At 38.7% G+C, this 59,532-nt stretch overlaps 6 protein-coding genes across 7 annotated transcripts; 4 read left to right on the top strand and 2 right to left on the bottom strand.

The window, feature by feature from the left end:
- Positions 1-6,603: 6,603 nt before the first annotated feature.
- Positions 6,604-7,374, top strand: LOC116015031 (putative germin-like protein subfamily 1 member 9). Its single transcript, XM_031255015.1, has 2 exons — positions 6,604-6,724; positions 6,824-7,374. Exons 1-2 carry the CDS (start codon positions 6,604-6,606, stop codon positions 7,372-7,374), a joined length of 672 nt encoding a protein of 223 aa, XP_031110875.1.
- Positions 7,375-12,605: 5,231 nt separating this feature from the next.
- On the top strand, positions 12,606-13,562 carry LOC116014696 (germin-like protein subfamily 1 member 17). Its single transcript, XM_031254639.1, has 2 exons — positions 12,606-12,813; positions 12,909-13,562. Exons 1-2 carry the CDS (start codon positions 12,693-12,695, stop codon positions 13,457-13,459), a joined length of 672 nt encoding a protein of 223 aa, XP_031110499.1. The 5' UTR covers positions 12,606-12,692; the 3' UTR covers positions 13,460-13,562.
- Positions 13,563-19,087: 5,525 nt separating this feature from the next.
- On the top strand, positions 19,088-20,120 carry LOC116017091 (germin-like protein subfamily 1 member 17). The gene is made up of 2 exons (XM_031257617.1): positions 19,088-19,238; positions 19,344-20,120. Exons 1-2 carry the CDS (start codon positions 19,118-19,120, stop codon positions 19,904-19,906), a joined length of 684 nt encoding a protein of 227 aa, XP_031113477.1. The 5' UTR covers positions 19,088-19,117; the 3' UTR covers positions 19,907-20,120.
- Positions 20,121-22,449: 2,329 nt separating this feature from the next.
- LOC116014858 (germin-like protein subfamily 1 member 17) lies at positions 22,450-24,176 on the top strand. Its single transcript, XM_031254814.1, has 3 exons — positions 22,450-22,589; positions 22,703-23,260; positions 23,999-24,176. Exons 1-3 carry the CDS (start codon positions 22,469-22,471, stop codon positions 24,010-24,012), a joined length of 693 nt encoding a protein of 230 aa, XP_031110674.1. The 5' UTR covers positions 22,450-22,468; the 3' UTR covers positions 24,013-24,176.
- Positions 24,145-26,985, bottom strand: LOC116014855 (flagellar attachment zone protein 1-like). The gene is made up of 2 exons (XM_031254811.1): positions 26,766-26,985; positions 24,145-26,681 (listed from the first exon to the last, which is right to left on the bottom strand). Exons 1-2 carry the CDS (start codon positions 26,916-26,918, stop codon positions 24,300-24,302), a joined length of 2,535 nt encoding a protein of 844 aa, XP_031110671.1. The 5' UTR covers positions 26,919-26,985; the 3' UTR covers positions 24,145-24,299.
- A 17,079-nt stretch (positions 26,986-44,064) lies between these two features.
- LOC116014857 lies at positions 44,065-46,512 on the bottom strand. Of its 2 annotated transcripts, XM_031254813.1 has the most exons (2): positions 45,721-46,512; positions 44,065-45,687 (listed from the first exon to the last, which is right to left on the bottom strand). In XM_031254813.1, exons 1-2 carry the CDS (start codon positions 46,498-46,500, stop codon positions 44,221-44,223), a joined length of 2,247 nt encoding a protein of 748 aa, XP_031110673.1. In that variant the 5' UTR covers positions 46,501-46,512; the 3' UTR covers positions 44,065-44,220. The 2 variants fall into 2 exon arrangements, with proteins under 2 accessions (XP_031110673.1, XP_031110672.1); XM_031254812.1 differs by having other exon boundaries at positions 44,065-46,512.
- Between the last annotated feature and the right edge of the window lie 13,020 nt (positions 46,513-59,532).

Here is a 59,532-nt window from a genome sequence, read left to right as displayed (position 1 = left end):
CGAGAAATGCCGCAACGTGGTGCGGACTTGGCCGAGACATGCCGCAACGAGTTGCGGAAGTGGGCGAGAAATGCCGCAACGATGTGCGGACACGGCCGAGAAATGCCGCAACGATGTGCGGACTTGGGCGGCAAATGCCGCAACGATGTGCGGACTTGGTGCGGACATGGCCGAGAAATGCCGCAACGAGGTGCGGACTTGGGCGAATGCCGCAACGAGTGTGCGGAATGGGCGAGAAATGCCGCAACGATGTGCGGACTGTGGCGGCCGAGATGCCGCAACGATGTGCGGACTTGGTGCGGGATGCCGAGAAATGCCGCAGGGGTGACTTGGCCGATACATGCCGCAACGTGGTGCGGAACGGGCGAGAAATGCCGCAACGATGTGCGGACTGTGTGCGGACATGGCGAGAAATGCCGCAACGAGGTGCGGACTGTGCGCGGACATCGCCGAGAAATGCCGCAACGATGTGCGACTTGGTGCGGACAAGGCGAGAAATGCCGCAACGAGGTGCGGACTGTGCGCGGACATGGGCCGAGAAATGCCGCAACGTGCGGACTGCGCGCGGACATGGGCGAGAAATGCCGCAACGATGTGCGGACTTGGCCGAGAAATGCCGCAACGTGGGTGTGCCGAGACATGCCGCAACGAGTTGCGGAAGTGGGCGAGAAATGCCGCAACGATGTGCGGACATGGGCGAGAAATGCCGCAACGATGTGCGGACTGTGCGCGGACACGGCGAGAAATGCCGCAACGATGTGCGGACTTTGTGCGGAGATGGCCGAGAATGCCGCAACGAGGTGCGGACTTGGGCGGAAATGCCGCAACGATGTGCGGACATGGCCGAAATGCCGCAACGTGGTGCGGACACGGGCGAGAATGCCGCAACGTGGTGCGGACTTGGCCGAGACATGCCGCAACGAGTTGCGGAAGGCGAGAAATGCCGCAACGATGGTGCGGACACGCGAGAAATGCCGCAACGATGTGCGGACCGGAAATGCCGCAACGATGTGCGGACTTGGCGGACATGGGCGAGAAATGCCGCAACGAGGTGCGGACTTGCGAGCATGCCGCAACGAGTTGCGGAAGTGGCGAGAAATGCCGCACGGAGGACACGGCCGAGAAATGCCGCAACGATGTGCGGACTTGGTGCGGAGATGGCCGAGAAATGCCGCAACGAGGTGCGGACTTGGCCGATACATGCCGCGGACTTGGGCGAGAAATGCCGCAACGATGTGCGGACTTGGCCGAGAAATGCCGCAACGTGGTGCGGACTTGGCCGAGACATGCCGCAACGAGTTCGGAAGCGAGAAATGCCGCAACGATGTGCGGACATGGGCGAGAAATGCCGCAACGATGTGCGGACTGTGCGCGGACACGGCCGAGAAATGCCGCAACGATGTGCGGACTTTGTGCGGAGATGGCCGAGAAATGCCGCAACGAGGTGCGGACTTGGGCGCAAATGCCGCAACGATGTGCGGACATGGCCGGAAAATGCCGCAACGTGGTGCGGACACGGGCGAGAAATGCCGCAACGTGGTGCGGACTTGGCCGAGACATGCCGCAACGAGTTGCGGAATGGGCGAGAAATGCGCAACGATGTGCGAACATGGCCGCAACGATGTGCGGAGGCGGAAATGCCGCAACGATGTGCGGACTTGGTGCGCACCGAGAAATGCCGCAACGAGGTGCGGACTTGGGCGCATGCCGCACGAGTTGCGGAAGTGGCGAGAAATGCCGCAACGATGTGCGGACTGGCGGACAAGCCGAAGACACTGACTGACCGAGAAACAACGATGTGCGGACTTGGTGCGGAATGGCAGAAATGCCGCAACGAGGTGCGGACTTGGCCGATACATGCCGCAACGTGGTGCGGACACGGCGAGAAATGCCGCAACGATGTGCGGATGTGCGGACATGGGCGAGAAATGCCGCAACGAGGTGCGGACTGTGCGCGGACATCGCCGAGAAATGCCGCAACGATGTGCGGACTTGGTGCGGACAAGGGCGAGAAATGCCGCAACGAGGTGCGGACTGTGCGCGGACATGGCCGAGAAATGCCGCAACGTCGTGCGGACTGCGCGCGGACATGGGCGAGAAATGCCGCAACGATGTGCGGACTTGGCCGAGAAATGCCGCAACGTGGTGCGGACGCCGAGACATGCCGCAACGAGTTGCGGAAGTTGCCGCAACGAATGGGCGAGAAATGCCGCAACGATGTGCGGACGTGCGCGGACACGGCCGAGAAATGCCGCAACGATGTGCGGACTTTGTGCGGAGATGGCCGAGAAATGCCGCAACGAGGTGCGGACTTGGGCGGCAAATGCCGCAACGATGTGCGGACATGGCCGAGAAATGCCGCAACGTGGTGCGGACACGGCGAGAAATGCCGCAACGTGGTGCGGACTTGGCCGAGACATGCCGCAACGAGTTGCGGAAGTGGGCGAGAAATGCCGCAACGATGTGCGGACACGGCCGAGAAATGCCGCAACGATGTGCGGACTTGGGCGGCAAATGCCGCAACGCGGATGCGGACATGGCCGAGAAATGCCGCAACGAGGTGCGGACTTGGGCGAGACATGCCGCAACGAGTTTTGCGCAACGATGTGCGGTGGGCGAGAAATGCCGCAACGATGTGCGGACTGTGCGCGGACACGGCCGAGAAATGCCGCAACGATGTGCGGACTTGGTGCGGAGATGGCCGAGAAATGCCGCAACGAGGTGCGGACTTGGCCGATACATGCCGCAACGTGGTGGACACGGGCGAGAAATGCCGCAACGGTGACGTGTGCGGACATGGGCGAGAAATGCCGCAACGAGGTGCGGACTGTGCGCGGACATCGCCGAGAAATGCCGCAACGATGTGCGGACTTGGTGCGGACAAGGGCGAGAAATGCCGCAACGAGGTGCGGACTGTGCGCGGACATGGCAATGTCGGACTGCGGACATGGGCTGCCGCAACGATGTGCGGACTTGGCGAGAAATGCCGCAACGTGGTGCGGACTTGGCCGAGACATGCCGCAACGAGTTGCGGAGTGGGCGAGAAATGCCGCAACATGTGCGGACTGTGCGCGACACGCCGAGAAATGCCGCAACGATGTGCGGACGTGCGGAGGATGGCCGAGAAATGCCGCAACGAGGTGCGGACTTGGGCGGCAAATGCCGCAACGCAACGATGTGCGGACATGGCCGAGAAATGCCGCAGTGGCGCGGACACGGGCGAGAAATGCCGCACGTGGTGCGGACTTGGCGAGACATGCCGCAACGAGTTGCGGAAGTGGGGCGAGAAATGCCGCAACGATGTGCGGACACGCCGAGAAATGCCGCAACGATGTGCGGACTTGGGCCGAAGGGAAGAGATGAGCATTCCCGTATCGCCCCACCGCGGTACTTAACACCGCTTACTCACCCGGTTAGCGTGATTCTAAGTCACGCTGAGGAAATGGGAATGGTGCATTTTCCCTCAGCACCAGCATTCGTTGAGTGTCCAGGACAGTACCAGCATCAACAAAGCCTACCCGACAATGTGTGGCGAAAGGAAGAAGATCCTGAGCCTTCAACTTCCAACACCAAGAAGAGGAGGTGCGACCTGGGCGAGGAAGCAAGAAACAGTGAGCTAGAGGAAAAGTCCGTGCAACGCAAAAAACATGTAATTCGCTGATGGTCGGTCAAAAACTCTCCAATTTGGCCGAAGTCAGTCCTCGGCCAAGTTTGGTCGAGGTCAATCCTCGTCCAAAATTTTTTTTTTAAAAAAAACAATAATAATAATATAATTGGCCGAGGTCAGTCCTCGGCCAAAACTTGGTCGAGGCCTGACCTCGGCCAACACTTGGTTTGAAGTCGGCCACCTCATCAAGTGGCTCCTCAAGTAGCGTCACCTCATCAAGTTGGTGTTACCTCATCAAGTGGCGCTGCTCCTCATCAAATAAAAAACTCTATTCCCTTATGGCCGGCACGAGATCCGATCTCGCTAGCTACCTGACGGGGGAGTGTTTTCCTGGGTCAAGCCAGATGCTTGATTTCAAAAACACCACACTCTAGTCCCTTAGGGCTGGCACGAGATCCGATCTCACTAGCTACCTGACGGAGAGCTGACCATTGACCGAGCCTACGACTGATCGAAGTGAACTCACACACAGAGCGACAAAAAAAAAAAAAAGGCACGGTCACGTACCGTGATTTCGGCGCTGGCCGAAGTCACGCTACGGCGTGACTTCGGCAAGTGCAGTCACGCCACGGCGTGACCTCGGCCAGCGCCGAGGTCACGCTACTTCGGCCCAGCGCCGAGGTCACGCGACCTCGGCACGGTGCCGAGGTAGGAAAACGTAAAAAACAAAAAACAAAAAAAAAAACAAAAAAACAAAAAAAAAAATTCCAATAAAATTTCCTTCTAGAATCCAACATACAAAATTTTCAGCACAAGTGCCAAGCTGTTACTCCCTAGCTACCTCAGCCGTTCTCGCCAGCTAGGGAGTAGGGGGCTAGTGACAGGGTAATTGGGTACCCGACCCGGAACCATTGTCGTAACCAAGACAGTTGCCGTTCAAACTACCAAGACACCTCACTCCTCAGCATCAATGTGCAACGGTCCAACTCCTCAGCATTGATGGCCAACGTTCAGCTCCTCAGCATTGATGGCCGACGTTCAGCTCCTCAGCATTCAACACCTCAGGTATTGATGTCCAACGTTCAACTCCTCATCAATGCTCCGTTACTGAGCTGAAAGGAATAAAAGGACTCACAACCACATAGTGAGGGGGACACTTCTTACTGGACAAAACAACACTGAATTCATCTGTACACTGAGCACTACGCTCTGAGCACTACGCTCAATATTGTATTCAAATACTTGATAACACTTAATAATACTCAAATACATACCGGTAACACATTATTACCGTCAGGATCAAATCCACCCATCTCAGATGATGTATTGTCTAAAAGTTTTCGAGTAGATAAGAAAGTAATTGGACAAATTAGATCTCAATTTTCTTAGAAAAAATTTGTTTTGAATGTGAGTTGGTCTATGCAGTAAGTAATAAAAGATTCTTTCCCTTTTATAATGTGATACTCCGTTTTATTGTGTGATATTTAAATATCTGATTTTATAGCCGCATTTAAATATTAACTAGTATACATTTTTGTTTAAATATGATGTCCACACCACTGTAATACGATGCGCAGTATATACAGGATTGTATAGTATGCCAAAAGAACCAAATGTTAACCCAATGGGGTAGCTCAAGTGGCAAGTGAGCTCTCCTTGTAGAGAGAAATTTCGGGAGAACCCGGGTTTCATCCCTGCAAGTGAGGATTCCCCTTGGGCCAGCTCCTGTGCCTCTCAGAGCGAATGTGGGTGGACCTCGGACCGTTAAACGGACGGATAAAAAGACCCTGTAAATTTACCAAAAAAAAAAAAGAACCAAATGTTAGAAAATATAATTTTATAGCTTTTAAAGTATAGTTGATTAGAGAATATATTTCTCAATTATCGAAAGTGAATATACATCTTGTTTATAAGTTTTTAATCACAATGTAGTTTCTAATTTTCAATCCTCTCATGTGTTATAATTTTGATATCTAAATTATGACTAAATATCAATTTTAATTCCTAATTATTCAACATAAAATTAAGGACTAAAACCACTAAAAGTAACCTTAGCTAATTGCATGCAAACATATTTACGTATGCATATATAATACTAGTATTTTCTATGCGCGATGCACAAAAATAGATGTTCAATATTGAATATTAAAATCTTAAATTAATTTAAATTTTAGATATTTATATTATTTTATAATAATAATAATAATAATAATAATAATAATGTAAACTATTTTTATAAAATTGATATATATTAATATACAATGTCTATATATTATGAACATAGAAAAAAAAAACAAGCATGATAACGATAGTTGGAAAAGATTATTAAAGTTATAATGGTAGGAGTATTTTTTTACCAAAATATTGTATAATACAACCCATATAGCTTAATGTATTGGAAGGTAGCCTGGGCAGCACGAGAACAGAACAACACTGCGGACATATTGGCAAATTTGGCCAGCACATATGACAGTGGGATACACATTCTGCAGGACCCACCAGATGGCATTAGGAACATACTAGAAGATGAAGCGATAGGTATACCTTGCTGGCGGAATTTGTTTGTAAATAGTTAGAAGAATGTAATGAACATTCTGGGTAACCCCTTCCAATTGATATAAAAAATATATATAGCTTAATGTATAAAAAAGAAAGTAATCGAAAAAAAAATATAAATGAAGAAAAAACGGACCTCCTCACCACCTATAATTATTCTAATACTGGAGATGCTATTTTTTCTAATAACAATAAGAAGAATCCAACAAATTTACATTACCAGCATCAAGAGAGAGAGAGAGAGAGAGATTTTAATAAGGAAAAAAAATCCTGTTTTACTAAAAATAATTGACTCAATTTGAAATGGCGATTATTACCAAATTGATATATATCTTTCCATAATATACAAAAAGAGAAATGAAGAAAATATGATTGGTATTCTTCAAGTAACTATATATACTCTATACTCGAGCAAATGCATTCACACAAATTAAACAACAATGGCCTTTCACTTGACATTAACCTTAGCCATTATTGCTTTAGTTTCTTCATTTGCTCATGCCTATGATCCAAGCCCTCTTCAAGACTTCTGTGTTGCGGCAAATGACCCCAAAGCCACTAGTACCTCTCATACATTATTTTCTGTTTTCTTGTTCATAAATACTCACTATATATGTATATGCAACTAACATTTGGGATTAATTTGTAATTTTTGTGCAGTTTTTATTAATGGAAGAGTTTGCAAAGACCCAAAGCTTGTAACTCCAGAAGATTTCTTCACAACAGGTCTTAATACTTCCACATTACCCGCGGCGTTCCCGGGCTCAACATTTAGTTCGGCTAGTATTAACAATATACCTGCATTAAATACACTCGGTCTCACTTTGGTTCGCAATGACTATGTGGTTGGTTCCGTTGTTCCACCCCACATTCACCCTCGAGCATCTGAGCTTGCCATCGTTTTGGAAGGTACTTTCTACTTCGGATTTGTAACCGCTGATCCAAGCGATCCGACAAAAAATCGAGTCCATGCAAAAACGTACAACGTTGGAGATGTTTTTGTTACCCCTCAAGGACTTATTCACTTTGGGGCTAACATTGGATCTGGAAATGGAAGTACTTATGCGGTTTTCAATAGCCAAAGTCCTGGGTTTAATTTTGTATCGGATCAGCTTTTTAGATCTGACCCACTCATCTTAGATGATGTGTTGGCTAAATCTTTTCGTGTGGATGAGAAAGTGATAAAGCAAATTAGAGCACAATTCTCTTAGGAAAAGTAGCATTTTAATGTAAACGGAATGTGCAATAATTAAAGATTGTTTCTCTTTTATAATGTAATAAATATATGGTGTGGCATTCCTATCTCATGTGATAATCACATTTTTTAAAAGTTATTAATCCATATAATACGAATGAATATTGGTTCAAATTCAAAGATTTAATGCACAAACATCATTGACACTCTAATTCTTTCAGATGATCATACTATGATTGGAAACTAATTACATGAGTGTTGAGCATAAATAGAGAATATAAATACGTTGAGGGAGGGGCTTCAATTTTGATTGTTGAGGTCAAGGAATTTAATAATGTAAAGGTAAAGATGAATTTATAGCGTAAGAAAATTGTGTGAAGAATATTTTATTTGAGCTTATTTGTAAACATTGTATCGTCCGAATCTCGTAACTATTGAGAGGATGATAAGTGTGCAAATTGATGGATCAATTTGGACTAATTGAGCAGGTGGGCATGGTTTATTTTGGATCAACCATCAAATAGTATTGAGAACCTATTACTTTTAGATGCCTTTAATTTAAAGAGTGGTAAGATGTTGTTTAACTATGGTAGTCTAGTTTGCTCCAAAAAAAAATTACGGTAGTCTAGTTTTACCTGTCTTTTACTTTTGGATATAACAAAAAATAGTGATTATGGATTGTCGGCAGAGAATGTAGGCAGCAGCCACATTAGGTAGCACACAAAGTTTGGCAAGCTACAATATTTAAATGGAGTTAGGAATGTTAGGCACCTACAAAGTTTGAACAAAACTATTTATTGTTTGGTCCCTACATTTTAGGCTAACTACAAAATGACCCCAAATCTACAACTATAAATAGGGAGGTCATTTGTCATTCTAGTCATCCCAAATCATTCTATTCTTCCCTCATATACTAGAGATATTAGAGAGTTTGTTGAGTGTATTTCTCCTTCCTAGCAAGAGAGAATTATCCTTGTTTTCTCCTTGTTAGTTAGAGAGTGGTTGTAACTCCTATTTTCTCATAGTGAAATTCTTCTACCCTTGCCCGTGGTTTTTACCCTAATTTGTTTAGGGGTTTTCCACGTAAAATCTGTGCCTCATTTATTTTTCTTTCTCAAATTATTGTTGCAATCTGATCTATCCCACTTCCGCGGGCGCAACAATTGGTATCAGAGCCTTCAGATATATTGTTCAGAATTTGTTTCAAGAACAATATGGCAGCGAAATTTGAGATTGAAAAATTCAATGGGAAAAAATTTCTCATTGTGGAAATTGAAGGTGAAGGCTATCCTGAGGAAAGACAACTGTCTAGCAGCTATCAGTGAAAGGCCGGTGGATTTTACTGATGACAAAAAATGAAGCGAGATGAACGAGGATGCTATGGCGGATCTATACTTATCAATAGCAGATGGAGTATTGTCAAGCATTGAGGAGAAGAAGACGGCCAAGGAGATTTGGGATCACCTCAACCGGTTGTACGAGGCCAAGTCACTGCACAACAAAATTTTCCTTAAGAGGAAATTATATACTCTTCGTATGTCAGAATCTACTTCAGTGACGGAACACTTAAATACGCTGAATACTCTATTTTCCCAGCTTACATCTCTAAGCTGTAAAATAGAGCCACAGGAGCGTGCGGAATTTCTACTTCAGAGTCTACCTGATTCGTATGATCAGCTCATCATCAACTTAACAAACAACATCCTTACAGACTATCTAGTCTTCGATGATGTTGCAGCTGCGGTTCTTGAAGAAGAAAGTCGGCGCAAGACNTGGAATTTACCTCAGAATTCCAATCCTCAAGGAAATGTTGCAAGTACCTCGGATGATGGAAGTGCTCTCTGTTGCGAAGCATCAATAGCCAGGGAAGGCAGAAAAAGGTTCGCGGATATATGGCTCATAGACTCGGGAGCCACATATCACATGACCTCAAGGAAAGAATGGTTCCATCATTATGAACCAATCTTAAGAGGATCTGTGTACAACTGCGACGATCATGCCTTGGAGATTATCGGCATTGGAACCATCAAGCTGAAGATGTACGATGGAACAGTCCAAACTGTTCAGGATGTGCGGCACGTGAAGGGCCTGAAGAAAAATCTATTATCCTATGGAATATTGGATAATAGTGCAACCAAGATTGAAACACAGAAAGGAGTCATGAAGATTTTCCAAGGAGCGCTTGTGGTGATGAAAGGGGAGAAGATAGCTGCAAATCTATACATGCTGAAGGGAGAGACTTTGCAAGAAGCAGAGGCATCGGTTGCCGCATGTAGTCCAGACTCTACGCTGCTATGGCATCAGAAACTTGGGCACATGTCAGAACAAGGAATGAAGATTCTTGTGGAGCAAAAGCTACTTCCGGGGTTAACAAAGGTATCACTTCCTTTGTGTGAGCATTGTATAACAAGTAAGCAGCATCGTCTTAAATTCAGCACATCAAATTCTAGAGGCAAGGTTGTTCTAGAATTGGTTCACTCTGATATGTGGCAAGCACCGGTTCCATCCCTAGGAGGGGCAAAGTATTTTGTCTCATTCATCGACGATTACTCTAGGAGATGCTGGGTGTACCCTATCAAGAGAAAGTCAGATGTGTTTGCGACTTTCAAAGTCTTCAAAGCACGGGTGGAACTTGATTCCGGGAAGAAGATCAAGTGTTTCAGGACAGATAATGGCGGGGAATATACAAGTGAGGAATTTGATGACTTCTGCAAGAAGGAAGGCATCAAAAGGCAGTTCACGGTGGCATACACTCCTCAACAAAATGGAGTGGCAGAGCGGATAAACAGAACCTTGCTGGAAAGGACAAGAGCAATGTTGAGGGCTGCGGGCTTAGAAAAATCATTCTGGGCAGAAGCAGTCAATACCGCCTGTTATTTGGTGAATCGAGCTCCATCAACTGCAATCGAGCTGAAGACACCAATGGAGATGTGGACTGGTAAGCCTGTTGATTATTCAAACCTCCATATATTTGGAAGCATTGTGTATGCAATGTACAATGCCCAGGAAATTACAAAGTTGGATCCGAAGTCCAGGAAATGTAGATTCTTGGGGTATGCTGATGGAGTAAAGGGGTATCGCTTGTGGGATCCCACTGCCCACAAAGTTGTCATCAGCAGGGATGTTATCTTTGTAGAGGACATGCTACAAAGAGGAGAAGTTGATGATAGCACGGAAAAAGAAAAGCCAAAAACTACTCAGATACAGGTAGAGGAGGAATTTGAACAAGATTCTTCTGAAGCAGAACCGGCGCACGAGGAACCAGAACCAGAACGCTCTGGAACTCCAACAACTCGTCAATCAGACCGTGAAAGAAGACGTTCCACTTGGCACTCAGATTATGTTATGGAGGGGAATGTTGCATACTGCCTTCTAACAGAGGATGGTGAGCCATCAACCTTTCAGGAAGCGATAAACAGCTCAGATGTTTCTCAATGGACGGCAGCAATGCAGGAAGAAATAGAAGCTCTCCATAAAAATAATACATGGGAACTTGTGCCACTACCACAAGGAAGGAAGCCAATTGGTAACAAATGGGTCTTCAAAATCAAAAGGAATGGTGACGATCAAGTGGAGCGGTATCGTGCAAGACTNGACGATCAAGTGGAGCGGTATCGTGCAAGACTAGTGGTGAAGGGATATGCTCAGAAAGAAGGTATTGATTTCAATGAAATATTTTCACCTGTGGTTCGACTAACAACAGTTCGTGTAGTTTTGGCGATGTGTGCTACATTCAACTTACATCTAGAGCAGCTAGATGTGAAAACGACTTTTCTTCATGGAGATCTTGAAGAAGAGATATATATGCTCCAGCCTGAAGGATTTGAAGACAAAGAGAATCAGAACTTGGTTTGCAGGTTGAACAAATCTCTATACGGTTTAAAGCAGGCGCCAAGGTGTTGGTATAAGAGATTTGATTCCTTCATCATGTGCGTTGGATACAACAGACTGAATGCAGACCCTTGTGCATATTTCAAGAGGTTTGGAAAAGATAACTTTGTTATATTGTTGTTGTATGTAGATGACATGTTGGTCGCAGGCCCCAACAAAGATCACATTGATGAATTGAAGACACAACTGGCTAGGGAATTCGAAATGAAGGACTTGGGACCAGCAAACAAGATTCTAGGGATGCAAATTCACCGAGACAGAGGTAATAGGAAGATTTGGCTTTCTCAAAAGAATTATTTAAAGAAAATCTTGTCACGTTTCAGCATGCAAGATTGTAAGCCAATTTCTACCCCTCTTCCTATTAATCTCAAAGTATCCTCAAGTATGAGTCCTAGCAATGAAGAAGGGAGGATGGAGATGTCTCGAGTACCGTATGCATCAGCGGTGGGGAGTCTAATGTTCGTTATGATATGTACAAGACCAGACATTGCGCAAGCAGTGGGAGTAGTTAGTCGGTACATGGCGAATCCAGGCAGAGAGCATTGGAACTGTGTGAAGAGGGTCCTAAGATACATCAAGGGGACCTCAGATGTTGCATTATGTTATGGAGGATCAGACTTTCTTATTAACGGGTATGTGGATTCTGACTATGCAGGGGATTTGGATAAAAGTAAATCTACGACAGGATATGTGTTCAAAGTTGCTGGTGGAGCTGTAAGCTGGGTTTCAAAACTGCAAGCAGTTGTGGCTACGTCAACAACAGAAGCAGAATATGTAGCAGCTACACAAGCCAGTAAAGAAGCAATTTGGTTGAAAATGCTATTGGAGGAGCTCGGGCACAAACAAGAGTTTGTCTCTTTGTTTTGTGACAGTCAGAGTGCCTTGCATCTAGCAAGGAATCCTACATTTCATTCAAGGACGAAACACATACGAGTGCAGTACCATTTCATCCGAGAAAAGGTGGAAGAAGGGACAGTAGATTTGCAGAAAATCCATACCACGGACAACGTAACAGATTTCCTAACAAAGGTAATCAATGTTGATAAGTTTACTTGGTGTCGATCTTCCTGTGGCCTGATAGAGACGTAAGCGACATGGAAAGTGCAAGGTAGAAAGAATGGTGTGAAGATATGATTGTTACAATCTAATCTTCAAGTGGGAGATTGTCGGCAGNTATATTTTGATTCATTTGTCTTTTCTTGATTTGCATTAGTGATTTTGTCTATCTAATTAAAATGATTAACTCAATAATAAGGAATTGGAGATTCTTAGCTTACTAATTTATAAACATCTTTCCATAATATATATACACAAAATAATTAATGAAGATCAAAAGAAATTATTGAATTGATAGTGTTCAACAAAGTTAGGGAGTATATAAATACTCCAGTTTCAAGAAAGAAAAATAATACAATCATATCACACAAGCAAACATCAACAACAATGGCGATTCACACGACATTAACCTTAGCCATTATTTCTTTAGTTTCTTCATTTGCTCATGCCTATGATCCAAACCCTCTTCAAGACTTCTGTGTTGCATCAAATGACCCCAAAGCCACAAGTACTCATAAATTCTTTTTTTTTTCTTTTTTGTGTGTATGTGACTTTAATAGTAAGATCGATATATTTTTGATTAATTTGAAAATTTGTCTGCAGTTTTTGTGAATGGAAGGGCGTGCAAAGACCCAAAGCTTGTAACAGCAGAAGATTTCTTCACCTCAGGTCTTAATACTACCAAGTTTCCAGCGTTCGCCGGTTCAACATATAGTGCGGCTAGTATTAACGAAATACCTGGACTTAATACCCTCGGCCTCACTTTGATCCGCAATGATTTTGCACCAAATAGCGTCACTCCACCCCACATTCACCCTCGAGCAGCTGAGCTTGTCCTCATCTTAGAAGGAAGTGTCTACTTCGGGTTTGTGACCGTTGATCCAAGTGACAGAACCAAAAATCGTGTTTATGCAAACACGTACAACGCTGGAGATGTTTTTGTCACCCCACAAGGTCTCATTCACTTTGGGGCTAACATTGGAACTGGAAATGTAAGTACTATTGCAGTTTTTAATAGTCAAGATCCTGGGTTTAATTTTGTACCAGACCAGCTCTTTGGATCAAATCCACCAATCTTGGATGATGATGTGTTGTCCAAAGCTTTCAGAGTGGATAAGAAAGTGATAAGTCAAATTAGAGCAAAATTCTCTTAGGAGAAATATTTTTGAATGTAAACAATAATTAAAGGTTATTTCTCTAGCCTTTGTAATGTTGTAATAATACTCAATATTATGGTATGATATTTTATCGATGTAATAATCACTTGTTTAATAGTTGCATAAATTACAAACAAATAAATAATGATATCAGATTATAATGATCTTTTTAAATGTGTAAAATGATATTCAAACGTCTAATTTTTGGCCTGGCCATGAAAATTTCTTTCCCTAACCGGGTGTTTGGTTGGAGAGAGAAAATTAGAATGGAAAGAAATTTCAATATGAGGAATAATATGGAAAATTAAATTTCAGTGTTTGGTTTGGAATAGAATTATTGATAATTTCAATTCTAATATTTAGTATACATGAAATTAAAAAGGAATAGGTAATATGCACTACTACAGCAAATACATTTAACGTCGCCTAAATGACGTCGATTTTTTAAAAAACCGACGTCAAAAAATTTACTAAAGTAACTAACACACCCCTCACGTGTGAGTTAGAAATGTTCTTTTATTAAATAGTGCAAACATTCGAACATCTTTCACTTTACTTTATTTGATATCAAAGTGTAAAATGTATTTTATTTAACAAAGAAAAAAGCACATTTGATATTTTGATAGTTTCTCCTATAAGAAAAATATATAAAAGTTAAAAACTAAATTGTAGCGATGAAGGAGTGGTGATGGTATGATGACGCAAGGAATAACGTAAGCTCCTTAGCTTGTTTCAGTTTTCCAAAATTTTTTAATATTCATGATTTTTTACCGAGTACTATATGTTTTATTATTTACTCAAATATTTTCAGTCCAAAGAATTAAGTTACTGGATTTAAATCTATGACCACCCATTTAAAATGATAACCAGAATTTCATCAAACTGCATAATAGTTGGGTTGGTAAATAATTTAATGTGCAATTTAAGTATTCTTACACAGTCTTTATAAGACTAAGACCTTTGACCTTCTAATTATATTAATAATTTATTTATCAAATGTCTCAAGCTATTGGCTCAATATATTGTCTTATTTGATGCAAACATTAATTAACGAGAATTATTAAAAAAAAAAACTAAGTATCTTACGGGACGTTTGTTTGGAAGGAATTACAATTTCATTTTCACCTAATTCCAAAGGTAACGAAAATTAATTAACGAAAATTATTATTAAATGTTTGTTTGGAAGGAATTGCAATTACCTTCAACCAAACAAAAAAAAATTTACTTAATTTTTTTTTTTGTTTGGTTGAGGTAATTGTAATTCCGTAGAATTATAATTACCTCATTTTCATGGAATTAGAATCACATGTCTTCCTTGGTATATTTCAATTTCATGATTTTTAGGAATAGAAGCGATAACATTGAGACAAAATTATCTCTTTTTTTTAAACATAAAATTGATGTTCGACATCTTGCTCTCGATCATAGCGTGATGAACCCTTCTTATGATGTTTTTTTGGATGTAAGCTTTTAAAAAACTTAACAATTTATTATGTTAAATTAGGTTTGAACTTTAATTTTTATGAAATTTTTTTTTTTTGGATATGAGCTTAATTACGAAGCTTAACATTTGACGAAGTATTTGCTTGAAAATTAATTATAGTCTATCTAATTCAAGAATCAAGAGATTGTAGATGAGTGGTATTTGAATGTTTTTTTTTTGGTGTGTTTAAATATGTAGGTGGGTCCAGTTTTCAAAAAAAAAAATGTAGGCGTGTGTCCAAGACTCCAGGAGATACTTTCCATTTAATAATAATAATAATAATAATAATAATAATAATTAATAATTGAGGGATATATTATAAACAGACCCGGGGAGGATCAACCCGAAAAAAATCGGAGCCAATTAGCAATGGAGCCCCAGGACCTAGCCTGGCCAAGCCCGATCAGCCTACTCTGGCCTAGCCTGCCTAGGGCGAGCCCTGTGCTCGACCGGGTGCGAGGTCTTCGTTTATTGGGGTTTACACGGCGTGAGGTGCGGTCTACGGTGGTTATAACTTCCCGCTCTCTTCTCACGGGATAGTTAGGAGATTATTAGTATATTTTTTGAATACAGATTATTAGTATATAAACACTCTCATTTGTCTTGTTAAGATATAACATATCATTTTTAGTCTTAGTAATAGCATTACATAAATTCCTCAATACAAATCATTAATTAATCGAGTTATTTGAGTTAGACCCCGGTCAACATAATTCATCAATAATAATAATAATAATCTAAAAACATAATAAGTGTGATGTGTGAATGAAGGTTATACCCTTCACTTATGTCCGCCTTTTCCGTTAAGTTTTTTTTTTTTTTTTTTTTTTTATATACACGTTATGCTATAAAAGTTGTACTTTATAATATTTTGTACAAATATATCCCTACCATTATAACTTTCGGTATCTTTTCCACTATTGTTATCATGCACATGCATCCACAATATACTTTATTATCTTATTCAATAATAATAATATATTAACATTATATATTGGAGTTATATGTTAATTAATTTAAAATTTTAATATAAAATATTAATATTGGACACCTACTTTTTGCGCATCGCGCATACAAAATTCTATTAATAGTATAAAAGTTAAAAAAACTTTAAAATGTAACGATGAAGGAGTGGTGATGGTATGATGACGCAAGGAATAACGTAAGCTCCTTGTTTCACTATTGCAGATGATGGTTGGTCATTGGTCAACTTTTCTTTTCTTATTTCCTTTTCTTTTTGGGATGCAAGCTTTTTAAAAAACTTAACATTTAATTTATTTTATTAAGTTGTGAATTTTTATTTTTATGATTTTTTTAGATGTGAGTTAATTGTGAAGCTTAACATTTGAAGAAGTATTCGTATGGAAATTATTTAGAGATATTGTAGATGAGTGATATTTGAATATGTTATTTTTTTGGTGTTTGACTTTGTAAATAGGTCTGAGATATACTTATCATTTAATAATAATAATAATAATAATAATAATAATAATAATAGGCATTTTTTACATCATAAAACATTGTTGAAAGTTTAAATACCATGTGTTTTAATTTACTTCAAAAAATTGCCATATGTTTGGACCAATTATTTTGTCAAATTATATTAAAGTGTCACTATTATTTGTATTTATTAATTATTATTCAGTATATGATAGTCAATTTTATTAAGTTAATAGATAAAATCATGTTAAATGATTAAAAATAATTTTATATGATTCTTATATAAAACATTATTTCTTGTATTTAATTCAATTATTTGACATTGAATAGTGTATTTTTTTTTAAAGAACTAATATGACATTGCAATATATAAAACAACAACAACAACATGGTTTTGATATATATATATATATATATATATATAAATAAAAAAAAAAGAAGACATCTTCTTCCCTAAGAATGGACGAACATGATGTCCCTAGCTATTAGGTGAAGATGAGACTTTTTGTTTTCTTCCCTAAAAAAGGACAAACATGAAGTCATCTCAATACAATCTAGACAAATATAATTTAGGTAAGAGACGTATGTATGCTAATAGGAGAGTGAAGTTGACAGCAATAAGTAGCTGTCTTCGAAGGTTATATAATTTTTTTTTAAAAATCTTATAAAAATATCAAATCAAATATTATTATTAGTACTACTGTATGAGAAAAAGAATATGGTACAAACATTTTAAAACATGCAACATTTTACATTGTACTATACATATTATAGCAACCTGGGGACGATAACAGCAGCTTAATTATTTATTATTTGTCTTTTTTTTTTTTTAAAGTCGTATTCTCAAAGATTGATTTGAAGTTGTAAGTTGATCACGAAGCATATGTCAATATACGTACGCGTCCAAGAAAGCTGAAGGCCATTAGGTTACTCATTCGTCATAGTTGACCATCACAATCAAGAAAGCTAAAGATTAGGTCGCTCCCATTAGGAGCTAAAATGTTTGATAAACTTTGTTAGGTTGTTCCAAACACGGTTTTTTTTTTTTTCGTTAGTGTATATATATATGCAATTTTCTTGAATAGGAAGGTGTGCAAGGACCTGAAAACTTGTGACGACTGACGATTTCTTTGCATCGGGTCTGAATGGCATTAAGAGGCCATCGTTGCGGCGCAACGTACGGGTAGAGGTAGAAGAAAGAGAATAGAGGAGAGAAAAGGTAAAAGTATACTATGCAAACTAGAGATGGTTTATTGTAGGATTATATTTGTAAGAGAAAAAAAGAATAGAGAGGAGGTCTATTACCTTGTGTGCACAAGTTACACTTTGTATGTACCTATTGGGCACGTTTGCAATTTTTGGCTACTTTTCTTTTTCTTTTTCCTTTTTTTTTTTTCTCCATCTCTTTTTCTTGATATCAACGAATCTGAAATAATTAAATACCCCATTGTTAAGATTAGATAGATGTATTGTCCATAACTTCCCGAATGGATAAGTGATTGAACCCAGATATCTTAGTCTTAGGAGAAATAAGTCCTCGACTTATTGTCCCCCATAAAGGGAACATCTTCTAGAATGTCATTGATGCATTCCATTATATACAGTATACTATACTAGCTTCCGGTGAGATGTGTGGGAGAACAATAATGTGTATTATTGAAATATATCACGTGAATTTTTATATTTTACTCCTAAATTTTACTTTTATTATCAAATTTTTTATATGAACAATTTTTTGGAGACCTACATAATTAAAATAGTCCTTCATTATTTCTCACGTAAGAAAGTAAACACGAGAGAGTAGAATTTAAGAGTATTCATAATAGAATCTTCAAAAAAAAAAAAAGAGTATTCATAATAGAACTTATTTGTGCTTACTGCTTAAATTTGATAATAATATCAATTATGAGTAGCCTACACTGATTAATTTTATTGTAATTGTTTACTGATTAGAATCACAAAATAAAAATTAATTTATTTTGGCTTCATTTCCACCTCCGGCTTACTTTTGTTAGGTGAGGTCAAATATTTCCATCAATATAAAATTATGGTTATATATATTAAAATAACTTTAAACTTTAACCGTCGTTTGGTTGAAAGCTAAGGAGGGGATTAGAAAAGAAAAGAATTATAATTCATGAGAAAAAAAATAAGATGATAAAAAGATAGGAATTCAAATTTCATTATTTGATAGGTAGGAATAGAATTATTGGGAATTGAAAGAGAAGAAATGATATTTTAATTTCATTGCTATTTTTTAAGAAAAAAAACGTAGAAGTGTTTCATATATTAGTTTTTGGATAAAAATTTGTCATTTTAAGAATACTGTAGAAAGTAGTTTATGAACAAATAGACAACATCTGGGTGGGTAGCACTCAAAAAAAAAAAACCTGACTTAACTCCTGTAGTTGTATTGTTTTAAACGAATATGCACAATAATACAAACTCGTATTGTTTGGCCTAAATACATATGGATAAGTAAATTAAACCAGTATGTATAAACATGCATGCATTGTTTTTATATGAATATTCAACAATATAATATTTATTCAATTCCTTCAAACTTTGATTTATTTATAGAAATACAACAGCTTGATATTAACCTTATATCTCTACCTGTTCACATTTTGCAATGTACAAACATGATTCACTTTGTCCGGCCATCATGTAGATTCCTATATATAATACTAATATATTGTCTCATATTCACACTAGCTAGCTATTATAAAACAATGGCCATTAGTTTCCTAGTAACCTTATCCATTTTTGCTTTTACTTGTTCAATTGCTTATGCTTATGATCCAAGCCCTCTCCAAGACTTCTGCGTTGCAGTAACTGATCCCCAACATGCTGGTATTACCTTTTTCTTTTGTTCTTTCGATTCTTATTATAAGTAAAATATATATATGCAGTTTAATTTCTTGAACTTTTTGGTTAATTGGTAATATATATATGCAGTTTTCATGAACGGAAGGGTGTGTAAGGATCCGAAACTTGCGACGGCGGATGATTTCTTCGCTTCTGGTCTAAACGGTATTGGGACGGCGGTGTTTCCGGGGCTGAGCGTGTCGGTAAACGTGGCGGACGTGAACCGCATACCGGGGCTCAACACCCTGGGGCTCACGGTGGTTCTTGCGGAGGTTGGACCTGGGGGTCTGATTCCACCTCACACGCATCCTCGTTCTTGCGAGTTCATCATGGTCACGCAGGGCAGCGCCTACGTAGGATTTGTGGCCGTTGATCCGAGGAATGGCCTGAAGAATCGGCTGTTTGCGAAGACGCTGAAGGCCGGAGATGTTTTTGTGATCCCGCAGGGGCTTATCCACTTTATGCACAACGTTGGAGTCGGCAACGCCACGTTTTTTACGGCTTATAATAGCCAGAATCCGGGGTTGATTACTATTGCCAATGAAATGTTTGGGACGGATCCGGCCATATCCGGGGATGTTCTGTCCAAAGCTTTTAGAATTGATAAGGAATCTGTCAAACATATCCAAGCAAAGTTCGCCTCAGTTAGTTAGACTGACTAGCCTGTTTTTTCAGTTAATTGTCATGAATGGAATGACATAGTGTGCAAGAGTGCTTAGGGTGGTATTGGGCTATGATAATAAAACATAATGCTCAGCACTCGAACTTGATGTGGCTAGTCAGGACGGTCTTTTTAATTTTTATGATCGTATTCTTATAAATAAATAAGACCCTATCAAAAGTATAAACACAATTTTTAAAACAAAACACACAAGTAACAGAAAAATCTATCTTCTTAAGAAAATGAAAGTGTCCTATTTCTTTCTCTGAAAAGCACTTGAGAGAACTTCAAAAGGGACAAAACTAGCACTAATCCTGTTATGCCATTACCTAACCAATTTGAGTTATGATTTATGAATAGTGTATCTTCTTTTAGTTGGTAAATGTTTGTACTTGGTTTTGAGTTCTTTTTTTTTTTTTCTTTTTGTACTTGTTTCATGCTTTATTGATGTTTTCAGTAAAATACTGAAATATATAATAAGTTATTGACATTAATAAGTTGGTGAATGTTTGTACTTGTAAGTTAACCCAAAAAATTATTTATTACACGCTTATATTAGCTGTTTTATTAGTCAAACAAGCTAAACTTTGATTGATAAGGTATTTTTCAAATACTCCCATATTTAAAACAAGATGAATCTTAGAGACCACATATGTAAAATAATATCACGAAACAAATTAATTACGACATTAATAGTTGCCCTTGTCTACAAAGAGATCGAATTATATCATTAATGTTATGTATTAGCTTTTCATGCATGCCATCACATTAACTAATATTAAAGTCGGATGTAATTTGTATCATGTTAGTAACTAGTGTACTAGTTTTAGTGTCTAATCTATATTAATATATGTGTTCAAAATGATTTCATCTTACTTTGAGCTCAAACAACGTATTTCAAATTTCACTTGAATCTCATATAAGTATTTCTACATGATACATAAGTTTTGTAAATTTTAGGGTAAACTCATTCTCTTCACCTTAACTATTATAATTTTTTTTATAACTTAAAAAAGGTAGCCTATATATTATTTCAAGATTGGATGCATTTGCGAAAATCGTTTGGCAAAAGCAATTTTGTGAAAGAGTATACTGTACTTTTTAACCAAACACATACTAAAAATGATTGGTTTTAAAATGAAACCATATATACGAGAAAATATTTTTTATGAGAAGCTTCTTCATAGGTAACTAATATAATACAATAAACACATTTTTCAAGTTTTTTAACAAAAAACTTCTCGCATGAGTAAGCCATATAGAGTTAATTATCGTTTTGGTCCCTAGACTATAGTAAAAGTACCAAATTGGTCCTCGGCTTTCATTTTTAACCGATTAAATCCTTAACTATTGATTTTTTGTCCGATTTAATCCTCCGTCTGTTGGGGTGTTAAGTGATCATCTACTTTGAGGGCATAATAGTCAATAGTTTATTTGTTAATATATTTTTAGTTATGTTATATATCACATTCATTTTTAGTTTTTTTTTAATTTTTTTTTTTGAAATTTTTTTTGGTTTTTATTGATAATATATAGTTTATCCAAAATTTTAAAGTTTATCACGAATTATTTAATTCCATTAAATTGATGTGTCATTGAGTAATTAACCTCACAATTTGGCCTGGACTGACATTTCGACGTTACATTTAATTACTTAAAATAATTTAATTTGACTAACGTGTATAAAGTAACAAGTTTCTATCAATTCATCAATAGTTAAACAATTATAAGAATCATTATTATATGAGACAAGATGTGGTACACAAATTTTAAAAGAAGCAATATCTTACGTTGTATATATCACATCATTGCAAGTTGCAATCGGGACGAAAACAACACCTCAATTATTATTACGTTTTTAATTTTGACTTTTTTTTTATTCCTAAGATTGATTTGAAGTTGTAGCTAAAGACTTTGTGGTCAAGTGACATTCGGTGTCTCAATTAACACTCGCTTTAGTGGAGTTAACTGACGTTCTATTTGTTTAAACATAAAGAGTTTAAAATATCTTTTCAAAATAAATTAGTAGCTATTAGATTTTAAACTTTCAAATTTAAGCTAACTTTTAAGTTATATATCCCAAACAGAATCATAATAACAATTACAAGTGTGGGCTTTGATTTGTAAGCATATAACATAAGGGTTGCTGGCATGAAAAATGAAAATAGATCTCATTTGTTTATCATAAAAGATATATATTTAAATGTGAAATGTTGTGATATTTTTAATTTTTAAATAAATAAAATTTTCATTGCATTATTCAAAAGTAAAACAACATCATTTTTGGGTAAAACAAAGAAAACCAGTCTAAACATGCATTGTTTTTGTATGAATATGCATAAACTTTGATTTATTTTTGGAAATGCTACCGCTTGGACGCTTGATATTAAGCATATATAATATCTCTACCTGTTCATTAGCTTTTTGCAATGCACAAACTGACAAACGTGATTCATTTTGTACATCACATTGATTATATTCCTATATATAATACGGAGTCCTAACATATATTATATATATTCAACATTATCTCATATTCACACTAGCTACAATAATGGCCACTGGTTTCCTAGTAGCCTTAACCATTGTTGCTTTAACTTGTTCAGTTGCTTATGCTTATGATCCAAGCCCTCTCCAAGACTTCTGCGTTGCAGTAAATGATCCCCGGCATGCTGGTATTACCTCTTTCTTTTGTTCTTTCGATTCTTATTATAAGTATATGTATATATATATATATACAGTTTGGTTAATTTCTTGAACTTTTTGGTTAATTGGTATATATATACAGTTTTCATGAACGGAAGAGTGTGTAAGGATCCGAAACTTGCGACGGCGGATGATTTCTTCGCTTCTGGTCTGGACGCTATTGGGACGCCGGCGTTTCCCGGGCTGAGCGTGTCGGTGAACGTGGCGGATGTGAACCGGATACCCGGGCTCAACACGCTGGGGCTCACGGTGGTTCGGGCGGAGCTTGGACCGGCCGGTTTGATTCCACCTCACACGCATCCTCGTTCTTCTGAGTTCATCCTGGTCGTGCAGGGCACGGCCTACGTAGGATTTGTGGCCGTTGATCCCGCGAATCGCGGGAAGAATCGGCTGTTTGAGAAGACGCTGAAGGGCGGAGATGTTTTTGTGATCCCGCAGGGGCTTATCCACTTTATGTACAACGTTGGAGGCGGCAATGCTACGCTCTTTACGGCTTTCAATAGCCAGAACCCGGGGGTGATCACCATTGCAAATGAGTTGTTTGGGTCGGATCCGGGCATATCCGAGGATGTTCTGTCCAAAGCTTTCAGGATTGATAAGGAATCTGTCCAACATATTCAAGCAAAATTCTCTTCAGTTGGTTAGCCCCTGTTGTTTCAGTTGTCATGATCATGAATGAATGGAATAAGAGTTAATTCCATTATTGGTTCTACATGACAATTCACTTTTAATTTTTCCTTTTCAGTATATTTACATTATTTCAGTACATCTACATTATGTAATACGGAGTAGTATTATGTGGCATGATCGTTTTTTGTTCTTCATCAACAAAACCACTTAAATTTCGTAAAATACAATTGAATAATAATAGATTAGGAGTAGTATTTTCCATAATAATATGATAATAGATTAGGAGTAGTATTTTCCATAATAATATGATAGAGTGCTTTGAGGTTGGTCCAAAAAGGCAATTGAGTTTGGTTTTAGAATTTTGAGTTTGTTCTAATTAAAGACATTGCTCAATTGCCGAGAATAGAGTTTTCATACCATAATTATTAGGAGGTTGACTGTTCAGTACTTGATGTGGGACAAAACAAACCATCCAATTACCAAAGAAAGTAAAAACCTGATGTTTTCATACCATAGTTCTTGTCTGCATTGTTTCAGAACTTTTAGTGTCTTAAATCTGCTTAATCTTGATATAATCATTAAAAAGTAAGCATACTGCTTTCTTATATGATCAATTTGAATAGGAACTGGATGGTTTTCATTTTAGAATATGTTCCTTCAGATGCTGGAAAGCCATTTTCATTTCAAAACTAGAACATCAACGGTAGTTGCAAATGAATTACTGAATTTATTGACTCTCTTTTTACAGGCTATGTAAATTAACAGAATCTTGGATGAAGAGAACTGTTTCCAAGGGACAAACAGTGGATAATATGCTCTGTATTGCTAGAACATGTGAAATGAGCAAATGTAATAGGAAAGAGTGTCAAATATCCTAAAACTCAAATGGTTTCATTACACTATGCAACTCTCTCAAGTTTTAATTATTTGGCAATAACTCTGTATATTTCATAGTTATATAGAGAACAGTAAAGTTGAAAGCATTAAAGATTACAGAATTATTTGCCATCTACTAAACTCTTAACTCTTAAAGAAAGAACACTACAAAATCAGTCAAGAACAGCAAGCTTCTTATACTCTTCCCCAGAAATGGCAAGCTCCATGACTTCCTCAGGGTTCACAATGCCACCATTTTCCAAGAAGATGGTCAGCAGATTCTTGGAGAACCCACTCACCAATGCCACACCACTCTGGTTGGCCACAACAGGAGTGGACCTTGAAGCTCTGAGGTTCCAGAACACAACTTCTGGAACATTTGTGAAGCCCTTCTCCCTGAATTTCCTCTGTATCACTTCATAATCAGTCTCCCAAGAATTTTCTGAACCCTCCAAAGGATTCTCTGAACCCTCCAAAGGATTCTCTGAAACCTCCAAAGGATTCTCTGAAACCTCCAAAGGATTCTCTGAAACCTCCAAAGGATTCTCTGAAACCTCCAAAGGATTCTCTGAAACCTCGTCGAACTCCATGTCACTAAAATCAAACACCCTCCTAACCTCGTCGAACTCCATGTCACTAAAAACAAACACCCTCCTAATCATTTGTTCCTGGCTCAGTTTTCCCTCCACTGCAATCTCCAAGATCCTATCAAACGCTTTCTGGAAATTTGTGTTCATACCCCAGTCCATTGTTTTGACAAATGCAGTCTTTTCCAGCAGGGTTTCACCCTTGATTTTATGAAGCTGAGGATCTGCACTGAAAGTGATCAGGTTTCCCTTCCACGGTTCTTCACTTAATTCAGAAACTAAGATTCCTAATGCCACAGAGACATCCATAGGTATTCCTGACATACTCCCAGACACATCACATATAGCAATGCAATTACTCAACTTCCCCTTGTTGGCAAGATCATCAACCATTCTTTTCCACTGCAGCTCGGCAACCTCTGCAACTTCTGTCTCCTCCGGGTCTGCACGTTCCAATGATTTTATGATCTCATGGGGTAGCAATGCCCCGGCTGCAATCTTTGCCTCCCCGCTCTTCACCTTCCTAAGGTACTCAGTAAACCTCTCGTTATCGTGCTTCGCAAACTTCTTCGTGTAGTTCTTCATTGCAACCGAGGCCACCCGCTTGTAAGGCAGCACGTTCCATTGTTTGGCACTCATATACACCTCGGGCAACTCCAATGCCTTGTGCAAAGGCACAAGAACTTGTTTTCTCAGTCTGTCCCTCACCTTATAAACATAATGTGCCTCCTTTAAGCACTCATATTCTGTGTACTTCTCCCTAGGGAACAATTTTCTTGCAATGCTCTCACAAATTAAGGTGGTCTTATCATATGATGAATCAATAGTGGGGCACCATTTTGCAGCCAAGCTGATGTCTCCAAGATTCCCTGACTTCAATTTCTCAAGATCAGCCTCTAGCATTTCTGCAAAAAGATCGGAAATTTTGTCATGTAGTAACCTGTATTTTTCATCAGTAATGTATGTTTGTAAACCCTTTACAGCCTTGTTTAACTCTCTCTGCTTTCTTAAAACCCTTGCTTTCTCCTTCTCAGCCCTTGCTTTCTCCTTCTCAGCCATCAATTCCTCCGGAGTTTTCTTGATTTTCTCCTTCTTAGGCTTCAATTTCTCCAAATTCTTCTTGATTTTCTCCTTCTCAGCCTCAGCCAACAATTCCTCCTCCCAATCCTTCTCCATTTCATCCTTCTCAGCCATCAATTCCTCCGAATCCTTCTTGATTTCATCCTTCTCAGACATCAATCCCTCCGAATCCTTCTTGATTTCATCCTTTTCAGACATCAATTCCTCCGAATCCTTCTTGATTTCATCCTTTTCAGACATCAATTCCTCCGAATCCTTCTTGATTTCATCCTTTTCAGACATCAATTCCTCCGAATCCTTCTTGATTTCATCCTTTTCAGACATCAATTCCTCCGAATCCTTCTTGATTTTCTCCTCCTCCTCATTTCCCTCATCATGATTCTCATCATGATCATTCTCTTCACTACCATAAACTTCATCACTATAAACTTCATCATCATTCTCATCATCGTTTTCCGGGTAAAAGAATCTCCGGCGTCCACGACGAAACCTACTCCGTCTCCGGCTCGAATTCTCCCTCTGCTCCTTCTCAAATTTCCTGACATAGGGTCCTTCCAAAATCCTATACAGAATTTCAAGAAAATCTTTAAAATACCCAAACTCAGCAAGGGCCTTGAGATTACCAGACAGAGTTTTTGGATGGTTGTAGTGGAGCCAAAGCGCCGCCAAATAAAACCCTTCCTTGTCAGACTTGCCGGTCCCCCTCACTCCCCTGAGGTTACAGATCAGCTTCAGAGTGGTCAAGGGATTGTGGGCCCACGACACATCGAGCCGCCCGATCAAATCCTGGGGCGGCATGTGCGGAACCACGTGGAAGAAGAAGTCCAAGCATGGGTTTCCGGTGGAGAGGAAAGTGGCCGAGCCATTCTCGGTGAAGCCCATCAAAGGGTTCGGGTCGGGCGAGCCATTCTCGGTGAAGCCCATCAAAGGGTTCGGGTCGGGCTGAACCTTCTCGGTGAAGCCCATCAAAGGGTTCGGGTCGGGCTGAACCCCCTGGGGTTTGGTAGATGAATCGGAGCCATGGGTATCGACGGGTGGAGTGTTGGCTTCGCCGCCGTGATCGGCGACGGATGAAAGCTTTGCACGGTCGATCTCAGGTGGGCCGAGGAGCTGAATGGGAGCCATTAGAGGTGCGATTATGATGAAAGTGAAAGTGAAAGTGAGAAAAGAAGAATTGTGAGTAGCGAATTTATAGTATGGAGTTGCTTAGCCTCCAAGAATAAAGAAAACGTCTTACGCATATATTCCGTAATATAGATGTTGAAACTGACAACGACTCTAGAGTCTAGAGAGTAGAGACCGTAATTTTATGCAACTACTTTTATGCCAATTACACAAAATACACCAATTTAAAATTGATAAAAAATAGTCTTAAATATGGTAGTATGGTACCGATTTAAATATGTCTTCGATAGGTAGAATCTGTTCAATATATGTTGTGATTTGACAAAAAAAAAATTGAAAAAAGTAAAATACACAAATTTAAAATTGTATCACATAATAAATATGTAAATCACTTTAGTAAAAAATTGATTTTTTTATTGGATAACAATTATTATACTTTTACTAATAAATATTATCTAAATCTTTTCTTTTTAAATTTAAATCTAATCTATCTATAAATAAAATAAACATATGGTTCACCATGGTAACTTCTATTATATTTTTCCATTATTATTACAATGCACACGCATCCACAATATATTTTCTTAATATTCTTCAATGGTAACAATATATGTAGGCATTAAAAATAAATTTGATTTCATTTAGATTTTAATTAGTAAGGATTAATTTTGGTAATTTTTTAAAAGATAACTATCAAATTTGTGAAAATGCTTTACATTATTATTATTAGGGAAAATGACACTTTTTCCCCCTATGTTATGTGCATATAGCACTTTTCCCCCCTGTGTTATTAAAGTGACAATTTTCCCCCCTGAAATGTTAAATTGACATTGTTACCCTTAAAAATAATTATTTCATTTATGTTTCTTCTCCAACAAATTATTACTTATATGTATGGATGATCACGACGGTTCGAACCTAACTAAACACTGTAGCAATCATATCGAAATAGTATGGACGGTTCTGGTTGCGATTCAGAACCGAACAAATAAAATTAAATAATTGTTGAACCGTGAACCGGAACTTAACCACAATCATATATAGTGAAAATGATAAAACACTTATTTTGATAAATCGGTACGGTTCGTTTCCAATTTCGATTTTAAACTGCCACTCAAAACTTATTTATTTATTTATTTATTTTTATAATTTTATTACTTATTTAAAAATAGTCTAAATTCAACAATTATTTTATTTTATTGTTTCGGTTATGAATCGTAACCGTAACTGTTGGTCCCAAGGGGATGGGGTACAAGTCTAGAGGGGGGGGTGAATAGACTTGTATAAGATTTTGCAAATTTTTTCAACCTCTCGTGTGTATTGAACTTAGGATGTTTAAGTTCGATACCTCACGAGGTGAAGACAAAGTTTTATGCGCAGCGGAAATGTTATCTCCTTTTAGTTAGCACGAGTTTGGGTTAGTTCGAGAGGTGTGATTATATGCAGTGCAATCGAGAGGTTAGCGAGAGATGAAAACAGTAAGTAAATGCAAGAGAGATTTTTAAGTGGTTCGGCCAACCCGCCTACGTCCACTCTTCTTCCAGAAACTCCCTGGAAGGATTGCACTAAAAACTTCCCTTTTTAGTACAATAACGAGCGCTTGAGCTTTGATCACGAAGCCCGCCTCAAGCCTCAGGTTTTTCGCCCCGCTTCTTGTTACTCCACCTCTCGAGCACTTGACCTTTGATCACCAAGCCCGCGTCAAGCCTCAGGTTTCTTTCGCTCGGACAGCAGCCAGGTTACTCCGCCTCTCCTCAGGTTTTTCTCCCCGCTTCCAGTTACTCCACCTCTCGAGCACTTGACCTTTGATCACCAAGCCCGCGTCAAGCCTCAGGTTTCTTTCGCTCGGACAGCAGCCAGGTTACTCCGCCTCTCCTCAGGTTTTTCTCCCCGCTTCCAGTTACTCCACCTCTCGAGCGCTTGACCTTTGATCACCAAGCCCGCGTCAAGCCTCAGGTTTCTTTCGCTCGGACAGCAGCCAGGATACTCCACCTCCCTTGCTTAATCCAAAGCAAGACGTTGTTGATAGTCACAGTTGAATGTAACAATCTCCAATCTGACCACAAGCTATCGTTGAATCAACTTTGATGTAGAGCAGCTTTGGTCACCTTCTGGATGTATGACAGTTTAGCTTTGTAACTCTCTTCGAACACTAAGATGTGTTCTCTCGCTGTATTGAATATCAGGATGATATTCCAAGTTAAGCACTTTGCACTTGAACGTTTTTATCAGACACCTCTTGTTAACCTCTTGACCTCTTTTACAAAAACCTTGTTTCTTCTGTGTCTTTACGTCCTTATATATGAGAGTAGAATAATAGTTCCGTTGGAGGGAAAACTATTCCGTTTGAAATTGGTCTCCCACGCCGAACATGGGTCTTTGCACAATTTCAGCATTTTTCATGGAGTAGTGGTCTTGTAACTTGAGCCTTTTGTTTTGTAGTGAATATTCCATATTCCACTTTCTTGAGCTCATGTTTCACTTGCTTCTTTTGGATAAAGTTACTCTTTTTATGTTCCCATCATTCCTTGTTTGGGGAATCTGACCACTTCAGGATTGGTGCACTTCTTGACCGTTTGTGGTGGAGGTCTGACGTGTCATCCACTTCCGTCCATTTTGAAACCTCCCGCTCAGCACCTCTTCAATATTTTATCTCCATGATATTCTTCTTCTCCAAACTTAGAGTATTTTATCTGCACATGTTGACTGACATTCAGCCTCTTGGAGAAGTGCCGGTTTATCGAGACCATAGAAGATGTCTCGACCACTTGATGTTTCAATCCCATGTATCGAGAGGTCTATCTCTCGAATATTCTTTACGTCTCGAACTCGATAGGTATATCGAGAGGTCCCTACCTCTCGAACTTGGCTTGTGTCTCGAGACTTAGTTGATGTCTCGTAGACCCTTATTCCTCCAGAGTTGTCTCGTGCCTGCTTCTGATCTATCTGTTTGCTTACAACACGAAAACTTCTAAGTTGTTCAAACAAGTTTACCTTAAGCTTAAATATTTCCCGAGTTGAGCTCAAATTACCCGGTTGTATTTTCGCTCTTAGTTTACTTATCGAACTTACATTGTTTTGCCTATGTATCGAGACTTGGGGATTCTTACTTAACAGTTGGTATCATCAAAACCTATTACATGATGTTCCTAACAATTTCCCCCTTTTTGATGATGCCAACACTTATACTTACTTATATGGCTGATTTGAAAAAGAAAAAGCATTGATTTTATTTTCAGCGCATATGGTAAGTTTGACAACTGATCTACTAAAGCAAGAATAACCAAACTCACGCAACACCCCAACAAAAGATATATATATTATCATAACAGGAGTGTTTTACAGGGCTTTACAGAAAAGAGAGAAGATAAAGAACAACATCAAATTCGAATGCATGTAGACATCGAGAGCTTACTGCTTATTCGCTTTCCTCTTCTCGTTTATGGCTGCTCGTGTCTTGTGGAGGTCTTCAAAGTTCACCTGCTCTAGATATTCGTTTGATATATCCAGGTGAAGGTAATTGACAAAGGCTTCACCTATGAAGTTGCCTTCAATCACCCCATCTCTCCACCATTCGATGCATTCCGGAAGAGTGAGACCGCTATGAAGAGCTAAGTCAGTTTTGGTAAGAAGACTTACTATGATTCCATGAAGATATTCGTTTGAGTCTTCTTTGGTCCCTGCCTTGTAGCTCTGTAGGAGTAGCTTGTCTCTCTTCTCTTTGGCTGTTTGTTGTTCTTGTTTCTTTCTTCTGATTTCCTTGTCTTCTTCTCTTCTTTCTCCTATTTCCAGTGAACGCTGGATCCTTAACATATCTGCTCTTTCAGCTTCCTCCATTTGTTTTCTTGTTGACTTTGGAACTTTTGGAGGAGGAGGAGGTCCAGCTGGTTCACTTGCCGCCCTCTTCTTGCTGGTTGAAGTCCCTCCCTGAGTCTTCTTTTCCCCCTTGTTGGCATCATAGCGGAGGGAAAGTAAGGAGGACAAACCGTCGAAGAGTGCATGGATTTGGGCAGGCATTTGGTGCGACAGGTCAGTGAGTATGGTTTGCATCACATCCTGTCGAAGTTCACTTGAGCGTTGGTGGGCTTGAAGTTCTGCTCGTAACTCGGCGAATTCAGTTCTCATCCTTTCAGTCTCTGCTCGAGCTACCGCAGCCTCATCCGCAGCCCTTTGTGCTGCATTCTCAGCCCACACTGCTTGTTCGAGAAGTTCTTTGTGATTGGCTTGGGAGTCACCGGAGCCAGTCACAGGTATTGCAACGTTTCGAACAACAGCAAGTACATGCTCAAGTTGAGCCATCCTCTGAGATTGATCAGCCATGAATTGACGCACCTCGCCAATGAAAGCTCGTTCGGCCTGTTGATCAAAGTCAGAAGAAGAAGGAGAAGAAGATTGAGTGGTACCTCTAGTCGGAGGGGACTTGGGTGCTTCCAGATTTCCACCCATGACTTGCATTCGTGATTCCACCTCTCGACTGACTTCCTGAGGTTCAGCAGGGACACTGGGATCAGAGCTCGAAGGTAGCTCCATATCAGGTGCTTCCCGGTTTCCACCTGAGGGATGGATCACTTCTTGCTCTTCACCTCTCGAACCTGGAGCCTCAGCTTCAGCTGCTGGTAAGGTAGGATTGGCCAAGGTGGGAGTCTCTGCATCAGATGCTTCCCGGTTTCCATCTGATTGAGGTTCCCCCTCAACACTACCTCTCGAACCAGTGCTGGGAACGTGATCATCTACTGGAGGAGTTGATTCATCGGCAGGTGCTTCCCGGTTTCCACCTTCTTGAACCTCAACTCTCGAACCAGCAGGGTTCTCCTCATTCTGCTCTTGTTGCTCACTTGTTTGCACTTCAGTATGCTCTGGTGAATCTGGAATATCTATTATCTCAGGAGCAGCTGGTGCACTCCACCTTTCCCTATTAACCATATCGATGGGAAAGCCTGGGAGTTGGAGCAACAAAATTTCACCCTCTCGAACTGTCTGAGCTTCATCTGTTGCATTCGAGGGTGTGGACTCAGGTGGTGGCAGTAGTAAGACAGAGTTAGGTGCCACCTCATGTGCTTCAGAGGTCTCGGATTCACCTCTCGAAGCTACCTGGTCTTCTAGAGCAGATTCACTCACTTGGGACAAGGGGATTGCTGCAGTTGGAGTAGGAGTGTCAGCATCATCTCGAGCAACCCCAGAGGTCTCTCCTGGACCTCTCGTGTGTTCTACACTTTGTCCCAAGGATATTGCTGTGGCAAGCCTGATATCCTCTCGAAATTGAGCATCTAGTTCAGGATCTTCTTCAGGCTCGGCTTCATCTTCTTGTGCATCAACAGCTATGCCCTTTCCTTTGTCAGATCGACCAAGATTACTCCTGATTACTTGCATCTCATGGGCACGGTTTTGAAGCTCGTCGGCTGGGATTTCAGTGAGATCTAACCAGTTTAGTGCAAATCGTTCCTCAGCCTCCATCTCTGCTGCTCTTGAGATCAATTGATCAAAGGGACCTGTTCTCCAGTTGATCCAGCGAAGTACTCTGGAGAAGTCGTCCAAACTCGATACATTCTCAACACTTTGATTCAATCGAGATGTGATTTCAGCATTCAGCTCATCAGAGTCAGCAGGTAGGATTTCTGTTGCTGATGCACACTCCACAGCTTGTTCAGTTATCTCTCGAACAACCGAGAGATCATGTGTCAACCCATCATTCAGAAAAGCTTGCACTGGGTTCCTGACCACAGTGCCCTGACCATCAGCAGCCACCACACAGTCTAGATCTTCAGCTGCTGGAATATCTACCTCTCGAACCACCTGTCGTGGTTCCTCAACAATACCCTGTACTGGATCACTGATCCCAGTACCTTCAACTTCTCGAGCCTCCTCTTGAGGCAAACCAACAGATTCATCAACATCCTCAGCACCATCAACAGCAAGTATATCAACACTTAAAGTTCCTGACAGGGACTTGGTAGGGGGCACTCTCTCAACCTCAGTGGCCAGTGTAGCCTGAGGTTCCCCCTGGGCTTGTGCCCTGTCCTCAAATGGTACTTGTATAACGGACGGTGTCACCTCTCGAACCTGGGTGACAGCAGCAGTCTTGGTCCTCTTGGCCTTCCTTTTCAATTCAACCCTCTTGACTAGGGTGTCCAAAAGCTCGTCATCAGAGCGCTTCTCCTTAGCTGGGGCTTTCCTTTTGCCCCTTCCCTTAGGCTTTGAGGGTGAAGATGCATCCTTAGCACCTTTTGCCTTAGCTTGAGGTTTCGTTCTACCCATATAGGTATTCCGATGAACCTCTCGCCCTTCCCTCAGTTCGAAGCCCTTCAGTCTCAATAGAAATTGAACAACAAAGCCAAAACCAACCTTTTTGTAGATTGTCAGGTCGGAGTTGGAAACTGAGCTCTGCACTTGGTGTTTGAGGCAGTCGAAGATGATGTGAGCCCAGTCCAACTTGTTGTTGTTCCAGATGGCGTGGAGGATTTTCAGAGTGTCCAGATTGACTTCGTCTGTTCCGGACACCTTGCCGAGGATGAATTTTATGATGAGCTCGGCGGCTAGGGCAAACCTCTCCTTCAAATGAAATCTGCGGAGGGCAGAGGATGCTCTGGGTGGTGCAGTCTCCAATCGGATTTTGTCCCAAAACTCCTGCTTATCCATGTTGTAGTCCGATAGATGCTTGACTGCCTCCTCCGACGTAGCAAAGTCGAATGCTGCTCGTAAATCACCCACAGAGATTGTTATGTCTATTTCGTTGAAGCGGCTTTCAATCTTGCCCTTCGTGACCTTGGCATGAGCGAACCATTCTGTGTAGTCGAGGTCATGAATGGTTCGGTAGTCATGCGTCATGTACCGCATTAGTCCTGCCTTCTCAAATTTCTTCAAGACTCTCTCCGCCATTGTTGGATTTGGCGAGTGGGTGATGAAGCCATCTTTGTCAAGGATGCTTCCCGCCTTGACTTGTTTAATCTGAGAGCGTATGTGGTCTAGCTCTCTCTGGTATGCACTGGAGGATGAAGATGAAGATGAAGAAGATGATGATTCAGACGCCATTGAAGAAAGTTTGTGTGTTTTGGAGGGAATGTGTACAGCGTCTAAGGATTTGGGGATTTTGGGTATATGGTTTTGAGTTTGAATCCGGGTAAAGAAGAAGGATTTTGCTTTTATATTAGGCGGATTCGGGTTGGATATATGGGTAGGGTTGAGAGTTTGACCCGTGGAAGGATCCCGGTTGATTTAAAAGATGTAAGAAGTCAGAAATACCCCTGATAACGGTCAGCTTATAAGGTATTTTGGTAAGGGTATTTCGGTAAAGTATAGAACGGTTTAAGCTTTGAGACAGTGGAGTATTGATATTTTAAAATAAGCATGCTCCCACTAATCAAGATAATGCCCTTAAGTGCGAAAAACCGTCAGTAACCGATGACCACGTGGCTAGCATTTATGTCCAAAGATAGCCGTTCCACCTCATATATCCGTTGAGCTTATCAAATTCACCTTTCGAAGGTGAATGATCTTCCTCATGAGTTTAAGGATCTTCCCCCTGAGTGATTGATCCCTAAACCTCCTTATTCTTCCGTCTTGATCTGGTTAAGGATCTTCCCCCTGAGTGATTGATCCCTAACCCTCCTTATTCCTCCATCTTGATCTGGTTAGGGATCTTCCCTTTGATCCCTAACCCTCCTTATTCCTCCTTTCAGAGATATCAGTTTGTTACCTTTCGAAGTGACCTCTCGAACTACCCTTCTTCGAGACATAATGTATGTAGACAAACTGATCGGGTGACCTCTCGAACTACCTTTCGAACACAGATTGCGAGAGAAACAAGTTTGATTCATTTAAAAGATATCACTTGGAACATATCCTTAAGTTCATTTAGTGATTTCCAGATACATTACATATGAATCAATATCCTATTAAATTCCCTAGAAACTTTTGTTTGGCCTTGGTCAGCCTAATAGGAATCTATCGTTAAGGCGGGAACTAGCCATCTAAAGTCCTATTTGTCTAATAACAGAACTGGGGGTGGCTATTCCCTTTTCTTGTTCTTCTCTCCGGAGCTGCTTACTATAGTTGGGAGTGACCATCTTCATCGCTAATCCTCTTAATGTCTTTGGATTAGGTATGATCATCCCTTTGGCTGCTGCAGACCTCAGAAAGTCCCATCTGGTCTTCCTCTCCGTTTCCCTTGGTTCTCCATTTGGTTGAGGAAGGCCCTTTTCCAGAATGTGCAGCAGTAGGAGTCCCTCTTGTGCAAGACTCTCCTCCCGATTCCAGTATCCCATCGTTGTGGATTTCCTCGTATTTGGGGATCCATTCACCTTGGATGGGAATAGGATTCTTGCTTGGATTATCAGGAAGCTCCGTAATCTGTTCACCCTTCGTTGATTCTGGATAGTTTTCTCCTTGAAAATCTTTGGACTTGACTGCCGGTTTCTTTCCTCTATAAAAGAATGGAACATCATCTTTTCCTTTCTTTTTCTCCATGGGAAGTTGATGGTATGAACTTCTGAAAGAAACCCTCTTATTTATAGCCCAATAGGGTCACCACTGTTGAGTCACGGGATGCAATATGAATGACCATTCAATGCTTGTGTAACTCCAAAGCTGCCATAAAGTTGATGAAACCGCCCCTCACATGCGAAACAGTTCATGGCACTAAATACAAGAAGATAAGATTTGACCATTCAACCCAACTCTATCATTCCCAATTCTAACCTTAGTTGAGAGAATCTACTTTCACATAACGCTTTTGTGAAAATATCTGCTAGTTGCTCCTCCGTTGCAACATATTCCAAAGTGATGTCCTTTTTCTCAACGTGGTCTCGGATGAAGTGATACTTAATATCAATATGCTTTGTTCTGGAGTGTAACACTGGGTTGTGGGTGATGGCAATAGCACTTGTATTGTCACACATAATTTTAACCTCCTTACACTCAACACCATAATCCATTAGCTGTTGCTTCATCCATAAGATCTGAGCACAACAACTTCCAGCTGCTACATATTCTGCCTCAGCAGTGCTTGTAGCTATCGAATGTTGTTGCTTCATACATGTCCCTGATGTGCTCTTTCGATCTATCTTACAACCGGCTGATGTGCTCTTTCGATCTATCTTACAACCGGCAAAGTCCGCATCTGAATAACCCATAAGTTCGAAAGATCCACCTTTCGAATACCAGAGCCCAACACTCTGCGTACCCTTTAGATATCTAAGAATCTTTTTGGATGCATTTAGGTGACTTTCCTTAGGACTTGCCTGAAATCTAGCACATACACCTACTGCAAAGGATATGTCTGGTCTACTTGCAGTTAAATAAAGAAGAGATCCGATGATACCTCGATAAGTGGTTTGATCGACCTCTCGACCTTCGCTGTCGACATCGATACGTAGAGAGGTTCCCATAGGTACTTTGACTGAGGATTTCCCTTCTATGTTGTATTTCCTGAGCAGATCCTTGGTGTATTTCTCCTGGTTGATGAAGATACCTTCCTTAAGCTGTCTCACTTGTAGTCCAAGGAAGTAGTTGAGCTCTCCCATCATGCTCATCTCGAACTTTCCTTTCATCAAACTGGAGAACTTCTCGCACAAGTCTGGATTGGTGCTACCAAAAATGATATCGTCCACATAGATTTGCACCAATAAGATGTGATCCCCATCCTTAATTCTAAACAATGTTTTGTCCACTAGGCCTTTGGTGAACCCACACTGAAGTAGAAAAGAGGATAAGGTATCGTACCAAGCTCTTGGAGCTTGTTTTAAGCCGTAGAGTGCCTTCTTCAACTTGTATACTTTGTCAGCTCCTACGTCCTTCAAGAAACCCGGAGGTTGTTCAACGTACACCTCTTCTTCGAGAAGTCCGTTCAGAAAAGCGCTCTTGACATCCATTTGATATACCTTAAAGTCTTTGAAGGCGGCATATGCGAGAAAGATGCGTATGGCTTCGAGACGTGCCACTGGAGCGAAGGTTTCATCAAAATCTATCCCTTCCTCCTGACAATAACCTTTGGCAACAAGTCTGGCCTTGTTCCTAACAATAACTCCATCCTCATTCATCTTGTTTCTGAAAACCCACTTTGTACCAATGACATTCTGATGATGAGGTCTCGGAACTAGTTCCCAAACATCGTTCCGCTCAAACTGATGAAGTTCCTCTTGCATGGCTTGCACCCAATCTGGATCACATAGAGCCTCATCGATCACCTTAGGCTCTATTTGAGATAGAAAGCAAGCAAACATGCTTTCTCTGTATGCTGATCTGGTTCGAACTCTGTCACGTACATCTCCAATCACTTGATCAGCAGGGTGACTTCTCAGCCATCTTAGGTCGGGTTGTGGCTCCTCAGTTGATACTTCCGTTGAAGGTTGAGATGTGGGTTGAACATCTATGATCTGGATTTGATCAACTGAGTCAGGAGCTTTCTTCTTGGTAGACTCTTCATCATCTGATTCTGACTGGAGTTCCGCTACGTCTCGAACTATAGACTGCTTGTCTTCGAGAGGTAAGTTTGATCTCTCGATAGACTCTGGCTGATCTTCCTCAGCTGCTTCCGTTGTCTTTGATGGTTGATCTGTCGATGCCCTTTCATCAAAGGTAACATGTATGGACTCTTCAACCACCAAACTCCGCTTGTTGAAGACTCTGAATGCTTTGCTTGTCGATGAGTATCCCAGAAATACTCCATCATCTGCCTTTTCTTCAAAAGTTCTTCGTTGAGCCTTCCCATTGTTGTGGATATAGCATTTGCACCCGAATGTGTGGAAGTGGCTTACATTCGGTTTTCTTTCATTCCACAACTCATATGGAGTCTTTCCAACTCCTTTCACGATCAAGGACCGATTTTGGGTATAGCACGCTGTGTTGATTGCTTCTGCCCAAAATCCTTGTGATATGTTGGCTTGCGAGAGCATGGTCCTTGCGGCTTCTTTGAGAGTTCTGTTCCTTCTTTCAGCAACCCCGTTTTGTTGAGGTGTTCGAGCAGCTGATAGTTGATGATGAATTCCGTTCTCGTTGCAGTAGCTCTCGATTACTTGATTAACGAACTCTCCACCTTGATCTGACCGGATCTTTAGTATCGAGACTTCCTTTTCAACTTGAACTTGTTTCAAGAGATTTGGTAGGGCAATTTTTGTCTCGCTTTTCTTGGTTAAGAACACGGTCCAAGTGAATCTTGTGTAGTCATCCACTACCACAAGAGTGTACTTCTTTCCCTTTATGCTGGGTGGATCCACTGGGCCAAATAAGTCCATGTGAAGAAGACTTAATGGTCTAGTGGATGATGTCTCGGCTTTGCTCTTGAAAGAGGATTTGATCTGTTTGCAACGTTGACATGCCTCACAAATTTTATCCTTTCGAAACGTCACTTTGGGCAGTCCTTCCACTAGGTTCCTCTTAGTAAGCTTGTTGATAGTCTTGAAGTTCAGATGACTAAGCTTACTATGCCAATCCCAGCATAAATCTTCCTTGCTCCTTGCTAGCATACATAGGGATGGTTTTGCAGACCTCCAATCCACTATGTACATGTTTCCTTTCCTTGCTGCTTCCAAGACGACTTCGAGAGATTCCTCGTTCATAATCTGACATTTGCTTTTGGTGAAGACAACTTTGTGGCCCTTGTCACAGAACTGGCTTGTACTAAGGAGATTGAACTTGAGCCCCTCAACGTAGGACACTCCTTTAATAACCAGCTCATTCTTTTGGATTTCACCAACAGCTCTTGTGCGCCCCTTCTTCTCGTTGTCGCCAAATGTCACCAAGGGACCTTCGATAGGTTGGATGTTCTCAAGCAGTGTTAGATTTCCAGTCATATGTCTCGAACATCCACTGTCAATGAACCACACGTCCCTGGTGTCCTGCAAGGAAATCAAGCAAGTTTAGGTACCCAAACTTTGGGTCCTGGTGGGTTAGTGAGTTTAGGCATCCATTTATACCTTGTGCCCATTATTCCAGGCCTAGGCGCAATGTAGCCATTGTACGTTTGATAATCATAAGGAATGCTAGCAAAGGTTTTAGGCCTCTTTGGTGCATAAATCAACTTAGGTAGAGACTTTTCGACCGGCTTATGCACCATGCCTTTCATACGCTGTTTGGTCATGTGAAATTGCTGAAAGTGAGGTTTCTTCCAGAACTTGTGATTTGATGACCAATTCTCACTAGATGGATAGAGTCTTCCTTTCTCCATCCGTGAGTTCCTAACTATGTGGATCTCAGACCTTCCATATTTGCCTTGAGGTGCATTATATGGAGTGTAGCTTTTTTTGTACTTGGAATGGCCTTGCGAGAGATAGCAAGGTGATCTCTCGATATTGTTTACCCGGCCATTCTTCGTAGCTTTCCTATACTTTCCATTGCTGGTGTATAGGGACGGTTTATGAATAGCTACTCTGGTCTTTTCTGTTGGTCCTTTATGACCTTTATTTGGTTTGGGTTGAGATCCTCCATTTCTTGAAGTTCCCAAACCATTGGTCTGTTTATTTCTCGAGAGATGGTCTCGATGGAACCCTAGACCGGTTCTATCACTTGTAGGTCTGTGATCATTCACCATTTTCTCCATAGCTTTGGAGGAATTAGTGTATGATGCTATGACCTTTCGAAGATTAAGCTCTCTCGTCTCTCGAGCTTTGCACTCTTCAGATAGTAGGATTACTTTGGCTTCTAACTCACTTACTTTGAGAGTCAGCTCCAAATTCTCTTTCGAGACGTTCTTAAGCATATCTCTTTCAGCAGTTAGCTTGCTGTTTTCATCCATCACTCTAGCATGAGTGCTATTGGCGATGTTAAGGTTCCTTCTGAGCGATTCCAACATCTCGAAGGGGTCCTCATCGCTTTTAAATGAAGAACAACGAGAGGTAGAAGTAGAGCAGCGAGATGTAGGAGTAGAGGTTACCTCGTTGTCAATGGCCATTAGGCATTGATTCTCCTCTTCCTCGGTGTATAAGCAGATGAGCCCCCTCTCATCCTCTGAGCTGCTGCTGCTTTCGCTGGAGCTCGACGTCTCGGACTCCTCGATTGTCCTCTCGAATTCTTCAGCAACAAGCGCCTTCCTGCGCTGATACGTCTTTGATGATCCTTTGAAACCACCTTGTGTTGGCTTCTCCCTGGATTCCTCTATTCTCTTGGAATCCTTGCCTTCTTGGCCCTGATGCTTGCTTACTAGTGGGTAAGGGCATTCGGCCTTGAAATGTCCCGGTCTTCTACAGTTGTAGCATAGACCCTGATTTTCCTCCTCCGTCCTTCTGGATGGATATCTCTCATTTTTCCTTCTTGAGGAGGAAGGTGAACTTTTGTTGCTCTCCTGGTTCATGTATTTCCTGAACTTTCTCACAAAGAGAGCAAACTGTTCGTCAGACATAACATTCATAGGATTAGAGTCTGACCTTGAAGATGTGGATGGTTGCTCAGCAACAAGTGCTACGTTTCGTCGATCCACAATGTCCTCATCTCTTGGGAACATCTCGAACTCGAAGGCTTTGAGATCCCGGAAGAGTTTGTCTGTTGTGGTTTCCTTCAGATCTCGGTGATCTCTCATCGTGATCACCTTTACTTCCCACTCCTTAGTGAGGCCACGTAAGACCTTCAGGTTCAGCTCCTTTTGTGGGATCTCCTTTTCAAGGTCACTGATCTCGGTTGTGAGCTTCATGAACCGAGACTCCATGCTGTCGATGCTCTCTCCTGGCTTCATCTTGAAGTCTTCGAACTTCTTCATGGCCACGGTGAGCTTGTTTTCCTTTTCCTGTTCGTCACCTTCACCAATTAACATCAAAGTATCCCATACCTCTTTTGCCGTTTTGCACTTCCTCACTTTTGGGAAGATGGTTTCGTCTATAGCTCTGAAGAGAATATCCTTGGCAATATTGTCCAGGTTGTTTCTCTTCCTATCATCACTGGTCCATTCTTCCCTAGGTTTTGGGATGTACTTTGGTGTTTCTTGGGTTTGAACTGCAGCAGTATTAACCATTAGGATCTTGACTGGTCCAGAAGTTATAACCTCGGCCATCTCATCATGGAGGGCTGATAAGTACGCAAGCATGCGTGTTTTCCAGTCGTCAAACCTGCTAAGATCAAAAAGAAGATGTCTCGACAACATGCTGTCCATATTGAAAAATTATCTCGTGCTTTGAAAATATTTAAGAAGATTTTTCAAAGAAGGATCTCTAGGCAATATAAACAAAGGTTTATATCGATCAGAGAACTTGCTCTGATACCAATTGTTGGTCCCAAGGGGATGGGGTACAAGTCTAGAGGGGGGGGGTGAATAGACATGTATAAGATTTTGCAAATTTTTTCAACCTCTCGTGTGTATTGAACTTAGGATGTTTAAGTTCGATACCTCACGAGGTGAAGACAAAGTTTTATGCGCAGCGGAAATGTTATCCCCTTTTAGTTAGCACGAGTTTGGGTTAGTTCGAGAGGTGTGATTATATGCAGTGCAATCGAGAGGTTAGCGAGAGATGAAAACAGTAAGTAAATGCAAGAGAGATTTTTAAGTGGTTCGGCCAACCCGCCTACGTCCACTCTTCTTCCAGAAACTCCCTGGAAGGATTGCACTAAAAACTTCCCTTATTTAGTACAATATCGAGCGCTTGAGCTTTGATCACGAAGCCCGCCTCAAGCCTCAGGTTTTTCGCCCCGCTTCTCGTTACTCCACCTCTCGAGCACTTGACCTTTGATCACCAAGCCCGCGTCAAGCCTCAGGTTTCTTTCACTCGGACAGCTGCCAGGTTACTCCACCTCTCTTGCTTAATCCAAAGCAAGGTGTTTTTGGTTGTCACAGTTGAATGTAACAGACTCCAATCTGACCACAAGCTATCGTTGAATCAATTTTGATGTAGAGCAGCTTTGGTCACCTTCTGGATGTATGACAGTTTAGCTTTGTAACTCTCTTCGAACACTAAGATGTGTTCTCTCGCTGTATTGAATATCAGGATGATATTCCAAGTTAAGCACTTTGCACTTGAACGTTTTTATCAGACACCTCTTGTTAACCTCTTGACCTCTTTTACAAAAACCTTGTTTCTTCTGTGTCTTTACGTCCTTATATATGAGAGTAGAAGAATAGTTCCGTTAGAGGGAAAACTATTCCGTTTGAAATTGGTCTCCCACGCCGAACATGGGTCTTTGCACAATTTCAGCATTTTTCATGGAGTAGTGGTCTTGTAACTTGAGCCTTTTGTTTTGTAGTGAATATTCCATATTCCACTTTCTTGAGCTCATGTTTCACTTGCTTCTTTTGGATAAAGTTACTCTTTTTATGTTCCCATCATTCCTTGTTTGGGGAATCTGACCACTTCAGGATTGGTGCACTTCTTGACCGTTTGTGGTGGAGGTCTGACGTGTCATCCACTTCCGTCCATTTTGAAACCTCCCGCTCAGCACCTCTTCAATATTTTATCTCCATGATATTCTTCTTCTCCAAACTTAGAGTATTTTATCTGCACATGTTGACTGACATTCAGCCTCTTGGAGAAGTGCCGGTTTATCGAGACCATAGAAGATGTCTCGACCACTTGATGTTTCAATCCCATGTATCGAGAGGTCTATCTCTCGAATATTCTTTACGTCTCGAACTCGATAGGTATATCGAGAGGTCCTTACCTCTCGAACTTGGCTTGTGTCTCGAGACTTAGTTGATGTCTCGTAGACCCTTATTCCTCCAGAGTTGTCTCGTGCCTGCTTCTGATCTATCTGTTTGCTTACAACACGAAAACTTCTAAGTTGTTCAAACAAGTTTACCTTAAGCTTAAATATTTCCCGAGTTGAGCTCAAATTACCCGGTTGTATTTTCGCTCTTAGTTTACTTATCGAACTTACATTGTTTTGCCTATGTATCGAGACTTGGGGATTCTTACTTAACAGTTGGTATCATCAAAACCTATTACATGATGTTCCTAACAGTAACTGTCTATACTATTTAAGTTCAATTGCTACAGCGTTCGATTAGGTTCGTATCGAACCGTGATCTTCCATACATATTAGTAATATAATTGGTTGGAGAATAAAAATAAATGAAAAAGTTATTTTAAGGGCAAAAATGTCAATTTAACATTACAGGGGAAAAAACTACCACTTTTAAAATAACTGAGGGGGAAAAACTGTCACTTTAATAACACAGGGGGAAAAGTGCTATAAGTACATAACATAGGGGGAAAAAGTGTCATTTTTCCTTATTATTATTATTATTATTATTATTATTATTATTATTATTATTATTACACAATAATATGAATATCTAAAATCTAAATAAGAAAGGGAAAATTGTAATTTCTTACTTCACTTATAGACCAATTATAAATGTCGCACCTCAATTCTAAGTGGTATAAATATTGTTCCAGAATTGTTTAAACGTGTGTATATATATATTGCTCATCCCCGTTCAAAAAATTAAGAATTCAGGGCAACATTTATAATGAGGATGGACAATATGTAAACATGTTCAAATAATTCAATAACAACATTTATACCGCTTAGAATTGAAGAGTGGCCTTTATAATTGGCCTATAAGTGAGGGACATAAATTACTACTTTTTCAAAAAAAAAAAAAAAACAAAACTTATCAGATTGAATCAATGTTATTACACATGATTTATGTTTGCATTTTTATGCTTTATTGACTGTACATGTTTGCATTTTTATGCTTTATTGACTGTACATTGCGCTGCAAATATTTTATTATCATTTTTATCAAACTAATTATCTTACAATATTAAACTTCCATTAGTTTACAATATTAAACTTCCATTGGTTTTTTTTAATGTTACCATAACTATGTTTAATCATTTACCATATCTAAAACCATAATTATATTTAATCATTTACCATCCTTAAAATTCTTACCCTAACAATTATCAATCATACTGTAATTATTACCCAAATTATCAAAGTTAATATAACATGAATTCTACAACAATGAATTTTTTAAAAACTTTTATACTATTTTTAAAAAAATTGAAAATAAAAATTACACTTTTTGTCTAAGATAATTGTATAACGTGTCCCTAATTGTTGGTCATGCTCACTTTTCGTCCCTGGCCGACGAACTAACAGAAATGAATGCAAAATCTGGCTCTAAAAACACGTTTGTGGGGATGACGGAGAAGATTATGCCAAACATCAGGTGACGCCTTTGTAAACAAGAAAGCAATAGGGCTTGAGATTGGTAACGAATAGAGACCACCAGAACAATACTTCCTTGGTATCGAGATCCTTCACAAGAAAATGGGAAGGGTGAAACTCAAGAAAGACTCAATTATCAGCAGTGAAATGCTGAACATACAATAAAGAACCTGGTGATACCATTGAAACCTAAAGCAAGAACACTACAAAATCAGTCAAGAACAGCAAGCTTCTTATACTCTTCCCCAGAAATGGCAAGCTCCATGACTTCCTCAGGGTTCACAATGCCACCATTTTCCAAGAAGATGGTCAGCAGATTCTTGGAGAACCCACTCACCAATGCCACACCACTCTGGTTGGCCAAAACAGGAGTGGACTGTGAAGCTCTGAGGTTCCAGAACACAACTTCTGGAACATTCTTGAAGCCCTTCTCCCTGAATTTCCTCTGTATCACTTCATAATCAGTCTCCCAAGAATTTTGTGAACTCCGTGTCACTAAAAACATGTCATTATAATCAAACACCCTCCTAACCTGGTCGAACTCCATGTCACTAAAAACAAACACCCTCCTAATCATTTGTTCCTCGCTCAGATTCCCCTCCACTGCAATCTCCAAGATCCTATCGAACGCTTTCTGGAAATTTGTGTTCATACCGCAGTCCATTGTTTTGACAAATTCAGTCTTTTCCTGCAGGGTTTCGCCCTCGATTTTATGAAGCTGAGGATCTGCACTGAAAGTGATCACGCTTCCCTTCCATGGTTCTTCGCTTAATTCAGAAACTAAGATTCCTAATGCCACACAGACTTCCATAGGTATTCCGAACATACTCCCAGACACATCACATATAGCAATGCAATTACTCAACTTCCCCTTCTTCGCAAGATCATCCACTATTCTTTTCCACTGCAGCTCGGCAACCTCTGCAACTTCTGCCTCCTCCGGGTCTGCACGTTGCAATGATTTTATGATCTCATGGGGAAGCAATGCCCCGGCTGCAATCTTTGCCTCCCCGGTATTCACCTTCCTAAGGTACTCCCTAAACCTTTCGTTATCGTGCTTCGCAAACTTCTTCGTGTAGTTCTTCATTGCAACCGAGGCCACTCGCTTGTAAGGCAGCACGTTCCATTGTTTGGCACTCATATACACCTCGGGCAACTCCAATGCCTTGTGCAAAGGCACAAGAACTTGTTTTCTCAGTCTGTCCCTCACCTTATAAACATAATGTGCCTCCTTTAAGCCCTCATATTCTGTGTACTTATCCCTAGGGAACAACTTTCTTGCAATGCTCTCACAAATTAAGGTGGTCTTATCGTATGATGAAGCAATGGTGGGGCACCATTTTGCAGCCAAGCTGATGTCTCCAAGATTCCCTGACTTCAATTTCTCAAGATCAGCCTCTAGCATTTCTGCAAAAAGATCGGAAATTTTGTCATGTAGTAACCTGTATTTTTCATCAGTAATGTATGTTTGTAAACCCTTTACTGCCTTGTTTAGCTCTCTCTGCTTTCTTAAAACCCTTGCTTTCTCCTTCTCAGCCCTTGCTTTCTCCTTCAAAGCCATCAATTCCTCCGGAGTTTTCTTGATTTTCTCCTTCTTAGGCTTCAATTTCTCCAAATTCTTCTTGATTTTCTCCTTCTCAGCCTCAGCCAACAATTCCTCCTCCCAATCCTTCTCCATTTGATCCTTTTCCTCCTCCCAATCCTTCTCCATTTCATCCTTCTCAGCCATCAATTCCTCCGAATCCTTCTTGATTTCATCCTTCTCAGACATCAATTCGTCCGAATCCTTCTTGATTTTCTCCTCCTCCTCCTCATTTCCCTCATCATGATTCTCATCATCATCATTCTCTTCACTACCATAAACTCCATCACTATAAACTTCATCATCATTCTCATCATCGTCATCCGAGTAAAAGAATCTCCGGCGTCCACGAAGAGACCTCCTCCGTCTCCGGCTCGAATTCTCCCTCTGCTCCTTCTCAAATTTCCTCACATAGGGTCCTTCCAAAATCCTATACAGAATTTCAAGAAAATCTTTAAAATACCCAAATTCAGCAAGGGCCTTGAGATTACCAGCGAGAGTTTTGGGGTGGTTGTAGTGGAGCCAAAGCGCCGCCAAATAAAACCCTTCCTTGTCAGACTTGCCGGTCCCCCTCACTCCCCTGAGGTTACAGATCAGCTTCAGAGTGGTCAAGGGATTGTGGGCCCACGCCACATCGACCCGCCCGATCAATTCCTGCGGCGGCGTGTTCGGAACCACGTGGAAGAAAAAGTCCAAGCATGGGTTTCCGGTGGAGAGGAACGTGGCAGAGCCATTCTCGGTGAAGCCCATCAAAGGGTTCGGGTCGGGCTGAACCCCCTGGGGTTTGGTAGATGAATCGGAGCCATGGGTATCGACGGGTGGAGTGTTGGTTTCGCCGCCGTGATCGGCGACGGATGAAAGCTTTGCACGGTCGATCTCAGGTGGACCGAGGAGTTGAATGGGAGCCATTAGAGGTGCGATTTAGATGTTGAAACTAGTATGATTATGGTACGAGTTTACAGATCTCTCTTAGTTAGGATTTGTTCAAAATATTTCGTAATTTGACAAAAAAAAAACTGATAAAAAGTAAAATACACAAATTTAAAATTGTATCCATAATAAATATGCAAATCGTGTGACACCCGGTTGCATGGGAATGGGTGAGTTCGAGCCTCGGTGAAGGCGTTTTTGGCTCTTTGTAACAGAGTTAATATTACTAAAAAAAAAATATGATTTTTTATTACATAACAAATATTATATGTTTACTACTAAATATTATCTAAATATTTTTTTAATCTAAATAAATCTAATCAATCTATAAATAAAATAAACATATGGTTTACCATTATAACTTCTATTATATATCTTATTCCATTATTATTACAATGCACATGCATTCGCAATATTTTTCTTTTAATATTCATCAATGGTAATAATATATGTAGACATTATATATTGGAGTAATATATAATAAATAAATTTGATTTCATTTAGATTTTAATTAGTAAGGATTAATTAATAATTTTTAAAATATAACTACCAAATTTATGAAAATGCTTTACATTATTATTATTGGCATTAATCTACTATAATTATTAAGTCATTTTTTTTTATACTTTTCCTAATATAATTTCTATCTAATGTTGACTAATATATAAATCATACATTTCAAGATTTTTTTTAGCTTACCATTATATCTTTAATATTGTTTGTGCAGGAATTTCACAAATGATGATTTTTTTTTTTATTAATAGTAGTATCTGAGTATTCAAATTATTATTATTGGTGTAAATAATAATTAAAAAATTATTCTTTCTTATAAAATTACGCAGAATTTGTTTCCATTATTCTCACAATTCTAATAGTTTAATTATTCTCAGAATTTGGTAAATAAAATTTTGTTACCAATTAAACTTTATTTTTTTTTACAAATTAATTAATAATATTAGTTTGTGCAGGAAAATTGAATTGGTGGATTTTACTTTTATTAATAGTATTGATACGTGAATATATAAACAATATTATCAATTAACAGATATTAGTTAATTTCCATTTTACATTTTCTTACCAAATAAACTTTATTAATTGTTTGACTAATAAAATATTTAATTAATTGATTACAAAAGTTTGGGCGAAAAAATGAAATAGTACGATTTTACTTATATATATAGTATATAGATTACAATTAAATTATTTATCATTTTTCCATATTTATTTTAGTAATAATATAATTAAATAAATCATATTACATATCGATCTTTTAAAGATAATTGTAGAAAAAATGAGTCATATATTATTCAATTAATTGATGAGTAATACTTTTGCATTAATCTTATAATCAAATAAATGTACGCGTTTAATATTATAATTTTCTTTTATAATTTTTCTTTAATTTTATTATAGAAATATATAATAAAAAAAATTTATCCGTGCATCACACGGATAATTGGGAAATTATTTGCTCGAATTCAAGCAAATATAACATCAAAAAACATAATCGATCCAACTGATTTCATCAATTGCAGTATATAATATTTGATGTTATAATTTATATAATTGTATATCGATCCAAATCTTCTTAAAATATTATAACAAACTTAATTTCATGCAAGGCATGGGTGAAAATACTAGTTATATAATAAAATGGATTCTGCAGTTCATGAGTTCTAACTTGTTTTTCTCTCTTTTTCTCTGTATTGTTTTGAGCATATAAGCAGACGATTGATTTCACAAGATTCGCACACGAGAATATAGTCATAATCTATTAGTTTTGCATTGTATGCCTGTTTGTTTACACTATTGAATCACACACTTAATTTATGATGCTAAGAACCTGGTGATACCATTGAAACCTAAATTGTTTGGCTTCTCTATTGGGTTTTGATGAGTATTCTTAGAGTTCATTAATTTCTTCTTTGTTATCCTCACCTATCTCCATATGATTAATTTATATTGAGTTTTTGTGTGATAATGTTTTTCAAAGAGAAAGCAAAGCTCTCAAATTATTAATTGCGAGATGAGCTTGGAAGCTTAAGAGGTGTCATTAAGCATCTCGGTGATTTATTAAACTTGAAAATACAAAGTTTATTGTTGATAAATAAGCAACATTTCATATCAGAAGAGAAGGAATATAATTGATCGACTTTAATTTGCAACAACAAATATGGTCAGCAATCTCGACCTTGAGAAAGGTAAGTATTTTTGTTGCAAAAGAAAATATTTATATATGCATATATTTATGTGATAAATGTTTATTGTGTGTGACTGATCATATTCTCTTGAAGTATCACATGATTAAACCTAAAAGAGTAATAATCATCATTGTGTGATAATTTTGACTATGACTATTGTTTAAGTGGCCGGGTTATATGCCATATCTCTTTGCATCCGATTGATGCCTAGATTTTGAAAGTTTAATTGAAATATATAATATTGTGATACACTTTCTTGATGCGACCACTGCATACATTGTATGGTGGGTGTACTTATTGTCAAGTGACAAATTGTTGTTGTGTCACAAATTGCCCTCTTATTCCTTTTTGGGTATATCAAGGGTTTTCACCATCGAATACAATGACTAATTAATCCCACTAGTAAAAAGAAAAACATACGAGACTCACTTTTAGCCATGGTTTTTAAAAGAACGGTAGTATATTGTTTAAAAAAGAGTTAATACCTCCAATGGTCTTCTAAGTATTAGCAATTTACTAGCTATGGTCCCTCGACTTTTAAATGGCCTTCAATTATCCTCCAAGTTTTAAAAATAACCACCCGTGGTCCTTTTAGGACGTCTCGTGGTCATTTTAAACTCGCGTTATTTTAAGAATTAGGACCACGTGTGGTCATTTTTTAAAACTTGGAGGACTATTGGAGGTCATTTAAAAGTCGAGGGACCACAACTGGTAATTCGTTAATACTCGGAGGACCATGGGAGGTATTAACTCTTTAAAAAAATTCACGGTGACAATTTCGCAAATAATTGATCAAAAATCCGCTACCATTCCTAACTGGAACGTGAGCGAAAAGTTTAAAATAAAATAAAAAATCTTTTTAAATTCGTCACCGTTTCAATTAGAAACGGTGGCCGAAGATTATTATATATATAACCCTAATCTCGTATTTGCCTCACCAGTCCATCAGATCTAAGATCTACCTTCTCACCAGATTTGAGATCTACCTCCATCGCCACCTCTCACTCTCACGCCTCCATCGCAGGTAGTACTTTCGTTGCTTACTATTTGTTTTTGTTTTTTTTTTTGAACTTATAGGCATATATCTATAACTATACACTGTGGATATATGGGAGCAATCAAAAATTCTGTCGAGTGATAAAGAATTGGTTAGGAAAAATATCTTTGATTGTGTTGCTGAGGTGCCTCCATTGTTGAGGTAATAAAAATAATAAAAGCTTTTGTCTAGATGTTTCATTCATTCCTTCTAGAGATCTTGCCGTCCAGATCGCTGAAATGGGACAAGTTTAGTGACGGGGAGGGCAGTGAAGTGGAGAGGACCGGCTCGGGTTCAGTTGCGATGACAAAGGAGAAGAGAAAGAAGAAGAAACGGGCTAAGAAGAAGCGACCCGATTCGAATGGGGAGGAGGAAGGGGTTGGGGTTGGGGTTGTGAAAGAGAAGGAGAAGGAAGATGTCTATACCCATTTACGACGTCGTCCAGTGTGACTCAAAGTTCTAATGATTTGAGTGTTTGAGTGTTAGCTCTACATTCGTGACATACCAAATTTTCTTTCTCCTTCTCTTTCACAACCCGAACCCCAACTCCTTCCTCCTCCCCATTCGAATCAGGTCACTTCTTCCTAGCCCGTTTCTTCTTTCTCTTCTCCTTCGCCACCTCCCTCCTCGCAACTGAACCCAAGCAGTGAATGAAACATCTGGGCAAATGCTTTTATTATTTTTATTGCCTCAACAGTGGAGGCACCTGAGCAACACAATCAAAGATATTTTTCCTAACCAATTCCTTATCACCAAGCAGAATTTTTGATTGCTCCCCTACATTCACAGTGTACAATTATAGATATATGCCTATAAATTCAAAATAACAAAAACAAATAGTAAGCAATGAAAGTAGTACCTGACATCAGTTTGAATCACCAACACATCTAGTGAGGTAATGGGCCATTTGGGAAGTCATCATTGGTGAAGGTATTGTCTCCTGCTTCTGCTTCTTATCTCTTTATAAATGGATATCATATCCAATGTATCGTGTCGCCCCCACTGGTCCGCCATATATGAAGTGGATGGTCTGTTTCTTGTTCTGTCTTGGCTCTTCTTCCAACTCCTCTCCCTCCATAACCTAGTTGTACTTCCTATTCTTTATGGTAGAAGTGGATGGCTTGGAGCCATCACCCTTCCAACACACATTCTTGGGTCGATTCGGTTGTTGTTATTGTTGTTGTCACTCTTTCACAAAAATGGCCAAAGTATTCCCTCTGGATTATATCTTCTATCTCTTCAAGATGATGTATTCGTCTCTGTCATGACCTATCAGTGGAATCGATTATATTTAGATTGGTCAACCTTACACATTGTTTACTTCTTTCTTCCATATAACTATGGAATACATTATACTCTCTTTCCTGGTTTGTTTAATAGTGCAGAAGTGAGAAATGTTTTTCTTGTGTTGAATGTCGTCAGAGAAGTACGACAAGAAGCTGTTTCACAGTTCGGTGAAGTTTCGAATTGATCCGTCAAGGAGTATGTTGTACCAATCCCGAGTTCCATCTAGTGTGGACATGAACGACCTACACATACATGAGTGCATCATCCACCCCAATCATCACTCTATCTACTTTGTATCATGTCATGTGTGCACATATGTGGAAAGTTTTTATGTGAGCCTTGATTGTTAGAAGTTTGAAGTCTTTGGGGAGGGGAGCATTAACAATTGCTTAATTACACATATTTTTAATAATTTATTTCTATTTATTTTTCTTGTATCTAGTATATTTTTTTACATTATATTCATCATTGATGTTTGATTAGGGTAATTCAAGTGTCCATGGAAAACTAAAATAATCCTCTAAAACTTTTGTTTTTGGTGATTTTACAGATTTAGGATAAATCAATTCAAGGACAAAAAGGAAAGCATAATTTGATACACCAGGGAAATGGCAGTGTCAGAGTCGTATTGCCTGAGTGTGATGTCTACTTGACATGCTTGGTATAAGAGCAATCCCTATCCCCTTTATAATTTTTGTTTCTTGGTCTTTTGTATGACATGGAGGTCATGAGAGGGATGATGTGGATGAGAGAGGAGAAATCAGAGAAAACAGAGGAGAGAGATAAAAAATAAATTTACAGTAAGTTGGTTTTTTGTGGGGTCCAAGAAGAAAAGAAAAAATAGTTCATGCTGATGTTTTCTGCGTGTACTATAAACAAAGTGCACCCAGTCAGCGCACCCAGTCAGCGCGTGCAATTCGACACGTTAACCATTCATTTTTTAAAAAATAAACTTTTCTAACAATTCTTTTTCTTGTTTTTTTTTCTTTTTTTTTTCCTCCCTCATTCTCTCCTACTTGGTTACTAAAAATTTACGGAAAACCCACTTGCTCTAAGAGCAACCATATCAGTTTCACATTTTTAGGTTTTTTATGAGCCAACAATGAGAGAGGAGAAACAATCAGACGAAGGAAAAAAATAGAAAAAAATTCTAACGGAATTTAAAAATAAAAAAGGGAAGAGGAGTTGCGTCAATCAATATATGCACGACACGTGTCCGTCTCGGTGCACTCCCTCCTGCACTTTATGCGCAGGATTCTCATTTGTTTTACTTCTTCTCTCACATGGTGGGCCCCTCAAAAAACCTTAACTTGTGCACTTTAATTATTATATATTAAATAACAGTATTTTAAAATATGTAAAATATTATTATTAGTGCAACTGGCTGTGCGTGTGTAATATTTATATTTACATAATAATACGATTACCGTGAATTTGGAAAATATATTACCATGAATTACGTTATTATCGTAAGAATTACCGTATAATTTATGCCCATCATGAGAATTAGGTATAATTTATGAAATTGGAAATAATATTATCAATTAATAAATATTAGTTAATTTGCATATAACATTTTCTTACCAATTATCTATACTATTAAAGTTGAAGAGGGGGATTTACTTTTATTAATAGAAAAGAAATAGATAGATTAATAATTAATAATAAGAGAATAGAATAGATAGATTAATTATTTTATTAGTGTATACTAAATTTATTAAATATTAAATATATTTCTTCAAAATTGATTTTCATTCCTTATCCTATTTTATTTATTGATATTTTTAATAGACACCATTTAAGAATGAATATATTCTATATTTATTATTCCATTTCATTACGAAAAAAAATAAAGTTATGGCATTTAATGTACTTATTATTACACCCTCTATCCCATTGTATTTATACTTTAAAAAAATCATTTTACTTGTATTATTTACTCTTCATTGTGCAAATTAATTATTTTTCTTTAACAGGAATATCAATTTGTATATACTAAAATTACTATTATTTTATATTAAATAATAATATTTATGAATATAATTAATTAATTATTATTCACAGAATTTGAAAACAATAATATTACCAATTAGGAAATTATATTATAGAATACCATATATAATATTCGCAAATTATATCGTGGACCGTGGTCCACAATGCATTGTGGACCGCGGTCCCAAAATGACATCGTTTTGATTAATGAAAACAGACGGATGAATTCGCGCCACTCACTTTCTTTTCATATATACTGCACTTTCTTTTCATATATACTGCAGTTACATTTCAACACAACTGCAGTTACTTTTTGATATAACTACAGTTTCATTCGATAATATAAAAACACAAAAGTGAAACTGTTATTCAGTATCTGTTCATATACACTGCAGTTACATTTCAACACAACTACAGTTACATTTTGATATAACTACAGTTTCATTCGATAATATCAAACACAAATGTGAAACTGTTATTCAGTATCTTTTCATATACATTGCACTTTCTTTTCAACACAACTACAGTTACTTTTTGATATAACTACAGTTTTATTCGATAATATCAAAACAAATGTAAGGCAATATCTTTTGGAATGAACTGTAGTGTCAATTACGGGGCTCCATCTCCCACTTACTAAAACGACGTCGTTTTGGGACCGCGGTGCACAATGCATTGTGGACCGCGGTCCACGATATAAGAACTGTATAATATTACCAATTATGCTATTATGTTATTACCTAATTAATATGTTTTTTCTACACGGTATTATGTTATTACGTTAATCCATGAATATAGAAACAATATTATCAATTAATAGATATGGAGTATTAGTTAATTTCCATTTTACATTTTCTTACCAAATAAGCTTTATTAATTATTTGACTAATAAAATATTTAATTAATTGATTACAAAAGTTTAGGCGAGAAAATGAAATAGGAGGATTTTACTTTTATATATAGTATGTAGATTAGAATTAAATTATTTCTCATATTTCCCATATTTATTTTAGTAATAATATAATTAAATAAATCATATTACATATCGATCTTTTTAAGATAATTGCAGAAAAACGAGTCATATATTATTCAATTAATTGAGTGATACTTTTGCACTAATCTTATAATCAAATAAATATGCGCGTTCAATATTAGAATTTTTTATAATTTTTCTTTAATTTTATTATATAAATTGCATTGCACGGGTAATTGAGAAATTATTTGCTCGAATTCAAGCAAATATAACATCAAAAAACATAATCAATCCAACCAATTTTATCAATTTCATTATATAATATTTGATGTTATAATTTATATAATTGTATATCGATCCAAATATTGAAAAAATATTATAACAAAATCAATTTCATGCAAGGCATGGGTGAAAATACTAGTTATCTAATAAAATGGATTCTGGAGTTCATGAGTTCTAACTTGTTTTTCTCTCTTTTTTCTCTGTATTGTTTTGAGCATATTAGCAGATGATTAACTTCACAAGATTCGCACACGAGAATATAGTCACAATCTATTAGTTTTGCATTGTATGCCTGCTTGTTTACACTATTGAATCACACACTTAATTTATGATGCTAAGAACCTGGTGATACCATTGAAACCTAAATTGTTTGGCTTCTCTATTGGGTTTTGATGAGTATTCTTATAGTTCATTAATTTCTTCTTTGTTATCCTCACCTATCTCTGTATGATTAATTTATATTGAGTTTTTGTGTGATAATGTTTTTCAAAGAAAAAGCAAAGCTCCCAACGAGGACACTACAACAACCTCTAGTCCTGTCAGATATTCGATTAAATGTAGCAGAGCGTGGAGTTTGCTTGGAGAAAATGCAAGAATATTATCCATGTGCAAAGCTTAGACACATGGGTTTTCATCAGAAGGTTTTGGGGGAATGCACTTGTTGATTTATAATCAGATTAAAATGTTTGTATTGTGTCTCATTTTGCAAATGATTATGAGGTAGATACTTGGCCATCGAAGAATAATATGTATACATATGCATAATCACTGACGTATCCAGGATTTTTTTTGAGGGGACGAAGCACAATGTAATATTGTACAGAGTCCACAGTCGCCTTTACTGAGACTCGAACTCACTCATTTCCATGTGGAAGTGTAAACCAACTGCCACAAGGTTCAAATACAAATATCATCCATCCTTAAGATGGAAACTGCTTCTAATGCTGGGCAATCTTATTACATACGAATAAATTGTTAAATTACAAAATACATTATAAATATTGTTGGATATAGGCGGAAAATAAAACGTATCAAAACTTTATAAAAATATTCATAACGCTATGTAAAACATAACTAATTTGATAAAATAATTCAAATAGAAAATACATTATAAATTATACATCTTATTATTAATATATATATATATATATATATATATATATATATATATATATATATATTAAAAAAATAATTAATTTGATAAAATAATTCAAATAGAAAACACATTATAAATTATACATCTTATTATTAATATATATATTAAAAAAAGAAGAAATCTTATTATTAATATATATATTAAAAAAAGAAGAAAGCTATATATGTACGTATACAATTATAAAGCAACAGAAAGCAAAGTGTTGGGCTTAGGATTTGAACCCTCGCCATTTTCTAGACAAAACTGCACACCTCCCAACTCTGCAAGCTTAACAATTGTTTATTTTAATTTGTTTATATATATTTATATATAAAACATGTACTATATATACATATATACATACAAAGGCTATATATGGAGTGGGGGTGGGGTGAGTGGGGGCAGCTGCCCCCACAGTGGTTCCGTCTATGTGCATAATATTAAATTATCTTGGATATTCCTATAAATTGTTGATACTACTGTATCTCACATAAATTATTAATTGCGAGATTAGCTTGGAAGCTTAAGAGATAACAAGTTTGTTGTTGTTAAATAAGCAACATTTCATATCAGAAGAGAAGGAATTGATCGACTTTAATTTGCAACAACAAATATTGTCAGCAATCTCTTGAGAAAGGTAAGTATTTTTGTTGCAAAAGAAAATATTTATATATGCATATATTTATGTGATAAATGTTTATTGTGTGTGACTGATCATATTCTCTTGAAAAATGCTTATATCACATGATTAAACCTAATAGAGTAATAATCATCATTGTGCGATAATTTTGACTATGACTATGACTACTATTGTTTATGTGGGTTATATGCCATATCTCTTTGCATTCAATTGATGCCTAGATTTTGAGAGCTTAATTAAAATATATAATATTGTGATACACTTTCTTAATGTGACCAGTGCATACATTGTATGGTGAGTGCACTTATTATCAAGTGACAAATTGTTGTTGTGTTACAAATTGCCCTCTTATTCTTTTTTTTTTTGGATGTACCAAGGGTTTTCGCCATTGAACACAGTGACTAATTAATCCACTAATACAAAGAAGAACATATGAGATTCACTTTTAGCCATTGCTCTTAAAAGAACGGTAGTGTATTGTTTAAAAAATTCGTGGTAGCAATTTCCTAAATAGTTGATCAAGAATCCGTAACCGTTAGTTGTTCGATGAAACATACGCGGTTTAAAAAAAAAGTTTTTACTTCCCGCCACCGTTTTAGGCGGGAAGTTTGAAAAAAAATCTTTTTAAATCCGTCATTGAAACGGTGACGAAATATTATTATTATATATATAAACCAAATCTCATATTTGCCTCACCAATCCACCAGATCTAAAATCTACCTTCTCACCAGATCTGAGATCTACCTCCACCGCTACCTCTCAGTCTCACGCCTCCACCCCCACCGCGACGCCTCCTTCGCAAGTAGTACTTTCATTGCTTACTATTTGTTTTTTTTTTTTGAATTTATAGGCATATATCTACAACTATACAATTTGAATGTAGGGGAACAATCAAAAATTCTGCCTGGTGATAAGGAATTAGTCAGGCAAAATATCCTTGATTGTGTTGCTTAAGTGTCTCCATTGTTAAGGTAATAAAAATAATAAAAGCTTTTGTCTAGATGTTCTATCCATTCCTTCTAGAGATCTTGCCGTTTAGATCGCTGAATGGGACAAGTTTAGTGACGGAGAGGGCAGTGAAGCGGAGAAGAACGGCTCGAGTTCAATTGCGAGGAGGGAGGCAACAAAGGAGAAGAGAAAGAAGGAGAAACGGGCTAGGAAGAAGTGACCCAATTCGAATGGGGAGGAGGAACAGGTTGGGGTTGGATTGTGAAAGAGAAGGAGAAGGAAGAATCGGTATGTCTATATACCTGTTTACGACGTCGTCCAGTGCAACTTAGAGGAAGATTAACCAACACTACGAGGAGCTTGTCAAGATGAGTTTTTTTATTTCAATAGAAGATGCTCTTGTAGTGTTGCTTAATCCTCCTAACAAACGCGTCGTAGTGTTGCTTAATCCTCCTCAGAGTCTCACTAGACGACGTCATAAACGAGTATAGACATATCAATTCTTCCTTCTCCTTCGCTTTCACAATCCCAACCCAATCTCTTCTTCCTCCCCATTCGAATTGGGTCACTTCTTCCTACCCCGTTTCTTCTTCTTTCTCTTCTCCTTTGTTGCCTCCTTCCTCGCAACTAAACCCGAGCCGTTCTTCTCCGCTTCACTGCCCCTCTCCGTCACTAAACCTGTCCCATTTCAGCGATCTGGACGACAAGATCTCTAGAAGGAACGAATGAAACATCTAGGCAAAAGGTTTTATTATTTTTATTTCTTCAACAATGGAGGCACCTGAGCAACACAATCAAGGATGTTTTGGCGGACCAATTCCTTATCACGAATTTTTGATTGCTCCCCTACATTCACAGTGTATAGTTATAGATATATGTCTATAAATTCAAAAAAAGAAAAAAACAAACAAATAAGCAATGAAAGTAGTGCCTGCGGTGGAGGTGTCGCGGTGGAAGCGGAGGCGTGAGAGTGAGGGATGGCGGTGGAGGTAGATCTCAAATATGGTGGACTGATGAGGTAGATCTGAGATCTGGTAATTTTATATAATAATCTGGTTATTTAGGACGTTGAATTTGGCTATGAATATGATCAATATAATGTCGTATTGTTTTACATGTGAAACTATATTAGAACTATAGAACGACAAAATCAATACAAGACTCCATCAGCTTTTTATTAGGCTAGTCATCTTGTACTCTAGTAGAAATACATGACAAAATAACACTAAATAGTGTGAGTTTCTTTGTTTTCTACGATAGTCACATTGTACTCCAGTAGTAGTACATGAGAAAATTATACTAAGTGTTTTGAGTGTCATTGATTTTTGAAAGATAATAAGTTTTTGTGGGAATATACTAGCTGAGTTCTAAACCTTCCCTACTTGGACAGTACGTGTACCTGGTCATTGGAATGTTCTTCTAATAAGGTATGGAAGACCTCAAATGAGGATTAATATTTGGGTGACTAATGACTCATGAAGGAAGTCTTAAATTTTTGTATTTAGTGTTATGATATTCCATCAAATATATTTTATTATCATGTCGCAAGGTTATACATGGTATAATGATTTTAAATGCTATGCGCTTGAAAGCTAGAAGTGAATCACATTGTAACACAAAAAGTGAAACTGTATATATTCACAAAATCGAGTTACAGTGTGTGTAATTTAAGGTGCATGTACAAAATCTCTGTATATTCCTCTGATTTTTCACTGACGTGTTTTACTAAGTGCCTCCGGGTTTCAAGTGGCGTAGCCTCCGGGATTCAAGTGACGCGGACGTGGCCTTCCGGGATTCAAGTGACGCCGACGTGGCCTTCCGGGATTCAAGTGACGCAGACGTGGCCTTCCGGGATTCAAGTGGTGTGATTTGGAAACGTCAAGCTTAAAAATAATCAACTCTGCAAAGCTTCAAGGTACCTTCAATGCCTTCAAGATAAAAAATAATCAACTCTGCAGAGCTTCTAGGTACCTTCAATGCCTTAGAGATTTAGGATAAATCAATTCAAGGCGAAAAAGGAAAGCATAATTTGATACACCAGTGAAATGGTAGTTGGATTGCACATATTATATTTATGCGATACCAAATTAAAGCATGTACTCCATCTTAACTAAAAGTCTAAGCTAATAGTTGGATTGCACATATTATATTTATGCTCACAGTATTGGACGAGAGAGGAGAGAAAAATGAATTTACAGTAAGTTGGGTTTTTGTGCGGCTCAGGAAGAGAAGAAAAAATAGTTTATGCTCATGTTTTCTGTGTGTACTGCACACAAAGTGCACCCATTTAAAAAATAAACTTTTCTAATAGCTCTTTTTTTTTTTCCTCATTCTCTACTACTTGGTTCCTAAAAATTTATGAAAAAATTATTACTAATGAGTTTGCTCTAAGAGCAAACATATCAGTTTGGCATTTTTTAGGTTTTTTATGAGCCAACAGCGAGAGAGAAGAAACAAAGAGAAGAAGGAAAAAAAAAAAAAAAAAAAGTTTGACGGAATTTAAAAATAAAAAAGGGA

This window comes from Ipomoea triloba, chromosome 4, assembly GCF_003576645.1.
Source record: "Ipomoea triloba cultivar NCNSP0323 chromosome 4, ASM357664v1".
NCBI classification, from domain to species: Eukaryota; Viridiplantae; Streptophyta; class Magnoliopsida; order Solanales; family Convolvulaceae; genus Ipomoea; species Ipomoea triloba.
The sequence above is the reverse complement of the archived record's forward strand: the minus strand, read 5'-3'. Positions and strand labels throughout refer to the sequence as shown.

What these genes read in the sequence shown, in the direction of transcription:
- LOC116014855 (XM_031254811.1), bottom strand. Translation starts at nt 26,918, where the DNA reads ATGGCTCCCATTCAGCTCCTCGGCCCACCTGAGATCGACCGTGCAAAG. An exon ending in GGGTTCAGCCCGACCCGAAC is followed by an intron (nt 26,682 to 26,765) that starts CCTTTGATGGGC and finishes CCCGACCCGAAC; the next exon opens with CCTTTGATGGGCTTCACCGA.
- LOC116014857 (XM_031254812.1), bottom strand. Translation starts at nt 46,500, where the DNA reads ATGGCTCCCATTCAACTCCTCGGTCCACCTGAGATCGACCGTGCAAAG.
- LOC116014696 (XM_031254639.1), top strand. Translation starts at nt 12,693, where the DNA reads ATGGCGATTCACACGACATTAACCTTAGCCATTATTTCTTTAGTTTCT. An exon ending in AAATGACCCCAAAGCCACAA is followed by an intron (nt 12,814 to 12,908) that starts GTACTCATAAAT and finishes ATTTGTCTGCAG; the next exon opens with TTTTTGTGAATGGAAGGGCG.
- LOC116014858 (XM_031254814.1), top strand. Translation starts at nt 22,469, where the DNA reads ATGGCCACTGGTTTCCTAGTAGCCTTAACCATTGTTGCTTTAACTTGT. An exon ending in AAATGATCCCCGGCATGCTG is followed by an intron (nt 22,590 to 22,702) that starts GTATTACCTCTT and finishes ATATATATACAG; the next exon opens with TTTTCATGAACGGAAGAGTG.
- LOC116015031 (XM_031255015.1), top strand. Translation starts at nt 6,604, where the DNA reads ATGGCCTTTCACTTGACATTAACCTTAGCCATTATTGCTTTAGTTTCT. An exon ending in AAATGACCCCAAAGCCACTA is followed by an intron (nt 6,725 to 6,823) that starts GTACCTCTCATA and finishes ATTTTTGTGCAG; the next exon opens with TTTTTATTAATGGAAGAGTT.
- LOC116017091 (XM_031257617.1), top strand. Translation starts at nt 19,118, where the DNA reads ATGGCCATTAGTTTCCTAGTAACCTTATCCATTTTTGCTTTTACTTGT. An exon ending in AACTGATCCCCAACATGCTG is followed by an intron (nt 19,239 to 19,343) that starts GTATTACCTTTT and finishes ATATATATGCAG; the next exon opens with TTTTCATGAACGGAAGGGTG.